Below are 72,089 nucleotides of genomic sequence, written 5' to 3'. Positions count from 1 at the left end.
TATATTACAGAGTTGGAAAATGGAGAAGGGGAGAAGGTAACAGATTTTGTAGAAATAATAGAAGTAGTAGAATCATTTTATAAGAAACTCTTCAAGAAGGAAAATGTAAAACAAGAATGTGTGGAAGGAGTTTTAAATACTGTAAGTGCTAGTTTAACTGATGCAGAAAGAAATGTGTGTGAAGGAGACATAAGTATCGAAGAAATAAGAGAAGCAATAAAACAAACAAAGCCGAATAAAAGTCCAGGATCAGATGGTTTAACGCATGAGTTTTATAATACATTCATAGAGAATTTAGCACCGATATTGACAAGGTTATTTAGGTGTATGGAAGAGAGAAGGGAGGTATCAGAATCAATGGGTTTGGGAGTAATTACTTTACTGTACAAGAATAAAGGCAGTCCACTTAGTTTGAAGAATGACAGACCTTCGAGTCTTTTAAACACTGATTATAAAATTCTGACAAAAGTTTTAGACAATAGAATAAAAGGAGTAGTGGGGAGTATAATATCGCCAAATCAAGCATACAGTATACCAGGAAGAGACATTACAGATACAACATGTACAATAAGGGATGTAGTGGATAGTATGGATAAAGATGGGGAAGGGGGGTTGGTTTTATGCATGGATCTAAATAAAGCCTTTGATAGGGTAGAGCACTGTTTTATGGAACAAGCAATGAGGAAGTTTGGATTTGGGGAGAGGATTCTGAGGTGGATAAAGCTGCTATATAATAATGCAAAAAGTTGTGTAAAGGTGAATGGTGTTTTAACAAATCATTTTCCACTAGAAAGATCAGTGAGGCAGGGATGTCCGCTGTCTGCGATGCTGTATTCAATATCAGTTGAGCCGCTGTCAACGCTGGTAAAGAGAGATGGGGAAATAAGAGGAATTCCAGTGCCACATGGGGGCATGAGTCTAATTCACCAGTATGCAGATGACACAACATTTACAGTAAGAGATATGGAAAGTATAAAAAGAATAATGAAACATGTGGAAACATAAAAGCATCAGGAGCAAAAATTCATATCGAAAAATCTGAAATAATGACTATAGGAGGGGTAGATATGAGCAGGTGTGATATTCCTTTTAAAGTCACAAAAGAATACATAATGATTTTGGGAGTGAATATAGGAGTCAAGGCAAAAGAAGCAAGAGATGCTACATGGACAGGGATTTTAAATAAAATAAAACAAGTTTTACGTTTTTGGAAATTAAGAGAATTAAGGTTAAGGGGTAAAGTAATAGCTGTTAATTCCTTGCTGCTTACTAAATGTAATTATGTTTTGGGCGCAGTTGACTTACCAGTGTGGGTGTTAAATGAGATGAAGGAGGTTCTGAATAATTTTTTATTCAGAAGCATGCGGAGAAGAAGGGGTATTCATGGCCTTAAAGAAGCCAATGTTTGAAAATATACCCTTGTTTTATCAGGAAGTATGTAGTGCATGGGCTGAGTTTTTAATGGATGTAGGATATGAGTTTGAAAATATAAATCAAATACACAAGCAGCCAATATTTTTGAATCCAAAGATACAGATGAAAGGTAAATGTTTTATAACAGACTACATGAAAGCAGGAGTAAAGCCCTATTCGGACGGGATTAGTTTTACATGGAGAGGTGGGGTAAAGTCATTATTACCAGAGCTTCTCAGTGATTTTAGTCCCGTCCGAATGTGCCATCTCAGTAATCATTACAGATGATGTCAGTAAAGATGTACCTGTAAAAAGGTCCGGAAGAATTACCTCAGGTAATACTAATCCCGTGCGAATAGACCAGCTGTAAATATGTACGTAAATATTCTGTATTTTTCTATTTAAAAGTAGTTTTCCGCGTTTTTTCCACGCTTGAAGAAACATTCAGTTGCGTTCTAGGCGGTGGGACAAGTCTGCGGCAAACCTCGAATGTTTTCTGCATATGACAATGCATACCATTCAGATCAAAAAGAAGGTCGAAACTAACGACTCAAAAGCACTTGTTAGAGGCATGAAACTTCTGTTAGCTTTAGGTAAGTGTCTATTGCAAACAGAATCCAATCATAATTTAATTAATTTAATTAATACATTTATGGATGTAGCACGCACATGACGACAGGGAGGTGACGGCGGTGCGTAAATCGAGTTACTCCTCCCACTTCTGGTAGTTTTACTGAGGTTTCTTATCCCGTGCGAATTGGCCATTAATATTACAGACGTCCTGTGGTAAATTAACATTACTCCATCTACCCTTGTAAAACTAATCCAGTCCGAAGAGGGTTCAAGACAAGTAAAGGATATGGCATATGAATATGTGAGAGGTTTTTTGCCAAATAGAGTTATTTACGACTATGTGGTGGATTGGGATGATGAAATTGAAAAATCAAAAGTGGATTCTGTATGTGAAAATATTAAAACAAGCTTTCCCGGGATTTGGGTAGAAATGATTGAGAGACTGTTAAACCGGGAAATTGGGGAATGCCAGAAATGTTTATTGTGGGAGAAAATGATGAAAATAAATTTCTGACTGATATAACGGTGAAAATAATATATAAAATATTTGTGAAAAAGGAAATTAAATTGCCTGTATCAGAAGCTGTGTAGCCAAAATTGTTCCCAGGATTTAATGTAAAGACAATATGGAAGAACTTAAGAGTGAAGTATAATGGACTGGAGTGTGAAAACTTAGATTTTAATTTAAGACATAATAGAATATATACAAAGGTGGTGATTCATCAAATTAATAAAAATGAGAATAGAGAATGTGATGTATGTAAGACTGATACAGAAAGTTTAATGCATGTCTTTTTTGAATGTAAAGAGCTGGATGTATTTCATGAAAAACTGATTGAGGATAACTGGGGAAATTAGGTAAAAGGAGATGAATGGATAAAATTGTTCTTATTTGGTGAATGTAACAATTGCAAAGATACAAAGGTTAATTTGTGTAATTATATTTTAAGTCATGCAAGATATACAATTTGGGCGAGAAGGAATTTGGCATATTTTGAAGGGGGAAAAGTGGACATTACTGTGATGTTTAAAAATGTGATGAGAAAGAATGTTTTTCAAATGTGGAAATATCTGACCAAAGATGTTTTTGTAAAAGTTTTCATTAATGGATGTGGAAGACAAAGGAGGATTAAGTTTAAATTTCTAAAAGGGAAGAAACATAAAAGTCATGACAAATAAGATGTAGGAATGGGACTGATAGATCTTGTATTCATGTAATGCTTTGATGTCTATGCTACACTATTCTGCGTGTGATTTGTATTGATTTGATTGTGTAACAACTATTTTGATACTTTGATCATAAAAATTTAAAAAAAAAAGGCTGCGCCCGATCTCTTAACCTAAACAGGGTTGTGCCTGGTTAGTACTTGGATGGGAGACCGCCTGGGAATACCAGGTGCTGTAAGCTTTTGTGTTTTCTTCACTAATTATTTTATACACTGGTCTTGAGGGTGGCTGATCTTTAAATAGCCCGCTCTTTGCAGCAGCCCTCGCTTACGGCCATACCACCCTGGGGGCGACATTGAGCTACACAAGAAGTGATATGGCAGTTTGTAGTAGGAAGTTGGTGAGACAGCCTCACACAATTTCTCTTGTATTTTGTTTATTTTGTAAGTAAATATATTTTGAGTTTTATTGTTTTTTTGTTTTTTTTTTTGTTAGAGTTTTGACACTTCCCAGCAGCAGTTTGCTGTCTGGGGAGTATTTTTCTTTTCTTATTTTTGAAATGGCAAAGACATGGATATGGCAGGAGAAAGACGAGTGGTAACGGACAAAGAAATGGATACAACACAACGACAGGGAAAAAGATGAATGGATTATAACAAGAGGAATAGCCTGTAGTCTGGTGTTCTGTAAATCTGGTGTTTGTAGGAAATCTGAAGGAACATCTTCCAGTATTCTACTACGATGTTGCCTTGATGATTGAGGTAATTCACCTCTTAGGTGATGCAGATGTGGTCAAAAGTTTACATACACCTTGCAGAATAAACTGCTTCATCAGAGCAGAAATTGCAATTTTTTAATGATTCTACCCCTCTACCCTCTTACTGCTTAAATGATTAACATTTTGCAGAGACTGCAAGGTGTATATAAACTTTGGACTGCAACTATTGCTTTCACTCAACTGAACCATTTATAATGACTGGATATGTTTTATAACAATTGTTCTTCTTTCTTTCCTCAAGGAATTTTTTTCTGACTTTCCTGCCACTTTGGAACATTTCCGTTCACAGAGACTGTGGAGAGATGGTGTGCAGCTTCATGACATTTGAAGTTTACTGCCGATGGAGAGCTTCTGGGACACTGACAAACAGCACTTTGCAGCAAGTTCATTTGGAGTTCTTTTTTTTTTTTTTATCAATTAATTAATTAATTTAGTCAACCTTGCATTCACTAATGCTGAAGTAAGATTTTAGAAGAAACCTTTCGGTCCTGTTTAATGTTGGTGCTAGTAAAGGTTCGAGAATTTATGGCCTGGTTTCACAAACAGGTCTTAGACTAAGCTAAGATTAGGCTATAGTTCAATTAGGACATTTAAGTAATTTTCATTAACATGCCTTAGAAAAAACATTACTGGTGTGCATCTTGAGGCAAAACAAAGGCAATGATATTTTTAAAGATCAGTCAGTGCAAGTTTCTTTCAGTTGAAACAGCTCAGAATTACATTCAATTCAATTCAAATGAGCTTTATTGGCATGACTTGCACAGTATTGCCAAAGCATAAATATAGAATTACATTTTAGTCTGGGGCTGGTCTTAAGCCTTGTCTGTGAAACCGTTTTACAATAAGGTCTCATTTGTTGTACATGGAATGATAATTTTCTTTCTTTTTTTAGTAATCCTATACGTTATGGAGACAGAATGACTCCACAAGGATAGTAATACCAGTAAATTTTGACCTTGTTGACATTTTTAGGTCCCCAATGAGGAAACAGGCTTATACATCATACAGAATGATGTTTTCTATGATGGCGAGATTAGGTACTTTTGTATGCAAGTATGTAAGTGATTTTGCATTGTTCTCCAGACTCTTTCTAAAAAAGTGAGTTAAAGTGTTGCAGCTGTGTATAGTGTTGGGTATTTCTTGTGCATCAGCAAAAAGCGTTTTTGTGTATTTGTTTTAGAGATTGTTTTGTCAATAAATGTAGAGGGTTTTCCATTTTGTGTTTGTGTTGATTGTAACTAGGTAATTAATATACTGAAATGACATTGAAGTATATTTTAGTTCAGATTAATTGCTTATTCAGAAGTAAATATTTACCATATTTCAAAGTACATATAAAATATACTAAAGTTCCACTTAGGTGGTTCAAAAATATCACTCAAAAGTTCAACTAATTGCATTTAATGTAATTTTAAACTGTAATATATTTGAAATCAATTACAAATAACATGCATTTAGGTGTTCGAAAACATTACATTTAATTCACACTTAAGTGTATTGTTAACTGACATTAAAGTAGATTTTAGTTAACATTAATTGCTTGTCAGTACATTAGTAGTACACTATAACCATATTTTAAAGACACTAGAAACAATTATGCAAATACATATAAAGATGTACTAAAAAACAATAATATACAAATATAGACAATTAATAAATACATTATTTTTAGGATTTTTTAAAACACACCGCCCGGGCAACGAAGGAGTGGCTTCGTAAGAAGCATTTCAAGGTCCTGGAGTGGCCTAGCCAGTCTCCAGATCTCAACCCCATCGAAAATCTTTGGAGGGAGTTGAAAGTCCGTGTTGCCCAGCGACAGCCCCAAAACATTACTGCTCTAGAGGAGATCTGCATGGAGGAATGGGCCAAAATACCAGCAACAGTGTGTGAAGACTTACAGAAAACGTTTGACCTCTGTCATTGCCAACAAAGTATTGAGATGAAATTTTGTTACTGACCAAATACTTATTTTCCACCATAATTTGCAAATAAATTCTTTAAAAATCCTACAATGTGATTTTCTGGATTTTTTTCCCCTCATTTTGTCTCTCATAGTTGAGGTATACCTATGATGAAAATTACAGGCCTCTCTCATCTTTTTAAGTGGGAGAACTTGCACAATTGGTGGCTGACTAAATACTTTTTTGCCCCACTGTATGTATGTATGTACATATATATATGTATATGTGTGTGTGTGTATGTATATGTATGTATGTATGCATGTATTAGTGAATGTGTGTGCATAGTTGTAGTAAAGTTTAACATTACCCATTTCACGAAGACTTTTAAACATTTCACTTTTCTCCAGATTGGACTGGTCTCTTTCTTTAGCCAGGTTGTTTTTCTTGGTTAGTAATCCATATTTTTCATTTGTCAGGTTTATGTTCTTGTTTAGTAGCTGCTCTCTCTCTTCTGCCAGGCTAGTAATCATGGTTAGTAGCTGGACTCTTTCTTCTGTGAGGTTGGTGATGTTGGTTAGTAGCTGGTTTGTCTCTTGTGTGTAGTTTGTGTTGTTTGTATGGATGTGGACACACAGCACTATGACTGCAGTCAGCAGAAGAACACACAGCAGAACAAACACACTACAGCTGCTCTGGAGCTTCTGATCTTCACTGAATCACTTCCTGATGAAGACAAATATAAAGATAAAAGTTTTCTTGGTCACACTTTATTAACTATGACTTCTTCCTCAATAAACTACTAATTTGTTGTGTATTAATAATTAGCAAGGTAGTTACTAATAGTAAGATAGTAAGCGCTTAGTTAAAATTGTGAATTGATCTCTAAAGTTTTACCGTTTTCTCAAAATCATAATGTTGCTTGTATTAGTACCTGTGTGTTGATTTTGTTTTCTCTTGTTGCATCTGTCCATTTTCCATCAGTGTTTATATTGCCATAAACAGGCTGAGATATTTTTCTTCCTACGATCTCCATCATGTAAATGGTGGATGCTCTCTGTGTGTTTTTGTAGTCCTCTGCTTTTCTAGACTCTAATTTCAGTAGTGAGGCCAGTGGATGGAAAAGTATCTCATTTTATTTGAGCATGTGATGTCCTTTCAACAATGAAAAAAAAATCGTCTTGCTAAAGGGCATTGTTGTAGTCACCTTGTGGTTTCAATATTGCTGCCAAATTCAAATTAGCAGTTTAATTATATATGAGAAAGTAATCCAATGAATTTAAACTCAATCAGAAAATATAACTTAATTTTGCTTGAATATCTGTGTTTTTATGTTGTACAATTGTTCATTGGCTTCTCTGATTATTGTAGGTTCTGTTTTAGGACAAGTTATTGAGAACAGCAGAACTGAACTGATTAGAGGACAGCGTGCGACTTCCTGATTATAAAAGACATGGTGCTAAATGAGTTTTCACCCAATTCTTCCTCATATTAAATCAGCATAGACAGAGGACATATCAGGTTAGTGATTCTCCAGAAAACATTTCTGCTTTTTGTCTTATCTTAAAGTCCTATAATAGCATGAGAAGAGCACAACAAACTGACTGTAGCTTCTCTGGAGCTTAACTTCCTCATTTACTCTGTGTATTTAATCATGTCAAACCTCTCTAAAGCAGGTCACAGTGTGTTTTAATCTTGGGTGCTACACTAAGAGTTCAAAGTTTTTTTAAAAGCACTTTAATTTTTCTGTTGAAACTTGTGGACTGTATTCGAAAGTTTTTATTTATTTTTTCAGTGGCAAATTCCTTCCTTCCTTCCAAATATTATTGCAAAATAAGCCCAGACAGGTTGATCAAGACACAATGCAAAATATTGATTTGAGTATATTATCTCAGAACGCAAAGCTTCTGTGAAATAAAAGAGTTCCTAGCAAGTGGCTACAAATGAACAATATAGTGAATGAATAATATATCATGCGTTTGTACAGTACAGGCCAAAGCACGCATTTGTTTTAGGGGTGTCCAGCCCTGCTCTTACACGGTCACCATCCTGAAGACTTTAGCTCCAACACACCTGCCTGGTATTGTCACGAATCCGGTTCATGGACTTCCGTCCAATTACCACCAGAGGTCACCCTTCCATCATATTGACTCTCACACCACAGACTCTTACACGTCACCCTGGACTGCATTTCCCATCATCCATTGCACTGATTACACACAGCTGTAACCAATCACATATACACTATATAACACCCACTCAGATCGTCAAGTATTGTTTAGCGTTTATCGCTCTCCTAGTGATAGCTACATTCCGACTTTTCTGAGTTCTGTAGCCTAGAACCTGAAAGTACAGATCAGCAAGCAGTTCAGTTCTGCTTTGTGTGATATGATGTGAGATTCATTTATTAAATAATAATCAGTTCAGGTCAGTGTGCTTCATCAGCACCAATCCAGAATTATCTCTTATCAGTAATTTCCACAACAAAATCCTAAACAGATTAAACAATTACATATTTATTTCATAAACTGACATTAGACACATTTCATCTGAGCATCTCTCACTCAGCAGCTAAACACCACAAACACACACAATATCTCTCCAGGAGTTAAAGCAAAAAAAATTTTTTTCTGGGGGCGGGCCAGGGGGTTGGCGGGCAACACATGCAAAGCATGCAATGACTGTGGCAACTTAAACATTTGAAAGGATACTATGGCATAGGTATTGCTTTCCTTATTCAAACTGATTTTTTTTTTTCGTGAATATATGGTTGACCTGAAGAATGAAAGCTATATCATACACTTGGAAAATTATGAGCTATATCAAGTCAAGTCAAGTCACCTTTATTTATATAGCGCTTTTACAATACAGATTGTGTCAAAGCACTTAACAGTATCAAATTGGAGGATAGAGTGTCAGTAATGTATAATGATAAGATTAACACTCAATTTTCAGTTAAAGGCATTTCATTATTGAATTCAGAGGTGCCATTGTCTAGCTCAGTTTAGTTTAAATAGTATCTGTGCAATCAAATCGGCGATAATCGCTAGAAATTAAGTGTCCCCAACTGAGCAAGCCAGAGGCGACAGCGGCAAGGAACCAAAACTCCCTCTGTAACAGAATGGAGAAAAAAAAACCTTGAGAGAAACCAGGCTCAGTCGGGGGGCCAGTTCTCCTCTGACCAGACGAAACCCGCAGTTCAAAAGTTTATATTTCTATTTTAATTTTGTTGCAATTTCTAACAATAGTAGTATTATGTAGTTAGGTATTTTATTGTATTTTAGTTATTTTTGGTTGATATATCTGGGGATATATCTCTGGGGGTCATCTGGGTGCCCTGGTCTCCGCTGACGATCAGGGCTGTAGACATCATCTCTTGGTGCTGATCCACCATCTGATCGGATACGGACTGAGAAACAGACTAGGAAAGAAACAGACAAATATTAGCGTAGATGCCATTCAACTTGTGATGTTTTATTAACAAATTTCGGGAGGAGCTCGCACAGATAATTAACACGGCCAATTCATCATCAGTAATCACACCGCCTATCCAATCAGCACGAGAGAGAACCCCTATAAATAATCAAGCAGTCTTACCTTCATTATCTCTCGTCTTCCAGCATCCCTCCACCACCCCGACTCCTCACCTTCAGCCCGTCTCTCCCCCAGCGCGGGCAGGAGCACTCGAGGGGGGGGGGGGGGACGCTCTGGGTCCGGGCTAAATGCCGAGCTCGGACCCCTCTCCCCAGACAGGGGGAGTACCCTGGGCTCGGGAGTAATTACCGAGCTCGGAGCCCTCCCCCTGGACAGCACGCCAAATACGCATAATCTTTACTCAGTTTATTATAGGTAAGAGTGAACTCGTGAAACGATGTAACGAGTACATCGTGTGTTATGGGGAGTGTTCCCGGTTCCGGTTGATCTAATTAATGCAGCCTAACAACCCTTTAACGGATTTGAATAATAGAAGCGTATTAATGTGTTATGTGTAAGCCAGGCTAAAGAGATGGGTCTTTAATCTAGATTTAAACTGACAGAGTGTGTCTGCCTCCCGAACAGTGTTAGGTAGACTGTTCCAGAGTTTGGGTGCTAAATAGCAATAGGATCTGCCGCCCGCAGTCGATTTTGATATTCTAGGTATTATCAAACGGCCGGAGTTTTGAGAACGCAGCGGACGTGGAGGACTATAATGCGATAAGAGCTCGCTCAAGTACTGAGGAGCTAAACCATTCAGGGCTTTATAAGTAATTAACAAGATTTTAAAATCTATCCGATGCTTGATAGGGAGCCAGTGCAGTGTTGACAGAACCGGGCTAATATGGTCATATTTCCTGGTTCTAGTAAGGACTCTAGCTGCTGCATTTTGGACTAACTGTAGTTTGTTGATCAAGCGTGCAGAACAACCACCCAATAAAGCATTACAATAGTCTAACCTTGAGGTCATAAACGCATGAATTAACATTTCTGCATTTGACGTTGAGAGCATTGGTCGCAATTTAGATATGCTTTTGAGATGAAAAATGCAGTTTTACAGATGCTAGAAACATGGCTTTCAAATGACAGATTGCTATCGAACAGCACACCTAGGTTCCTGACTGATGAAGAAGAATTGACAGAGCAGCCGTCAAGTGTTAGATAATGTTCTAGGTTATTACATGTGGGGTTTTAGGTCCGATAATTAACACCTCTGTTTTTCAGAATTTAGCAGTAAAAATTACTCGTCATCCAGTTTTTATATCGACTATGCATTCCGTTAGTTTCTCAATTTGGTGTGTTTCACCGGGCGAAGAAATATAGAGCTGAGTATCATCAGCATAACAGTGAAAGCTAACACCATGTCTCCTGATAATATCTCCCAAGGGTAACATATAAAGCGTGAAAAGTAACGGCCCTAGTACTGAGCCTTGAGGTACTCCATACTGCACTTGTGATCGATATGATACCTCTTCATTCACTGCTACGAACTGATGGTGGTCAGAGAAGTACAATTTGAACCATGCTAAGGCACTTCCACTAATGCCAACAGTTTTCTAGTCTATTCAAAAGAATGTTGTGGTCGATAGTGTCGAACGCAGCGCTAAGATCCAGTAGAACTAATAAAGAGATACAACCACGATCAGATGATAGAAGCAGGTCATTTGTAACTCTAATGAGAGCAGTCTCAGTACTATGATACGATCTAAATCCTGACTGGAATTCCTCACAGATATCATTTTTCTCTAGGAAGGAATATAATTGTGAGGATACTACCTTTTCTAGTATCTTTGACAGAAAAGGGAGATTTGAGATCGGTCTGTAATTAACTAGATCTTTGGGGTTAAGTTGTGGTTTTTTAATGAGAGGCTTAATAACAGCCAATTTGAAGGTTTTGGGGACATATCCTAATGACAATGATGAATTAATAATAGCCAAAAGAGGATCTATGACTTCGGGAAGCAGCTCTTTTAGTAGTTTAGATGAATCGGGTCTAACATACAAGTTGTTGGTTTAGATGATTTAACAAGTTTATACAATTCTTCCTCTCCCACAGTAGAGAATGAGTGGAATTGTTCCTCAGGGGGTCTATAGTGCGCTATCTGATGCGATACTGTAGCTGACGGCTGCAGGGATACAATTTTATCTCTGATAGTATCGATCTTGGAAGTGAAGTAATTCATAAAGTCATTACTGCTATGCTCTTGGGAAATGCCAACACCTGTTGATGCTTGATTTTTCGTTAATTTAGTTACTGTATTGAATAAATACCGAGGGTTATGTTTGTTTTCTTCTAGAAGAGACGAAAAGTAATCAGATCTAGCAGTTTTAATGCTTTTCTGTAGGATAGGGTAATTTCCGCCAAGCTAAACGAAATACCTCTAATTTAGTTTTCCTCCAGCTGCGCTCCATTTTCCGGGCTGCTCTCTTTAGGGCGCGAGTGTGCTCATTATACCACGGTGTTGGACTCTTATCCTTAATCTTCCTTAAGCGTAAAGGAGCAACCGCATCTAAAGTGCTAGAAAAGAGAGTCCATAGTTCCTGTTACATCATCAAGTTGTTCTGAGCTATTGGATATGCTGAGGAACTGAGATAAGTCAGGAAGATTATTTATAAAGCAGTCTTTTGTGGTAGAGGTAATGGTTCTACCATATTTGTAACAAGAAGTTGGCTTTACAGCTTTAGCTATATGGAATATACAGGAGACTAGATAATGATCTGAGATATCATCGCTCTGCTGCAAAATTTCAACGCCACTGACATCAATTCCATGTGACAGTATTAAATCTAGAGTATGATTTCGACAATGAGTAGGTCCTGACACGTGTTGTTTAACACCAATTGAGTTTAGAATGTCTATAAATGCTGATCCCAACGAATCTCTTTCATTATCAACATGGATATTAAAATCACCAACGATTAGGACTTTATCTGCAGTCAGCACTAACTCCGATAGAAGATCAGAAAATTCTTTAATAAAGTCTGTATGGTGCCCTGGTGGCCTGTATACAGTAGCCAGTACAAACATCACAGGGATTTATCATTAACACTTGTTTCTTTGGATAACGTTATATGAAGCACCATTACTTGAACGAATTATACTTGAAACCCAACCTCTGAGAGATACTGAAAATATTTCTATAAATTGTAGCAACACCTCCCCCTTTACCTTTTGGACGCGGTTCATGTTTGTAACAGTAATCTTGTGGTGTAGACTCGTTTAAAGTAATGTAATCATCTTGTTTTAGCCAGGTTTCTGTCAGACAAAGCACATCTAGTTTATGGTCAGTGAACATATCATTTACAAAAAGTGCTTTTGAAGAAAGGGATCTAATATTTAATAAGCCAAGCTTTATCATGTGTTTATCTGTATTATATCGTTTTTATTTGTTGAACATCAATTAAATTGTTACTATTACTTTGGTTTGGATGTTTTCTGTATTTTCTAGTTCGGGAACAGACACAGTCTCTATAGAGTGATATCTAGGTGAAAAAGTTTCTATGTGCTGAGAGTTAACTGACTTTGGTGACATGAGGCGGCTAGCAGGCGATCGGTTTAGCCAGTCTGTCTGCTTCCTGACCTGGGCTCCAGTTAGTCAAGTACAAACTCTAAGACTATGTGCCATATTTCTAGAGAGAAGAGCGGCACCACCCCAGGAGGGATGAACACCATCTCTTTTCAACAGGTCAGGTCTGCCCCAAAAATTCTTCCAATTGTCTATAAAGCCTATGTTATTTTGCGGGCACCACTTAGACATCCAGCCATTAAGTGACGACAGTCTGCTATGAATCTCATCACCCGGTAAGCAGGGAGCGGACCAGAGCATATTACAGTGTCTGACATCGTACTTGCAAGTTCACACACCTCTTTAACATTATTTTTGGTGATCTCCGACTGGCGAAGTCGAACATCATTAGCGCCGACGTGGATAACAATCTTACTGAATTTACGTTTAGCATTAGTCAACACTTTTAAATTTGCCAAGATGTCAGGCGCTCTGGCTCCTGGTAAACAATGGACTATGGTGGCTGGTGTCTCTATTTTCACGTTCCGTACAATAGAATCGCCAATAACTAGAGCACTTTCATCAGGTTTCTCAGTGGGTGCTTCACTGAGTGGGGAGAACCTGTTTGATGTTCTGATCGGAACGGAAGAGCGGTGTTTTGACCCGCGACTAGGCCGCCTCACTGTCACCCAGTTGCCCTGCTGCACGGGCTCAACCGAAACCGAACAATGTACAGGACTCCCTGAGCTAGTCGCATCCAAAGCAGTATCTACAGCCCTCACATTCTTACTGTCCTCAACTAAAGTTTGGATGCGTGTCTCTAGTTCTAAAACCTTCTCTGTCAGCCTAACTACTTCCCTGCATTTATCACATGTGAATCCCTCGCTGCTGACAGAGACAGATAAACTATACATGTGGCAAACAGTGCAAACAACAATAGCAGGAGAAGAAGCCATTACTCACCGTGATTGATGAATGATACCAACAACTTACCACTTACCACTGTTGTTTGATGAGCTCGTGAAAACGGAGCGAGGAAAAATAAAATAATAATAGGCACGAATAGAAATGCAAATGGAACCGCGGTGACAAGCTAACGGGCTAACAAGCTGCACTCGCGGTTTTTAAAGGCGAACGATCAAATTAGTTAGATTAGTTTGAAAGATAACACCAGAAATATGGTGGGAATTAAGTTATATATTATCACTTTAGACAAAAGGGATTGAAAGTAAGGTAGAGATTCAATAAAAAGCGAAGGTACAAGGAGCTACAAACACAAACCTCTCAGCAGCACAACAGACTGAAGCAATCGAACCTGAAGCAGCACAACAGACTGAAGCAATCGAATAAGCGGAGCAATATCACCGCTTATTGACACTAGGGGTGTGACAAAACACTTGAGACAAAATACAAATACTTGGTTCACTAGAATGAGAAATTTTCAATAACAAAATATTTGTCTTCTAATTACAAAAAGTCAAACAATGCAGTTGTAATTGGAAATATTTTAACTAATCTAGGGCTGTAACTAATGATTATTTTGGTAATCAAGTATTCTACTGATTATTTTGACAAATGAGTAATCCGATATTTTTAGTAACACAAACAGGCCTAAGTGAAAACCAGGCTTTAGTATGACTATTTACTATTTATATATAAACTAACGATGAGGCAATAATAAAATATCAAAACCAAGTAACTGCATGGTTTTCACACCCTGAAGAAGGCGGTTTGCGCCGCTACGCGTGGGTTGCTTCTTTCCATGTTTTTTAATTTTCTATCATGAAATAGTCAGTATTATAATAAAGACTTTTTAAATAATTTTGAAGAAGAGTGCCTTAGATTCCCTTTCTTTTGATACTGCATGGTTTTATTGAAAAACACTGTTAAAATACATAATGCAATATGCCTATACATTATGAACAACCAACTTAAGTAGCCTACATTATGTATTATATAACAAATACCTGCAGAGGGCGCCAACGGCCTGGTGACGTTTCACTTTAAAGCGTGATTAAAGGATATTTAAATCCATTACATTTTAATATTTGGCCACATGCAAACTAAGAAACATTTATTTTGAAATTGCGATGTACAATAAATGGCATATTTAGAAATAGGTTGATGTATTCTCCTGTGTTGGTTTATAAATGATTTAAGTTACAAATCAAGTGAGATAATGAACGCTGTTTTCCCAGATGAACGTTAACTCAAATTCACAGCATATGCAGAGGAAGAGTTTAGCCCCTTTCACAAACACAGTCTTTACTGGTAAATTACCGGCAAGTTACCATTAAGAGATCATGTGTGAACAGGACATTTTCAAAAATCCCGGTAAATATATTCTGGCAATCATATCGTTCTTATGGAGATGACATGATTACTCTGAGCTGTTTAAAAGCTCCGCTCCTTTCTAGTTTTTTCATGTTTTTTACAGTCTATGGTAAATGTGTGCTAGATGGACATCTTTGATCATTGCGCCTCGCAGCTTTTTCAACGTGTCGCGCTTCTCTATTCTTCAGGGCTGCGGCTCTGCTACTGGATACTATTATGCGTCTCGTGTTTATAAGAGCAAACAATTCTGATTGGCTAGCAATGTTTGTTTGGTTGAGAGTGAAAGCTGTGCTCATCTCATACCATTGGTAGGCGAACTCATGGACTCGAAAGTGATATCAACAAGTTTTTTTTTAAATGCAGGATTTTTTTTCGCAGCCAAACGCTGCATGCCAGAGAACTTTAAGCCCTGTATCTCTCACTCACTTGTTTCCCTCTGTTTTTTTTTTGATGATCAGATCTGCTCCTCTCTTCAGTCTTGTCTGCTATCGTCCCAGCTCTTCCTCTCAGTGGACATGTAGTAAAAACTGGACTGATAGTAAATCCATTCTTCTGTAAACAAGGTCAGCTATTAGCACTTTACTCTCACCCGCCTGAAAACTGTAGCAGATAATTTACTCTGTGGCTGAAATGATTAGTCGACATCATTGACAATGTCAACAATGAAAAAAAAAAATTGTTGACAAATATTTTTTGTTACAATCACCAGCTGGAGTGCTCATGAGCTCCTCCAGAGGGCACTTCACCCCAGACTGTGTCTGGCTCACAAACTACATATACCAGTATGTCCAGACTGATTAGACCTGATTGTTCCCACCTGTTACTTGTTACCTTTTTTTGTTTCTGCCAATACATTCCCTATTCCTGGGGCCTGTACCATGAAGCTGGTTTAGCTGGCTAGCTAGGTAAGTTTCAGTTTAGTTTGCGGCAACTCTGGGTTTTAGGTACCATGAAAGTGGTTTGGCTTTTAGCAGTGTTCATCTCATGGTTTAGAGATCTCAAACCAAAATTTGACCAATCAGCTTCAAGCAAAGTGACTCGTCTCTGACGCAATAAAGCCACTCCTCCAGTTTCTCTTACTCCAAATTAAAGGACGCTACATAGTAAAACATTTTTAAAGATAAAATCATCAGATTTGTACAGATGATTATTTTTTCATAATTATTTTATATTATTTATATAATTATTATACCCTTAATCCATTACACAAGCCAGCTTAGTTTAAAAGTAATTAAGCTTTTATTTAAAATAAATGTAAACATATAGATAATATGCAATATAAATAAGTTTTAGAATCAATAGCTTTAAACATGACTGCATATCAGCTTAGATTTTTAAGTGTTTTTATACCTATAAATATTATCAACTCTTTAAACTAACTTTACAACTTTTACTTGCACTTATATGGTAAGATGTTTTCATTGAGTTGTCCTCTTTCATGGATAGATCGTTTCATGATCGTGCTGTGTAAATGTGTTTAAATTCTTTATATTGTTCAATCTTTTACCCTGCAACAGAACAGGAACGCAGGTTCAACACTGCGCACATATGCACAAAAGCCACAGTGGAGCGCTGTATCGGGCTGCTTAAGGGGAGATGGCTCTGACTTGGATCAGTGGGGGGGACGCTACTGTACACACTGCAGAAAGTCTGCGACATCATCCTTGCTTGTGGGGTTTTGCACAACATCAACAACTCAAGAGTAACGGGGTGCCATTTGATGTTCAGATGCTGCAAGAGGAACGTATGTCCAGAGAGCCGTGGCCAGCACAACCTCCTATGAGGGCATTACAAAGATGTCAAGAACTCATTTATCGCATCTAAAATGCAATTGTTTGTTTGAAAAGTAGCCTATGCATTGTAATGAAAACACAACACACATGCTTTAATGTTTTTTTTTATTTTTATTTTTTTATTATTATTATTATTATTATTATTATTTGTGCGACATTTGTTTCAGGTTTTCATTTATCTGTTTTAATCCATTGTTTATTGCTAGAACGAAGCGATTGATTTCAGTGATCACCTGACATATTTCAGTTTGACATACCTCAGCTGTCAGAAGCCAGGGTCGTGGTCTTGGAACAGTTTGGAGGGTGGAAGACACGCGCACTGGTTCACAGCTCGAGGTTGCCTGGCTTTGTGTGGCAGGCTCTAGGCTGGTTTGTGGGGGCTGAGTACCGCTGGTACTTGCCTCTGACAGATTTGAAAGAGAATAAATAAGTGAAACAAAAATTAAACTGTGTGTGCTTGATTTAAGCCACCTGAAATGCAAGATTAGCAGCATTAGATTTTAAACCTCTCTCCTGGATAGAAACATGTTCATCTGTGTCTCCTCTGCCACTTATGCTGCCTTCACGTGCTATCGGAAATTTCCTATTTCCCACTTATGAAGTCGTGATTACGAGCCTGTCGTATTCAAGTGCTTTAATGTCAGAAAGAATAAAATGTAGCATCCTATTGGTTGACAATAAAATAAACATTCACCGCGCTATACATGCAGTTCGCTGACAATTCTGGAATTTCGGTCAATTACATGCTTATTTCACTGCTTATAAAACATACAATATGCTTTGCATGATCGTTCATATCTAGCCTATAAATACACTACTTTAACGACAAGCCAGAAGGATGTAGTTGTTGTGAGAACAGCATTGACAGCAGCAGAGGTTGTTCCCTCCACCATGTTTAAAGTGTATGACCCGCCCAACTCGGAAACTCGGGTATCGAAATTATTTCCGAATTTCCCAGTAGTAAATACGACTTGAGAGGCCGTTCACATCCAATTTCCGATTAGGAAACTCATATTTACGATAATTCTGATAGCACGTGAAGGCAGCATTATTCCTGTGATTGAGGCAGACCCGATAAGCGCGGCCACGCGCTCTTCAGTCGGAGTCAGAACAAGGCTAGGGTCTGGCTGGCCTCCTCCAGTCTGCGTGGTGGTGCGTTTTAGGGCCGCAATACGCTTTTTTGTCGCAAGCTTTAGGTCGGACCATTTTTTCTTCACCTAAACGAAGAAAATTGTATCAACAACAACATCATTTTACAATTGCACCACAAAAATGATCAGTAATTTATCTACATTCGTTTTTACATGAACACATTAATGTACTGTAACTCAACAGAAGTTCTTTAAGACTGAAGTCAGATTAATTTTGTTTAAAATTAAATGCATTATACAACCAAAGTGTATACAGTATTGTTCAAAATAATAGCAGTACAATGTGACTAACCAGAATAATCAAGGTTTTTACTATATTTTTTATTGCTACGTGGCAAACAAGTTACCAGTAGGTGCAGTAGATTCTCAGAAAACAAACAAGACCCAGCATTCATGATATGCACGCTCTTAAGGCTGTGCAATTGGGCAATTAGTTGAAAGGGGTGTGTTCAAAAAAATAGCAGTGTCTGCCTTCGACTGTACAAACTCAAAACTATTTTGTACAAACGTTTTTGTTTCTAGGATTTAGCAATCCTGGGAATCACTAAACTAATATTTAGTTGTATGACCACAGTTTTTTAAAACTGCTTCACATCTGTGTGGCATGGAGTCAACCAACTTGTGGCACGTCTCAGCTGTTATTCCACTCCATGATTCTTTAACAACATTCCACAATTCATTCACATTTCTTGGTTTTGCTTCAGAAACAGCATTTTTGATATCACCCCACAAGTTCTCGATTGGATTAAGGTCCGGAGATTGGGCTGGCCACTCCATAACATAAATTTTGTTGGTTTGGAACCAAGACTTTGCTCGTTTACTAGTGTGTTTGGGGTCATTGTCTTGTTGAAACAACCATTTCAAGGGCATGTCCTCTTCAGCATAGGGCAACATGACCTCTTCAAGTATTTTAACATATGCAAACTGATCCATGATCCCTGGTATGCGATAAATAGGCCCAACACCATAGTAGGAGAAACATGCCCATATCATGATGCTTGCACCACCATGCTTCACTGTCTTCACTGTGTACTGTGGCTTGAATTCAGAGTTTGGGGTCGTCTCACAAACTGCCTGTGGCCCTTGGACCCAAAAAGAACAATTTTACTCTCATCAGTCCACAAAATGTTCCTCCATTTCTCTTTAGGCCAGTTGATGTGTTCTTTGGCAAATTGTAACCTCTTCTGCACATGCCTTTTTTAACAGAGGGACTTTTGCGGAGATTCTTGAAAATAGATTAGCTTCACACAGACGTCTTCTAACTGTCACAGTATTTACAGGTAACTCAGACTGTCTTTGATCATCCTGAGGTGATCATTGGCTGAGCCTTTGCCATTCTGGTTATTCTTCGATCCATTTTGATGGTTGTCTTCCGTTTTCTTCCACGTTTCTCTGGTTTTGCACTCTATTTTAAGGCATTGGAGATCATTTTAGCTGAACACCCCACAAGTTCTCGATTGGATTAAGGTCCGGAGATTGGGCTGGCCACTCCATAACATAAATTTTGTTGGTTTGGAACCAAGACTTTGCTCGTTTACTAGTGTGTTTGGGGTCATTGTCTTGTTGAAACAACCATTTCAAGGGCATGTCCTCTTCAGCATAGGGCAACATGACCTCTTCAAGTATTTTAACATATGCAAACTGATCCATGATCCCTGGTATGCGATAAATAGGCCCAACACCATAGTAGGAGAAACATGCCCATATCATGATGCTTGCACCACCATGCTTCACTGTCTTCACTGTGTACTGTGGCTTGAATTCAGAGTTTGGGGGTCGTCTCACAAACTGCCTGTGGCCCTTGGACCCAAAAAGAACAATTTTACTCTCATCAGTCCACAAAATGTTCCTCCATTTCTCTTTAGGCCAGTTGATGTGTTCTTTGGCAAATTGTAACCTCTTCTGCACATGCCTTTTTTTTAACAGAGGGACTTTTGCGGGAGATTCTTGAAAATAGATTAGCTTCACACAGACGTCTTCTAACTGTCACAGTATTTACAGGTAACGCCAGACTGTCTTTGATCATCCTGGAGGTGATCATTGGCTGAGCCTTTGCCATTCTGGTTATTCTTCGATCCATTTTGATGGTTGTCTTCCGTTTTCTTCCACGTTTCTCTGGTTTTGCACTCTATTTTAAGGCATTGGAGATCATTTTAGCTGAACAGCCTATAAGTTTTTGCACCTCTTTATAGGTTTTCCGATCTCCAATCAACTTTTTAATCAAAGTACGCTGTTCTTCTGAACAATGTCTTGAATGACCCATTTTCCTCAGGCTTTCAAATGCATGTTTAGCAAGTGCTGGCTTCATCCTTAAATAGGGGCCACCTGATTCACACCTGTTTCTTCACAAAATTGATGACCTCAGTGATTGAATGCCACACTGCTATTTTTTTGAACACACCCCTTTCAACTAATTCAACTAATTGCCCAATTGCACAGCCTTAAGAGGGTCCATATCATGAATGCTGGGTCTTGTTTGTTTTCTGAGAATCTACTGCACCTACTGGTAACTTGTTTGCCACGTAGCAATAAAAAATATACTAAAAACCTTGATTATTCTGGTTAGTCACATTGTACTGCTATTATTTTGAACAATACTGTATTTTAAAGCAACAACAATACTTTCCGTGTATTAATAGTGATACAATAATATATATATTTTTTTAAATTCTTCCAGTGATATTCACAAAATATATAAATATGCAATAAATGTCCAATAAAAAAAATAAAAAAATCCAAACCTCAGCTGGTGTTCGGTTCACTACGCCAACGCTATTGACCGGAGCAGTTATTTCTCTCCACACTGCATTTATTCGGCTTCCTTTCACTCCGCTTTTCAAGCTGCCGAACAATACAAGTTGGTTCGACTGAACTTGCGAGGTTAAAGTTTCAATTTCTACATACAGAAATGTAATATATGTCAATATATGTAAATTACATATATAATGTTAGTGCCCATGTATGTCTGCTGCCTATATGAGAATATATGCAAAATTCATATATGTAAAACACATAGACATATATGAAATATATATTTCAAAATATAGCAAAAATGGCCGTTTTCATGTAAGTGCCATATATTTTCCCATATATGCACATACATGTGAAATATAAGATACATATATGCATATATATACTTATTTCCATAGTACATACTTTCACTTATATTAGGGATACAAATATGCTTCTAATATGATGACACCATGTACTTTCACTTATATTAGGGATACAAATATGCTTCTAATATGATGACACCATGTACTTTCACTTATATTAGTGGCACAACTATGTTTTTTATACAGCCTGCACATATATTTGTACTCATTCCACAGAACACACAATTCAGTCTTTTCAAATACAAACTTTAATGCATTTTTTTTTCAGCACAGACTTGACAACTACACACTTTTCAAGTAAAAACTTTAACTTCATTTAACTTCAACTTCAGACTTTATTTTATTTTTAAAGCCTTTTCAAAGCGCTCACTTTTTTCCCTCAGTATTTCATTTCAAAATATTCCCAAACTCACTCACTGGGGAAACACTCATTTTTGATTAACATTTTTCCTGGACACTGCCAGTCTTAGCTCTGCCATCTTCCCATTCAGGGCTGTTCCGATCTGGCCAGCCGAAACGGAGTGCTTTGACATAACTGCATCTGAGAAGGTAGATTTTAAAGAAAAAAGTTTTAGGTATAAAGCAGACAAAACACTGGTGAATAAATGTATCACCAAGATTAAAAAAAAATTCTTTATTGCAGTTTCTTCTAGTGCAAGTCAGTAAAACTGAGTGACAAAGTATGTGAGTATGCAAGTAAGACCACACTTACACTGCAATCATTTAATTTGCAGGCGAGATAGGGTCATAGTGCCAAACACCACCCACCACCACCTCTCATCGAAACTAACTTTTTGTGTTTTGGAACGCCGAATGTGAATTTGAACATATACAAATAAAATCTTGTCAGTCCAGTAGCTGATTTGACTGAGTCTAGGCTCACAACACTTTAAATACAGACCTGTGGCAGATGATGTCAAATAGCAAAATCATAACTTACCCATTATAGCTTTTAATTTCATTTCATTCAGGACGCTTCTTCTCTCCCCATCTCCCCCCTTTGTCACCTTGGATTCCCCTCCTGAGGGAAAATTTTGGTATTCAACATAGTATTTAAAAATACAACAAACGTTCCTTTTTTGTTTTTGTTTCCATGGTTACAAAACGAAAAAGGAATGGACAAAAGTACATGGACCCTTGCTTCATTTGATTGAATGTTGTTTATGAAATCGGATAGGCTAGTCGAAAAATGGGTAATTTTAAAGCTTGTTAATGATTTCAATGCGTTTAAACGAGAAACAAGCCAAAACAATTGTGCAAAATGACGTCTTTATGGGGTAACGTTAAAGAGTTAGTACATAAAACATAAAACAAAAACTCACTTTGGTTCCACTGACTGTGGCCACGGCAGTAGGGGGGGGGTCATCATCCTCATCCTCCCACAGACGTTTGGCAACACGGATTGTCTTTCCCACAATGGTGTCGTCTTCGGAATCTTTCTTCGAACGTTTGTCCAACTTTCGCTCCAAAGTATTCATGTCTATTGCAGAGAAATATCAGTCACCATTGCCACTAACACACTGATAGTTACCAACAAGGGTCTGAGAACTTTATCCTACAACCTCGAGGTAGCTTTAGTAACTTAAAGTGGGGGGTTAGTAATGTTAACTAACTTAACATTAGTTAACTACATTAGTTAACATGAACTGCACATATACAGCATTTATTAATCTTTGTTAATGTTAATTTCAACATTTACTAATACTTTATTAAAATCTTGTTAACATTAGTTCATGCACTGTGAACTAACATGAACTAACAATGAACAGCTGTATTATTAACGTTAACAAAGATTAACAAATACAGTAACAAATGTGTTGCTCATGGTTAGTTCATGTTAGTTAATACATTAATGAACCTTATTGTAAAGTAGAGAGAGTGTGTGTGTGTGTGTGAGAGAGAGAGAGAGAGAGTGTGTGTGAGAGAGTGTGTGTGTGTGTGTCTATGAGAGAGAGAGAGAGTGTGTGAGAGTGTGTGTGTGTGTGTGAGAGTGAGTGTGTGTGTGTGTGTGTGAGAGAGAGAGAGTGTGAGAGAGAGAGAGAGAGAGAGAGGCGCGATCAAACAGTGGAAACATAAAAACATAACGTTACCTTATCGTTTTGATTCATAGGTGTCTATGTGGGCATTGCCAGCACAAACGCAGTATTTCACCAACGTGAAAATTCGCCTGCGTATACCCACTACCTAACTTAAATAACTAACTAACTAACTAAATAAATGTCCTAATCACTAATTCTCTCGCTCTATCGCTATCAACACAACTCAGCGACCTGGGGAGACATATGACGTCAAGCGATTCGTTTGGGGGGAGGAGCAGTTTTAAGTGAGTACTGAAAATAACGAACTTTTTCATCTTATATTCTGCCCTTAGGTATCGAAAAACATACAAAACAATACATCAACTTGTCAAACGTGTATTTCCCATAGACCCTAACTATTTTGTGTTAATCATAATTACAAATTTAACCTGACATAACGTTAGCTGCTACACACTTTAAGTCAAAGGAAGCTTTTTGCCTCAGTAAAACTAAACACATATGATTCCTTGTTATAAATTATCTAGTTATGTTAATGTAGCATATATCCCTGTGTAACTAATACAAAGCAGTAAAAAAAAAAACGTTAGGGTTTAACTTACTTACCTCCAACTGATTGAACGGTAGCCATATAAATGGGGAATCCACCTTTTGGTCGTTTTCCCACACCCCACTCGACGGCAAATTCGTCTTCGTAGGTAATCACGCCGTTTACAAAACTTTCCAGATCAAAATTTCGTATGCATTTAATGTGAACAATACTAAATTTCCCCTCATCAACCCCTGCACACCATTTAACAAGCGCATACATGTCTGTCTTCTCTTTGCCGTCGTCAACTGCTCGTCTTCGTTTACGCGGGTGTTGCTATAGTGACAGAACTGGAAATACTGATTGCATTTAAAAAAAAAAAAAATTCTCAATAAGAAAAATGTTAATGTTTTTAAAAATCAAAACCAATATGTTATTATTATTATTATTATTATTATTATTATCTTACAATCATTATTTTTCTATTTTAGTTTTAACCATAGACTGCATCAGTATCATGTATATTTACATACATTTATTAAATATGTGGAAAACAAATATGTATGTCACATATTTATATTTAATGTTGTCCATATATGCGAGAAACAAATACTATTCTGTAATATATGCAGTTATATGGTATCATATATGGATGAAACCAAATATTTTCTTCACATGTTTGGAGACATAAATGTTCATATATGTTGCAGGCATATATTGTGTTCTCAGATAAGTCAAATATATGTATAGATATATGTCATGCTATTTAAAATATAAGTACATATATGGCCATATATTACATTTTTGTATGGGGTGCGCACTACAAAGCCTGTTAAACAGCGCCTGATTACTGAACTAAGTTATCTTTTGCGCTAATACTGTCAAAACACAAGGTTTACATATAGACTCAGTTGGTTATGTCTAAAATTAAAGTAAACAGTTGAGAGAAAAACGGATGCGTGCCTGTATATTAGATGCGTGCAAGTCTTAAAGGGACAGATCTAAACATGCTGCCGACTGTAATTAAAGAGATAGTTCACCCTAAAATTACATTTCTGTCATTATTTACTCACTCAAATGTTGTCCCAAACCTGTATTAATTTCTTTCTTGTGCTGAACACTAAAGAAGATATTTTGAAGAACGTGGGTAACCAAACAGTTGCTGGTCCACATTGAATTTGATAGAAGGAAAAAAATACTATGGAAGTCACTGTGGACCAGCAACTGTTTGGTTTTCCACGTTCTTCAAAATAGCATTTATTTTCAGCAGAAGAAACTCATTCAGGTTTAAAACTAATTTTGAGTGAGTAAATGATGGTATAAAAATAAAACACCATACCAGAATTGACAGACAGATGACAGATTTTGTATTATTTAATGTTAAAGCAACAAAACGCAAAGAGAAAAAAAAAAAATAATACAGTTTCTTTAATAGGAAGTGTTTTATTTTTATATTTGTTCATTCAATTTCTTGAATGCTCCTGCTAAATACGCCTATTGTACCTGAAAATAAAGCACTGTTTGTTTTATTTGTATAGTATGTGTATTTGTAATGTGTATCTTTGTTCTTATTTTAATAACAAAGATAAAATAATGACAAAGATTTTTATCTTCGCCCACTTTGGCCTAAATATCCACCATTCTTTTTTATATTATGTTACCTTGAAAGGCTTTGTCTTTATAATAGGGAAATTATTTAGGCTGCACTGCTCAGACAAAATAGTAAAACCAACATGACAAAGAATCGTAATAAAATCGTGAAATCATGATATTCCTAGAAAAAAGAATTGTGATATGATATTTTTGCCATATCGCCCACCCCTAAGTGCAATGAATACTTTCAAAAGGCAAATATCCCAGGATATTTCTTAAAGTTCAGGTCTGCCTTAAAATGATCCCGTCCAATCCAGTTTTAGTGACGCCATGCCATTTTCTGAGACAAGCTTTTGCTTATTTCCTTTAATAGATAATGTACAGTCATACAACTTCTTTAACAGCTTTTCACCCAATTAATAATTAGTTGAAATTGTTTTAAAATCTTATCTGTATATTGTCTTATAAATCCATTCCAGTTTACAAAACAATCATCCTGGCAACAAGATGAACACTACAACAATTTTACAGCGGCCATTTTCAACACAGTCAATAAGATGCAAGATGGCAATAAATATTTTTCTTCAAACAGGAGTGTTCAGTCCTGCTCCTGCAGAATCACCATCCTAAAGACTTCAGCTCCAACACGCCTGCCTGGAATCTAATAATAAATATTTCATAACATAAAACAAATAATCAAAGACACAATGTGACGATTCAGGAGCAAAAATGGACACCCCAGCTTTAAATGATAATCATTAGTTATGAATGTTTCGCACTGTTAAACCTGGGTCGTCCAAAAAAAAAAAAAACATTTAAAAAAATCCTAGGACTGTATGAGAGGTAAAATACTCTTCTCACAGATCCATTGATAAGCATCATTACATTTAACATCATGCCACCCTAAAACACCAGGGATCTTTTTTAAATAAGTCACAGCACAGTTCTCTAAACGTCCTCCTTTTGGCTCTTTTATTTCTCCAATGGATGCCCAGAACCTGCAACAACAGATCAGCATTAGATGTTCAGTGCTGCTTTCTGTGTGATATGATGCCGACTGTAAGAATCATTCATTACATAATAATCAGTTCAGTTCAGTGATTTCTCACCCAGAGGTCATTGTGCTGCCATCAACCCATCTCCATCTGCCCTCTTCATCAACATCAGTCACACCAATCCAGAATTCTCTTTTATCAGTAATTTTCATAACAAAATCCTAAACAGTTAAACCAATTACATGTTTATATCATAAATCGACAATACACATTTCATCTGAACATCTCTGACTTAGCAAATAAACACCACAAACACAGAGAGTATCTTTCACTCACTTGTTCCTCTCTGTTGTTTATGATGATCAGATCTGCTCTTCTCTCTGTACAGTATCTTCTGCTATCATTCCAGCTCTTTGTCTCATTGGACATGTAGTAAAAACTGAATTGATAGTAAATCCATTCATCTGTAAAAACAAGGTCAAGCATTTATTGCCATTTACTCTTACCCACCTGTATCGTCTAGTAGATAGTTTACTCAGTGACTGTACTGTATAGTGTACATCAGGCCTGGATTGGCTAATCGGGAGCACCGAGAGAATTCCCGGTGGGCCGGTCTGTTTTTTTGGCCGCGAGGGCCTGTGTTTTCATGCCACTGGGTTGAGCTATGCTGTTCCTAGGCTGCAGCCCCACTCTTTTTATTTATTATTTTCTCGCAGCCCATATTATTATTTTCACCAGACCATATCAGTAACAAATTCTCAATTGATAACTAATCATTCTTTTTGCACAAATCATTGTTTTATTTGTGAACGTAGGTATTTGATGAAAGCTTTAAGACCAAGCGGAATCCTCTGCCGGCTGCTCAAGCTTCACAGCGAGCAGGACTCACTCTAACTGCACCCTTAAAGGGATAGTTCACCCAAAAATGAAAATTCTGTCATCATTTACTCACCCTCAAGTAGTTCCAAACCTGTATGAATTTCTTTGTTCTGCCCACACACAAAGGAAGATATTTTGAAGAAAGTTTGTAACCAGGCTTTTTTGGGGCACCATTGACCTCCATAGTAGGAAAAAAAATACAATGGAAGTCAATGATGCCCCAGAACTGCTCTGTTTGTCACATTCTTCAGAATATCTTCCTTTGTGTTCGGCAGAACAAAGACATTCATACAGGTTTGGAACTACTTGAGGGTGAGTAAATGATGACAGAATTTTCATTTTTGGGTGAACTATCCCTTTAAGGTCATTGCACACTGAGTCTGATATTTTCGTGTGCATTTTTTCTGGGTTTTTGTATTCGTCATACTTTCCTATCAAAATGCATGCTACGGATGCGAAAATGCAGAAAATCGAACCTGATCCGAATTTTTAATGAAAGTTTCAGAGGCCGTGTGTAAACGTGATTTGACATAATGTGAGGTCGTATTTATTTTTTAACGTGCGAAAATTTCGGAATCAGTGTGCAATGGCCTTTAATCGTACGCTTTATTATTTTACAAAATCAGTTTGAGCGAATGCAAACAACTTATTGATCATGAGCCCAACACCCAGCACGGCAGGAAAACATTTAATCTACCTGAGGGAAGATGTATTTAATTGTAAGTTAATGCTGTTAAATAGAGAGGGAAAAAATGCATTACAAAAAATAAAAAATACTTCTAGCGTAGGCTATTCTCAAACTTGGACCTCATTATTGAAGTACAAGTTTTCTTTAATTGAAAAATATGCATTTTCATTCATTCAAAGTAGTTGCAATAGTATTTTAGTTCAAAACTTTCAGTGCCATTGTTTTTAAAATGCTTGATTGACTGACGTTTCATAGACCTTTCAGTTGTTACACTTTCAAACTTCATGCCATTTGTAATTTCACAGTATTTTCACCTCCTAAATTACACGTCTGAAGTCACAATTCTATAATGGTACAATTTACTCAGGCCAATTACATTTTTTGTATGACATTAAAATTATTTTTAGAATAATTGTACATAAATAGGTTAAGCAAAGCAATTGTGATTATTTCTGAGAACATTTTAACTGCAGGCAGACTTAGGCCTACATTATGGTACAGTACAAATATTTGAAACGTCCCTTATTTTCTTAAATAATAAACACTTATTGGCCCGTTTTCACAGACAGGGTTTAGCTTAAGCCAGGATTAAGTCATAGTTCAATTCGGATTTTAAAGTAATTTTTATAGACATGCCTTAGAAAAAACATTACTAGTGTGCATCTTAAGACAAAACAAGGGCACTGACATATTTCAAGATCAATCAGTGCAAGTTTCTTTCAGTTAAAACAGCTCAGACTTACATTTTAGTGTGGGACTAGGCTTAAACCTTATCTGTGAAACCGGGGGATTTCTACAAGAATAAACACTATTTTCTTAAAGAATAAGAAAAAGAATCACAATTTTCCCTTATTTTCCATTTCTGAAGTTAATTGGCAATGATGACGTAATTATCTTTTGACTCCCCTGACAACGAAACCTTGCTAAAAAAAAAGAATGAAGTCATTGTTGGAGATATGTGTGTAAAAATATTAGATAAAAAATGTATAATAGAAAGTGCAAAGGAGGCACTGAAAAGGCCAGTACAAAAAAACAAAAAGTGGGCAGGTCTAAGGCATGAACCTCCAGGGCTGAAAATGAGTCCCACTCCGGCCCTGGTGTACACTAAAAGTTACTGAGACCACAACCCAAGTATATAGAATGAATAAACTTACCGTCTTTACCAAGAATTGGAAGCTGATTTATTAGCTGGTCTCTCTTGTTCAACAGATTTGCATGTTTATCTCTTTCTTCTGTGAGGTTGGTGATGTTGGTTCGTAGATTGTCTCTTTCTTCTGTGAGGTTGGTGATGTTGGTTAGTAGCTGGTGTGTCTCTTGTGTGTAGTTTGTGTTGTTTGTATGGATGTAGACACACAGCACTATGACTGCAGTCAGCAGAAGAACACACAGCAGAACCAAACACACTACAGCTGATCTGTATCTTCTGATCCTCTCTGAATCACTTCCTGATGATGACAGACATGAAGAAAGTTTTTTAATTTCTACATACAATATTGAAAGTGTAGTTGTATTTGTACCTGTGTGTTGAGTTTGTTTTCTCTTGTCTGTCCTTATCCCGTGTTCCATCAGTGTCTGTATTGCCATACACAGGTTGAGATGTTTTTGTTCGCTCAGTTATGTAAATGGTGGAAGCTGTCTTTGTGTGTTTCTACTTTGGCTCTCTGCTTTCTGAGATCTCAGTAGGGAAGGCCAATGCGGGGCAAAGTATGTCGAAGTACAAGAGCATATGACATCCTATTGGTTTCATACCAAGTAACGTGTATGATTATGTTTATGTGTCGTGGCCATTATATGATTAAATATAGCAGCCAGGTTCAAATTAGCACTTGAGAGAAAAGTCACTTGACTTATTCCAATGAACTTAATAATTTAACTTAATAGGTGCTCAACATCTGTGTTCTTTATTTGAATGTTTGTTTATAATGGCTGCTTCTTTCAAATGCTATTTCCAGAGTCGCTGAGAATAGTAGAACGAAACTGTTCTGAGGTCAGTGCTGTCTGATCTGCATCTGTGGCTCAATGTGTCGATAAATAGCAAACAATGGACTGTAGGGTTTTAATCTTTGTATCTTCAGCAACTGAATCTGATCTCTGTGAATTTTCAGAAGCCAGAGCAATGCAACTTCTCACACTCTGTGGCATTAGTTCATTGACCAACTTCCTGATTATGACAGAGAGGGTAGTAAATGAGCTTTCATTCTGTTGTTCTTTCTCATACAGTTCTCACGCAGTTATGAGGAAAATATATATCGTGATATAGCACCTTATACCATGACTTCCATGATTTTAACACAACATTCAAAATTTTAATATTTGTTTTCAATAAACACTTTTCCTTATATACCATTACATTATTTTCATAGATGAAATGTATAACTATGCAAAATATAAACTGAAATAAGTTATATGTGTTCAGAATATGTGTTCAGCTTTATACAAACCCATGCATTAACTCTACAAAGAGAAATAAACTGATTTGGTGTTTTAATGAAGCTACTACATGTGAAAATGTAGTGCAGTTTTGTCTTGATTGCTATATAGTTTTTATATGTACAGGTATCACATGGTCCATGTATATATTGCAGTATATTGAAAAATATTAGCACTAGTTTCCAGTAATATGGAAATGTATTATTTAATACATCACGTTATATTTTCTAGTATATTCCCAAATATTTTAGTTTTGTAAGGGCGCTTCAGATGTGTTTAAGGTTGTCAGCAGGCCTATACAGTTCAGTTATAAATATGTAATTCATTCTAGATATCAGATTTATGGCCTTACTGAGTGTGTTCATTCATGAGGAACACTCAAGTTTGTGACATACACAAAAAATTAGTTATTGTCTGTAACTTTAACTTTAAAATCCTATAATAGTATCAGAAGAACACACAGCACCACCAAACACAATAAAAAATAGAAATATAAACTTTAGTTTAGTCTGGCCCCTCGACTGAGCCTGGTTTCTCCCAAGTTTTTTTCTCCATTCTGTCACAGAGGGGGTTTTGGTTCCTTGCCGCTGTCGCCTCTGGCTTGCTCAGTTGGGTACACTTAATTTCTAGCGATTATCGCTGATTTGATTGCACAGATACTATTTAAACTAAACTGAGCTAGACAATGACATCTCTGAATTCAATAATGAAATGCCTTTAACTGAAAATTGAGTGTTTAATCTTATCATTATACATTACTGACACTCTATCCTCCAATTTGATACTGTTAAGTGCTTTGACACAATCTGTATTGTTAAAAGCGCTATATAAATAAAAGTGTGTGAAGATCAGAAGCTCCAGAGTCAAGTCAATCACTTCCTGGACACCACAGACATGATGTTAAATGACTGAACATGTGGAAACTGGAACATTTACACAAAGAAATGAATGTGATTACCTGTACGCTGAAGTGGTTGATGTATCTTTGTCTCTGTCCTGAAGTCATGATCTCTCACATGATCTGCACTCTCATAGATAACCACTGTCATCTCCATTCTCTCTCTCTTCATTCCTTCAGTCTCTGTCCCGAAGGCATCGTCATAAATATCATCAGACATTTTTGCTCTTTAACCGTCTAACATTAAACTATTTAGTTCCTTGTTCCTGTATAGATGTGTTTAAGTAGTCAGTGCTTGTCTTCTTTTAACACCAGCAGGAAACAAAGTTGTGGTCAATGTGTGAAAATAAACTAAACTGTGTCATCAGACACTAAAGTTTCCCAGACAGCAACATAGTTTTGGCCCAGATCCAGGATCTGGGCCGACACTGCTTGCTGTCTGGGTTAGAACCATCCATAAAGTAAATCTATAAGCATGTATAAATATTGTTGGAAATTACCGTGGTTTTCCTTGGTGTGACTTCTCACATTTTGCAGAAAATGCAAAGGGAGAGTACAGTAACTTCAAAATAGGGGTAAAAATCAAGTGTGTGCTCACAATTTTTTAATGTAGATCATTTTCATTACTAAAACATCTAACTGCCAAATTTCCAGTGTCCTACCTATAATTAATTTGGCTGGACAAATAAAAAACTTTAAAGTCATTTTATCAGTTTCACACTCTAACGAGTTAAGTTATTTTGCCTTTGTAGGGCAGTATGATATTTGGGGTAAAAAGCGCCCCTGCTGTTGGGGCTAAAGGCGCACAGTAATTAACATGATAATTAATAGATGGCTGACTTTTCCATTTGTTGACATGACATGGTTAGATTCAGATGGTAAATATCATATTATGTTCGGTGTCCATATTAGAGATAAGCATCATGTTTAGAATGAAACCATCATGTTTAAAAACATGATATTAATCATATAATAAAATAACATTTGTTGTTACTGTAAATATATATTCAATTATTATTGGATCTCCTTCAATACTTTCAGAATCTTTACTTATTAAAATTAATTCTGTCAGGGCCACTATCCTCAAATTGATAGATACTTAGCATAAAGTTTGGTTTGGCGGTATGGTTCTGTTCTGTGCAAACAGAACAAAGCAGATATCATTAATGTACTTAATGATATTTAAGTGTAACATTATTCAAGAAAAGGAGTCTAATTCAGCAAGGAATATCAGAAAGCCAAGTCCTGACTGTGCAGAAGGAGGAGTTGGGGATGGAGGAGGGTGAATTGCTCCTGAGCAAGTGGAAAAAGCTGCTGATTAATATTGAATAGAGTACAGGAATGTCGCGATAGGTGTCGTATTCCTATCGGTAGATGTCAGACCTAACGCTTAATTTTGTTTCTGTATTTTAAAATATATATTTTTTATATTAACATTTTAATGACAGTATATTTATTGAACAAAAATTAATTCTTTTATTTTTCAAAGTAAACAGAAAATAGTACAAGCTTTGCTAAAGTGATTGTTTTGAACAAGTATTAAACTAATATGCTATTATGTAAAACTATTATGCAAAAATCACTTTTATAAAATGCTTGAACAGTTGTGTGGCTGCAGTGTGTGAAAACAACCAGCCTATAATGTTAAAAATCCACCAACTCATTTTTTTTTTTTTTAATAAAACCAATAAATCATGAACAGACTCTCCAAAAGCCATTTGAGATTCTCCCTCTGTTCACGTCACTGAGGGGAAAAAGTCCCGCCCACTTGTGACACTGTCCTATAAGCATAGACACAGCCCTGAGTGAGAAGCTGCGGTCCACCTCCGCCATTACTGATTACTTGCTGTAGCTGCTGGAGATATACAATATCAGCACCAAAGAGGCGTTTCAAGTGTTGTGTTTTGGGATGCACTAATGAACATAGGAGTCTCCATAATCTCCCCTCATCTTAGCCGAGTACACTGTGGTTAAATGTCATTTTCGAAGGAAATGTAAAACGTAAAAATAAAACGTGAACTCGCGATGCCTTGAAAGTGGACAAAACCGGCTTTTTTGACAAAACGTGTTTAGGGTTTAGATTGCGCTATATGTGGAGAATAATGTACGGCACTCAGCTCATTGTTTTTGAAAGTGGCGTTTATATACATCTGTACCTGACCCAAATCAACCCAAGTCACTTCTTACCCAAACCAACGTGTGTAATATATACAACAGTTCTTTCTGGTCCTTGAATATGATTGGCTGATAAGAGTGTTGATATTAGAGTCCAACAGGGCATGGGCGTAACCACCATATACTTTGGGGGAATACCAATCTGTCCCCCCCAATAATAGGCCTATTATATTGTAATATGTGACATATGATATGCCCTCCTTTTATGAACCCTGGTTGTAGTCTAGTGGATCTGTTGTTATTTCTGATTTACTTTAAATTTAGGAAAAACAAGGGAAACAAAACTGTGTGACCACCCCCCCTCGATTGTACACTTGGTTGAGCCCATAAACGCCGGCTTGCGGCATCGTTTGAAAAAACCGCTCAGTCCGACTGTCACTGGTGCTTAAATGAAATGAAGGTAGGAGCTAAAAGAAAGAAGCAGGACAAACAGGCGGACATTCGCCTTTTTTTTTCAGACGGTATAAGCAAGTAGACACCTAAAAAGTAGTGCCATGGTCAAAAATACTGCGGCAATTTTTGAATAAATGTGAAAAAATATCACGTTTAAATGGCTCAGTATTGTAGCTAGGTAGCTAGCATGATACCCTGAAAATAGGCTGAATAATGAACTGCTGGAGTCACAGACCAAGGAGTTCCCGCACTTCCCACTCGATTGATAAGCCTCTATTCATTCGTTGATGGCCTGGCCTGTTTGTTTGTTCACATTTGGACCCCCCCCAATATCTATACCATGGTTACGCCCTTGCAACAGGGGCCTGTACCATGAAGCTGGTTTAGCTGGCTAGCTAGGTAAGTTTCAGTTTAGTTTGCGCCAACTCTGGTTTTAAGTACCATGAAAGTGGTTTGGCTTTTAGCAGTGTTCATCGCCATAGTAACTTACGCTCCACAGCTAACCTGCAGGTTATGTTCTGGTTTAGAGATCTCAAACCGAAATTTGACCAATCAGCTTCAAGCAAAGTGACACATCTCTGACGCAATAAAGCCACTCCTCCAGTTTCTCTTACTCCAAATTAAAGGACGCTACATAGTAAAACACTTAAAAAAATAAAATCATCTGATTTTTAGAGATGATTATTTTGTATTATTTATATAATTAATATACCCTTAATCCATTACATAAGCCAGCTTAGTTTAATAGTAATTATTAAGGTTTTATTTTAAATCAATATAAACATATAGATAATATGCAATATAAATAAGTTTTAGAATCAATAGCTGTAAACATGACTACATATGAGTTTAGATTTTTAAGTGTTGTTATATCTATAAATATTATAAACTTTACAACTTTTACTTGCACTTATTTCACCGTTTGTAACACTCCACTTGCTGAAGTTGCCGTATTGGACATAACAAGCTTGCTTGGTGTAACGAAGCCGACGAGACGAGAGGCGAGCGGATCCAAGTGCAATGCTTTTATTAATAAACGTGGTCGAAATACAGGCAAGGGTCAAACAGTGGCAAACAGGTATATCATAGGCAAGGCAAAGAGTCATCCAAAATGGGCCTGGGTCAGTAGACAGCGAACAGTATCTAAAGGGGCTAGACAAGAGAGGTAAATCCAAAACGAAAGCAATAGTCCAGGCAGGGGAAAACACAAACCGAAACAGGCAAGACTAGGAAAACTAACAGGGGCTCTGTAGAGTAACTAAAGCTAGGGCAGCGATAAATGCATACAATACTCAGCAGAAGGCAAGAGGAAGTCCATGGTTTATGTAAGGGGTGAAATGGGAATCAGCTGTGTGATCAGACTCGGGTGTAAGCGTGTGATTGGCTGCAGCTGAGTGTAATGAATGCGATGGATTGTGGGAACTGAAGTTCAGTGTGAGTGTAACGATCTGTGCAGTGTAAGAGTCCATGTGGTGAGCGAGTGACCTCTGGTGGAGGGTTAATGGAAGTTCGTAAACCAGATTCGTGACACTTGGTAGCGATAGAGGCTATTTACACTAAGTGAAAATAGCAGTATTTTTTAGTGATATGCTATTTACACAGTGCAAATAGCTTTAGATTCTATTTATACTATGTTAAAATAGCAGAATATTCTGCTAATTACTTATTGCAAATATTGGCAATTATCTGCACCTCAGCATTGTAATACATTATAAAACAGTATGCAATGATAACTTATACAATTTTTTATTTTAATTCAAATTATTAAATGGATGCCACCTTATTGGGACAAAAGCCCTCCCTACACCTACCCTAACCCTACCCGATACTTTATTTTCAATGTTTTGATTATTGCCTTCATTTTTATTAAAAATAAATGTTTTTCTGATGTGATTTGAAATTTGAAAAGGGAGAAAAAAGTTCACCAAAAGGCAAATTCGAACCCTGGTCGATTGTGTCAAAAGGAATAGGACACATGTTTTTCCATCTGCGCCACTGATCCTGACGACTGATGACCGTCTTTTGTAATGTTGACTAGCCCAATCACACGTTTGTGGGTGGAGTTAGTGTAAATAGAGCTTGGCAACTGACGTCACTGCGCAGTGCATTCTGGGACGTAAACAAGAGGGTGCCGCCATATTGTGTGGCCACATCGGGCGAGACTTAAAACAACCAGTTACTACTCGAAAAACAATGTTGAAAAGTCGATTAAAAGAACGAAATGTACTATACAGAGACAAACTTCTACCGACACAAGAAAACGGTAACGTAGACTAACCATGTTCCGTACACAACGATGTTCCGTACAGATTACCTTGTACCGCCAATCACTGAATAAATACTTCCGGGTCATACATAAAATATATATCTGTGTCATCTTTATTTCTCCCTCTTTCACCCCTGATCACGACAGAGACCCTCCCACCATTTGTTTCAATGAGATTTCAGTAAGTTTGCTAGGTGCGCCCACTGCGCTTGAAAATGGACGGTGGGCAAGCTAAACGCGAGACTGCCGCTTGGGTGGGGAGACAGCTAGAGCAGCGAAAATGTTCATTTCGATTTAAATTATGCTTCTCACAGTACTACAGGCTTTATGAAAGGAATATTATGTTATCACAAATTGTTAAATAAATTACCTTTTGTTGAATAAATGATTTGAAATGGGAATATTTAAACGTCAATTGTGGGCGATGACCACTTGGCGCCACTCTCCGCCTGAGACGTGCAGCAGGCGCTGTTTGCTCATCATCCTGCGCGCAGTGATGATGTTTATATTCATAAAGGATCAATTAAGTTAGCATTAACTTACATTCACTTAATTAAACATTTTTAATTGTCAGCTAAAACTCAATTGATAGTGTTATTTCATTGCCAAGTTATTTAACTTAACATTAACAAAGTTAAACACAATGATAGGATATTCAGACATTTAAGTTATTTAATAAGATTTCATACGTTACATCAAGTTAACTAATATAATTACAAGAATATAAACAATATAAACAATTAAAAGGTTAAATTAACATTAAGTTACATGATTAACATAACATCATATTTCAAAGGAAAGGCAGTAAAGAAAGATGTCAGGAAAGAAAAAACAGTACTCAAAGGAGAAGTTACAGGAGGCAGTTGAGGAAGTAAAGGCAGGAGCAAGTTTAAGGGCAACAGCAAAAAAATTTGGCATTCCCCACACCACTCTACAGGACTATAAAAAAAATAAATATGTCCACAACCCTCATCCTAATTCGGCCCTGACACCTGGAGAGGAAGAGGCTCTCCTTTCCTTTATATTCTGGATGGCGGACCATGGCTTCCCAGTGACAAGATCCCTTGTCAAGGTGCTGGCTACTGGGATCATAAAGGAGAGTGGCAGAACAGAGTCCACCACTGTAAACCTGGAGAAGGGGCCAAGTGATGTGTGGTGGTCCAGGTTTAAGGCCCGCCATCCAGAATTGGCCTCAAGGACGGCAGATTCACTGGACAGAGCCAGAGTCCATGGTGCTACACCAGAAGCCATTGAAGGGTTCTTCAAGTTGTATGAGGCCCTTTATGTGAAGCATAGTTTGGAGGACAAGCCGCATCTCATCTACAATTGCGATGAGACCGGCTTTGGAGACAAGCCTCGGTCCAGGGAAAAGGTCCTGTGCCAGACTGGGAGGAAACATGTCTACCAGCAGCAGCAGACGACCAGGGAGCACATCACGGTCCACTGCTGTGTGAATGCAGCCGGGAACAGCATTCCACCCTTCATCATTTACCCCGGCTGCCTCCCAAGTAACGCCTATAGGCTGGATGGGCCCCCCAACGCCCTCTATGGCATCCAGGAGAAGGGTTACATGGACTCGGAGCTCTTCCTGAAATGGCTCCACCATTTTATTAGATATGCTCCTAAGGAGAGACCACTAATATTAATCATGGACCAACACGAGACACATGTCTCAAGAGACGTAATCATGTTCTGCAGAGAAAATAAAGTTGAAATTCTCTGCCTACCTGCCCACACCACACACATTCTACAGCCCCTGGATATCGCGGTTTTCAACCCACTGAAAACTGCTTTCTCCACCATGGCCTCCAGGATGGGTCTGGTGCGAGGGGACATTGTTGTGGGGAAGAAGCAGTTTTCAGTTCTCCTCAAACATGTCTATCCAACTGCTGTCACAGCCCAAAATGTCAAGGCTGGGTTCCGCAAGGCTGGCATCGTTCCTCTGTCCAGGGCTGCTGTGGACACAACCCAGGTAATTTTAACATTAATACAATAATTCATCCTCTAAGCTACTTGCATTTCTTTTCAAGTGTGTTAATGAGTTTTACATACGTTTTATTTTCTTAGGTGGTGAGAGTGTTCCCATCTGCAGATGGAAGTGACACCACACCATCCATCGCTCCCGCCACTCCATCAGACACACCATCTATCGCTCCCGCCACTCAATCCAGCACTCAACCTACTGACACATCATCCATCACTCAAACACCTTGCCCCACCTGCAACATTAATAAAGTGGCCCACAAAAATTATCTGGTAACAGCAGGTGTAATTCCAGAGAGTCTGGCTAACATCCTCATAAGTCCAGCCCTGGAGAGGAAGGAGAAGGTGAGGCGTCGCATTCTGTTGCCAGCCCGTGTCATCACCAGCGACGAGTACTTCGACCTGCTGGTAGAAAAAGAAACTGAGGAGAAAGAGAAGGAAGAAACGAAGAGAAAGCGCAAGGAAGAGATGGCAAAGAAGAAGGAGGAAAAAAGACAAGCCCAGGAGGCCAAAAGGCAAAAGAAGCAGGCACCTCCTCCGACTGAAGATGGAGAACACTGCGCTCTCTGCCGTAGAGTGGTCCCACCTGGCTCAGCAGATGAGGCCATTGATGAATGGGTCCAGTGTGACCTGTGCCATTTGTGGTTCCACCTGGAATGCGCAGAGGTGTAGGAAGTGCCAAACACTGACTGGCTTTGCCATAAATGTTGTCTGTCCACATAAACACACACACACACAATGTAAATAGTGCACACAGAAAATGAATGTTAACTTCTAGTTATGGTATTTTTTTTAATCAGTTTAGTGTTGAATGTAAATAGTTGTAAACACACACACACACACACGCGCATCCTGATCATTTATGTTTTTAAATCACATTGGTTAATCATTAAATATTTAGAATCAGTTCAAATTGTTTGCTCTTCTTTGTCTTCAGTTTCACATGGTTCATCCTTAACCATAATCAATATCACGACACAATAAGGCCTAGCTCACATGGTCCTCTAGCTTATTAAAGTAATTTAAAGTAAATTTTAAACAAATAAAAAGGTACTCACCCTTCTTATTCGTTGAAATGTTGTTTTCTTCAGTTAAAATAAATAAATAGCTCTCAGTTGACCCGTTAAATGTCCATTTTCGTCGTTGAAATCAAAGTATGCGCTCTGTACGGAACATCATTAACGCTTATCATCTTTTTCCCACTTTTCTCAAAAACTATTGGTCCAAAAGACATCAATCAAAGTGTGGACTGTGCAATGGGTATTCCCCCAGAGAAAGATCACACAAACATGCTTGTCTGGCTTACAACAGCGGAGGAGTGGTCGCTGGCGTGCGGTGAAGGGCGAAAAGTGTACGGAACATGGTTAGTCTACGTTACCTGGAAAAGATGGCATTGATCGGAAATCTGGATCCATATGAGGTGCCTGCAAGAGAATGTACTCGAGACCCCGACGATTTACCTCCTCTGACATTTCCAGATATTTTTGTATATTTAGTCTGTGCCCAGACAGCACACGTACGTCTGGCCGACGTCGGCCCGATGTACAAAATTTCGTCGGCACGATGTCGCTCAGGGATCGTTTGCTAATCGGCAATACGTCGCCGCGACGTCGGCCTCTGATCGGATATGCCCTCCGGCCGATGTTGGGACGACGCAGCTGTAAATCCCGGCCGCTCTGCGTGGACGCGGTTCACCGGCGTTTTGCTCATCGTTACGGACCACCTGCAGCTGCCGCCGCTGGTTTATAATAAAACAATACACACCACTCTCAAGAACAGCTGCAACTTTATTAATATTTTCATTTAACACATTACACATACAAATAAATTTACATTTACCAGATGTTTTGATCAAAAGCGGATAATTCACGATTATTTGTAGTCTTTTGAAAATTAACCATGATTTTACCACAGCATTTGCAGTAAAACCATAGTAAACTCAAAATCTACCATAGTTTTACTACAGTAACCATGGTTTAACTATGACTGTTGCAGTAAAACCATAGTTACAACATTTACCATAATTTCAAAAACTATGGTCATAGTCATAGTTACCAGTTTTACTGAAGTATTACTACAATGTTACTATAGAATATGACATCGAAGCATGGTTTCAATAAAAATAAAAAAAAAACACATGGTTAATATAATCATGCTTGCTAGTTTTACTATAGTAAAACCATGGTTAAATATTGTATAAGTATAGCACTTTTCACAATACTTATCATTTCAAAGTAGGTTTACAGAATATGCATATTTCAAGGTTACAATTTAAAAACATCCTTTAATCAGCCAGAGGTGACTGAGACTCACTGGGGAAGACCATCTTCTGGCAACAAAATAATGTCCATATGACAGTAGTTCATAAAACAAGTCATGTGTTCTGTGCTGTCAGCATCGAAGGCTATCTTCATGGCAAAAACTGAGTTACAATAATACAACAGTTGCATAAACACAAATTAAAAACCAGGCAAACAATAAATAAGCAGTTAAAAATTTTAAATAGCATGATAAAAATTCTAAAATATTTTTATTTAAAGTCTCTATTTTGTGTTCAGTTAAACATTATCCTTCAACATTATTAAAGGGTAAGTTCAACAATTTTCAGTCCATTTTGTATTGTTACAATGTTGGTAACATATGTAAAAGAACAATGTTTATTCTTTCTCCAAGATACCCAGTGTATTTGTCAGCAAAACTGATGCAAAACAGCATTTTTTCATTTAGATGCTGCAGAAGTGTTTGTGTCATTTTGTCAAAACTCATTTCATTTTGCGTCATCTTGCGAAGTGCTGCTTACAAATAAAAGGGGACAAATAGGGTCCATATAACTCAGAGAAAGAGTAAATATTGTTCATTTACAGATATTACAGACGTTGCAATAATACAATAGCGGGTTGAAAATTGTCAAACTTACCCTTATAGGCAATATAAGGATAATATTTGTTTTGTGTGTCCAGTGTTTTGTGTGTCCATGTACAGTAGCCGTCATCTGTAGTCTTTGTGAGCGTTGGCATCTTCACAAGTGAGTTTGGATCCAAACTGGAGCTGGCTTCATCTCTAGTAACATCGGGATGGGCATCCTAAGATAGAAACAGGAAATCAAAAGAAGAAAGTTTAGCATAGCTGCTGTTCATATTATTCAGACATATAACTGGAGTGCAAGGTTATCAGATGTGTTGTGTGAATACTTGGCTAAAACTACACATGCCACAGTATATTTAAGTGGGTGGAACATCATATTTGTAATTTACACTACTGTTAAATGTTTGGGGTCAGTAAGATTTTTTTACGTCTTTGAGAGAAGTCTCTTCTGCTCACAAAGGCTGCATTTATTTGATCAAAATGAAGTAAAAACTATTTAACAACAGTTTTCTGCATATTATGCAATGTAATTTATTTCTGTGATCAAAGCAGAACATTCATTACTCCAGTCTTCAGTGTCACATGATCCTTCAGAAATCATTCTGATACGCTGATTTGCTGCTCAAGAAACATTTCTTATTATTAGCAATGTCAAATGCTGTACTGTTTTAAAACTTTATTCACCAAAGAATCCTGGAAAAATGAAGCAGCACAGCTGTTTTCAACGCTGATAAGAATCAGAAAATTAAAATGATTTCTGAAGGATCATGTGACACAAAATTCAGCTTTATCATCACAGGAATAAATTACCTCTCCAAATATATTCAAATAGAAAACAGTTATTTTAAATTGTAGTAAATTGTAATAATTTCATACATTAAACTGTGGTTGGCATAAGAGACTTTCAAAAACATAAAAAAACAAAATAATCATACCAACCCAAACTTATGAAACAGTGTGTATGTTCGAGACTTTACTTACTAATCCTGCGGTTTATAGCATCTTGTTGATGTTGTCTTACAGGAGTTCACACTGACTCTGCTGGGTGCAGCAGGCCATCAGCACTGAAGAATCTAGGATCAAAACAAGCAATCTGACACAGAGCAAACAATATTTAGTTTGCAACTCCAGATTTATTAGAAGGAAGCGAGCTAGAGCAGCATTAAAATGCAGATAAAAGAAAGAATAATATATATAGCAATATAATAACATATACATATATAACTAATACTACTAATAATATAATCTTAAGATAACAGAATCTATGTTTTTAGTTTTAGGTCGAGTGTCACTTCTGTTCAGATAAAATCTTACTAAACAAGTCTCTAGTTTTGTGTTCAGTTAAACATTATCCTTCAACATTATTAAAGGGTAAGTATTGTTACAATGTTGGTAACATGTAAAAGAACAATGCTTATTCTTTCTCCGAGATACCCAGTTACAAGCATTAGTGACAGAATCATCAGCCAATCAAATTTTGAAGTTCAATGACAGCCCGCCCTCTGGGTCTAGTGACGTGCCCAGTGCTACCCCCAGCATTATACCGCCCTTTTAGTCAGGGATTTCCAAGGTACGAAAGTGAAATTCAATGAAAAGAAAATGACAGCTGCAGTCATCGGCGCCTACACCAGATCTTGTTGCCTAGCTACTAAAAACACCTTTTCAAGGCGCTCTTTTGAAGACAAACGAGAATGACTGAGAAAGGAAGACCTACACCCAAACTGAATTAGCTAACAAAGGCCAGCAAAGTTTTTATGCGCCATTTCAAAGATTGCAACTATGAGTGCTATGAGTGGCTAACAGCTAGCACTGAGCACAAGTTATTTTGTTGACGTGTTTACTTTTTAATCCAAGTAAAGAGGCATGGAATGATAGACCCAGGGACTTTATTTACACGTGACAGGTGAGTGCTTTATTATTTGATGAGTATTGTATCATGCACATTATTATGGAGGTGTACATGGTGCATTGATAATACTGTGGTGTGGTGTGTGGATGTCCAGCATTTGTACAGTTTTGCTGCTTTGGGCACGTTGTCATTTTAGAGTGACGTGAATGTGCATAGTGACTTGTGTATTGGCGGATTACTTTTACTGACCATGATGTAGGGAAATTTACTCTGCATTTAACCCACCCTAATCTAGCCTACTGTTGAAATTGTTGATCAGCAGTCACTGTTGTTGAGAGCCTGTGTGCGGCATAATATGTGCATTACGCATATGGCTACTTTAGCTGTAACAGAGATGTGTAAAATGTGTACATGTAGTTTACAGTTGCTTACTGAAGGCCCTGACTGAAACCCCACGGTACGCCACTGTCTGACAGTAGGTTCACTCCAACTCTGCTGGGTGCAGCAGGCCATCACCACTGAAGAATCTAGGAAAGAAACAAGCAATCTGTCACAGAGCCAACAATATTTAGTTTGCAACTCCAGGTTTATTAGAAGGAAACGAGCTAGAGCAGCAGTAAAATGCAAATAAAAGAAAGAATAATATATAACAATTATTAACAAATATATATACACACAACAAATTCTACTACTACTACTACTAATAACAACATAATCTTAATATAACAGAATCTATGTTTTTAGTTTTAGGTTGAGTGTCGCTTACGTTTTGATGTCAAGACCTTCTTAAAATTGGCTAAATATATTTTTAAAAATGCACATTGATATATTTCATGATCTATATTTCAGCTTCTTCAGTTCACCTGTATTTTTCTAAGTCAGTAGCTCCCTTCAGAAATCTTGGAGCTTCCCTTCTGTTATGTAGAGTTTCTTTCTGTCCTCCTGAAATCACAGAACAATTTTTATTAATATTTGTTTACCATGAAATATCAAAACTTGTTTTCAGTCGATTACACTCTCCATGTAAGTGATGTCATCGATTCAGTAAAGTCTTTTCCAACAACCCTTTGACAAATCGCCAGGAAAACCTTTACAGAGCTAACAAAATCTCTCATATGGGTAGCTGACATATCAATGTGTCCTATGGTGTGACAGCAAAAAAAAAAAAAAAAAAATTAAATTAAAAAAAACTAACATTGAAGATAAACCTCTCTCATGCTATTTGTAACTCTAAGAATGAAGATACATTTTTCTCAAGTTATTTGTAGACATTTTTGCTGTCACACCATAGGACACAGTCCAATTTTTATTTTATTCGAATATTTGATTAAAAGCCCAGGGTTTCATAAACACGAGCTCAATCTAGAGTTAGCCTACCTGAAAACTGCTAAGATGCTAACAGACTTTTTCGAAGACACTAAACCATTTCTATAAAATAAATATTTAATTGAAACATGTCAATAACAAGTAAAAACGTGTCAGGGACGTTTGTATGTAATATTTGTGTGATTAAATTTAGGGATTATACAGTATTTACCTGAAATCAGTGGAAACCGCAGCGAGAGACGGAGATTACTGTTCGCCAGTAGTTGTGTCAACGCCCCGTTTCCATGGCAACTCTGCTCCCCGCTCGCGCAGAGCTCAACGCGCACACAGCATTTACACAAATAAACATATAGGATTAAAATATTACATTAATAAATTACAGTCTCGTTCAATTAATATTCAATAATGAACTTAAAACTCAATTTGTAGTTCAAAAAGCAACAGCAACAATATCTCGCCGTATAGAGACGGATTCTTTCTGGCAGCCTGTAAAAGAGTGAAAAACACGGCGAAAAAGCAGTTAGGACTTCTCTTTAATAATCCGCTTTAACATTTCCCCTCAGAGAAATGTCTGGAAACGCATTAAGGCATAAATATTAATTTTAAAAATCGCTAGCGTGACCGTTAGCTAAACAAGTTAGTTGGAAATTAGCCACAGTCTCTTCACCTGTGCTGTAGCACACCAACTGTGCCTAACTAGTACCTTTTAAGTGTCACAGAGTTAACAAAGTAGTATTTGTTTGTAATTTAGCTGAAGTGAAATCTTACCTGAAAGCACAGATGTAGCCGGGATGAGTGTCTTCTCTCTGTGGGTTGCTAAGAGACGAATAACTGGGCTCGCCGCAAACAGAAAAGCGCGGCATCGGCCTGTGGTCGTGAACCGACTCAGAGCCGACGACTGATGAGCTGGAAAACAGAGCACTGACCGAATTATATCGACCTACGCCTGGCCGATGTTTATTAGATGTTTCAGGTAGTGAGGCCGACGTTTCGATATTGGGCCGACGTCGGCCAGACGTACGTGTGCTGTCTGGGTGGTGTGAGTGCTTATACCGAAGCTCAGTTTCGTAAATTTAAATCTATGGAACCCCACGTTCAGTGAAGTCTACAAACCGCCGAGTTGTGAAAACACCGTCGTTCGTACAGAGGTGTGTATCATCTTGCTTACCTACCTGTGATTAGTGAAACACATCTTTACACAATATTTAATCAGGAAAAAATATATATATATATGTATGTATGTGTATTAGTGATGCGCGGATGAGCTAAAACGTCACCCAAATCCGCAGCTTCAAATAATTATCCACCCGCCAACCGCCCGCACCTACATTTTTGTCTGATTTAGGGTGTATTCACACCAGGAAAGTCCGATAGTTCACTTGCTTTGGTCCGGACCAAATAGAAGTTTTTTTTTTTTTTTTTTTGGTGCGGTTCGCTTTCACACTGCCCTTTTTGCAAGTGAACTAGAAATTGTAAACAAAACCCCACGTGTGCTAAGGTCATCCTTTCATTGGACAGAAATTCTCAAGCAGGGAAAAACAGGAAGTGCAAAAACGGGCTTATCATGGAGATCGTAGTGCAATTTTTATTTTTACTGATTTGCTGTCATGAGATAACGCAATATGAAGAAACTTATGAGCATCATATATGTGACAATGTCATACAATGTTGTAATTACGACTTGCCAAAAATAAAATCTATAGATATGAAATACTCAAAGCATATCAAAATGTTAGTTTAAACATTTAACCTAGATAAATGTGCGCTAGGCGCATATCCAATCGTTTGTGCGGAGAGTGGAAGCTGAAGCGCGCTTCAGAACATCATACAAATAGGCCTACGCCGTAATTGTTGCTCATAAAGGTAATAATAATACATCGTTCGGAACTGTAAAGGGTATATTTTTATTTGTGTGCACTCACAATATCAAGAAAACATGCTTTTCTAAAATAAAGAAAACTATGCGCTTCCCATCAAAAATGAACCATAACTCAGTGAATGTTTTCCTTACAGACATGATGAATATAGGCTATCTTTAGAAAGCTTTGAATTTCTACAAAACGAAATAAATCATATTAAAAAAAAAACTCTTCTCATTATAATCCGTAAAGATGCATTTCTTTCTTAAGGCGCGTCCAATGAGGAGATGGCGAGTCAGGATTTTTAACTTCATCATTTTGACACTAACTCAGAAAACTCTAGTTTATTAATAAATAATTCAAATATCTCCTTACTATTTTCCCCAGACACATTCATTGTAACTTTTGCCGGGGGTTTGTGGCAAGCTTTAGCCTATTTAGTGCGCTCATGTCACGTTGCTGTGGGCGCTATTGTCACGAAAACTCATAATTTGAGGGGGCAGAGGAGAGGGGAAAGACGAGAGGAGATTGCATATTACGTTGGTCCGAATAACAAAGGATATTCTACCCGATAATCCTGTATAAAGTGAATCCGTCATCAGTGACTGATATTTTGCCAACAAGTATTAATGATATTTAGCACCGATTACCCTCTGCACGTTCACCCCATGTGCTCGTGTGTTAACTAGCACGATCGACATTCAACCCAGAGAAGGTGAATCGGATAGCACTCCGGGTGACCGGAAAAGCCCAGAGTTCCTCTATTGCTGGGGGAAAAAGACCCGGTAGCCACTCGCGTGAGCCAAAGCCACGACGTTCCATCATACCGCGAGACCCGTTGCGTTCGGGAAAACATCAGGCCTGCAACGTAGAGTGGGTGTGTGAGTGAGAGCGTGAATGTGGGCCCCTTTAAGTGAGTTTTGATACTGACGGATTTAGTATTTCATTTAATCCAAAAATGTAAGATTTTGCTATGGAATTGTAAATTTGTACATTTTCCACTTGAATTCGCTACCGTGTGATTAACACGTGTGGAAATAGACGTTTGGTTTGTTTCATATTGTCACTTTTTTTTTAAAAGACATTTTAAAAGTCTGTTCACACACGTTTATTATTTTTTTCATTGCTTCACTAAATTTTCTATATAAATATACAAAAAAGAACCATACGAACAGTCTTGGATTCTATTGTCGTTATTGCTGCTGAAAGGAAGATAAATATTTTATTTGAATTGTAAAGTTAATCGTAAACAGGAAATAAATACTTACCCAGGCCCCAGCTTTAAAATAGCAAGTATCGTTACTGGGGTTACACCTGGAAAAGTCATGGAATTTTAAAACAGCAATTTCCAGGCCTGCAAAATTTTGGAAAAATAAATAAACCCAGAAAGTTTTGGAAAAGTCATGTTTCACAATTCTATGTACAGTAGAATTATGCCTTCGACTTTAAAATGAGGGAAATTCCTGCAAAACATTTATTCAATATAGCGTGTAAGTTAGATGAGTAAATAAATTCACACAACCAGTCATTTGAACACAGCGTGAGTGATTCAGCTGTACTGCATCCTCTCTCTTTGACATCTCTTCACATCAGAGCTGAATGCTGCGATACAAGACTTTAGCTCGCGTTTCGGTACAGTTGACAGAATTGTCAATTGCCTAATCGTTGTTGCATCGTCACAGAAATGTATTATTTGCACGTCTTTTTAAGTCTTTCTGTACTTGTGTGCTCCAGAGGTGCTTTTCTGTGCGCTGCAGTCACATCTAAAGCGCGCGTTGCGAACAAACAAACAAAGCTTGTTGCGCTTAAGTGGCCAAATACACACAAAATAACGTCAAAATGGTCGTCCTGGCAAGTATCCTCATAAGCATTGTCGGTTTTGTCTTAAGTTGCGAACGCATATGTATAAGTATTGGATCCGTGAAACAGGTCTTGTGACAGCAGCCTAATAAAGCTGTGCCGTCTGTCATAATGTTAATCAAACAACAAAAGACGGAGGAAATCCCTCACTGCTCTTGACTAAATAATGTTTTGTTGAATAACTTTAATATGTTGATTTACAGTTTATTCAATTTCTGTATCCTATTTAAAACACGTTCATATTACAACTTCCTCGGCACGTCGCAACAAGTGGCCTCACAAAATGGTGATTTTTCCCATCAGCCACCGCGGCGCTAGAGCAGTGACGTCACGCCCCCATCCCCTATAGCCTCTGTCAACAACCAAAAAAACTGTACTTTTATTACGCTACGGTGGGCGACGCTCCTCTCGTTACTTTTTCTTAATGCAATAATACAAGTTAAAAATGCTTCAATTTATTCCAAACGCGCCGTCTACTTTTCTCTGGGCAATGAGCGATGCCCATTCGTGAATGATTCATTCTTTTGAGTCAACTCTGTTCGAAGGCTTGATCAAACCAGTGAATTGGTTCGCGAATCAGTTTGAATGATTCGTTCAGTTCCCTGCCGCATGCGCTGAGTCGTCTGAAGCGGTTGTAACATCGAGAGCGTTGAAGACGTGGCTTTGTATCTACAGTCAATTGAAAGCAAATCTTCAAAGGCTATTGTTTGCTAGATATGAAGATCTTTAATAGATGAACACCGAGTGTGCTGTCGGTTCCACAGGTATAGATTCGATTACAGTACACGATACCACTATGACATTACCAGTTTGTTGTACATGTACCTTATACATTAAATACAATGTATAATTTATAGATTAAATAAGCTGTCAGAGTATGAAATGAACAAACCCACGTTAGCTCTACACATGCAGTGGCGCGCGACTTGTTCCAAGAGGAATGCCTTTGCCTAGACACAATTAATATTGATATTTTCATAATATTTACGCTTGCAGAAATATATAGGCTACATTTGTTTACATTTTGCAGAACAGACGGAAGAAGATCTGTCAATGTTCACTTGTTTCATTATGTTCAGATGTTTGGTTGCGGTCATGTGAGGAGTTTTCACTCTTCTCCAGTGTTGGGCAGTAACTAGTTACTAGTAATTAGTTACTGTAATATTACTTTTTGCAGTAACTAGTAGTGTAACTAATTACTAATAAGATTTCAGTAATAATATTACAGTTACTTTCCATAAAACAGTTTAGTTACTTAGTTACTTTTGATGCCTCAACCCCGCTGATTTAAAATATAACAATCAAATAATTCCTAGATTTATTTTCATAATTTTCATGACTCGCACATGCAAGTGATGTCCCCTGTGCAGCAGTCAAGCTTGGAATATGGAAAAGCAGATAGAAATATTGCATTAGCCGCATGTGGTACATTATATTAATATAATATAGTTTAAAATATTTTTGGAAAATTAAACAGTTTCTTACAAACTCATGTGATTTGATAAAATACATAACGAAATTTAATCGCATATGGGTAACAGAAAAATTACTTCAAGCTACACATGACAATTAATGAGATTAATACAACACTTGTACTTGAATGTCACTATCAATCACTATTGAGTGTTTGTAATAACTTCTGACTGTGATCCAATGTGGATTTTTGTCAAATGATGAGGCAGAAATATGTTGTTAGTAACATTCTATAAGAACTTTATCTGGAAGATACACATATATAACTTCTGTGGGGCGTGAAGAAGAAGTAATGTAACTAGTAGTGTAACTAATTACTGATGCCAGAAAGTAATAAGTAAAGTAACAATATTACCTTTGAAAGGAGTAACTAGTAATGACCATTCTTTGAGTAACTAACCCAACACTGGTCTTGTATGAATGATGAATACTTTTATAAGAAGTTAGTAGAAATATTCCTCACATGATGGATGAAGCATTAAGATAATATATGCACGGAAAGAGGCCATGCGGGGCGGGGCTCCGCCCTACAGAGACAATGTGATTGGATCAAACAGTGAATGGGATGGACTCAAATCAGTCCGATAAAAGCAGACACCCAACTTTGCATAGTGCTGGAAAAACTTTGGCTTGCTGCTTGAAAACTTCGGCTTTGCTTCCACTGATCGTGCTGCGAAGCACTCGCAGACTTAACATCAAGCTGATCATCTGAAAGAACTAAACCACTTTGTCAATTTCTCACTGAAGAAACTGTTAGAACCTGAAGCTACGCAAACAAACTCTGAGCAGAACTTCTAGTGAGCGCGTCACTTTCAACGTCACCAAGACATCACCGAAGGGGTTCCCCAGTGACACCACACAAGGACCGCACCAGCAGCCAATCAACAGTCCTGGGATTCCCTCAAGCAACCATCCAGGGAATGAGTCAGCCTTCAACTTAACTTAAAGCAAGTAAACAAACAGACAAACAATCTCCATGTCTTGCTGAGCTGATTTGAATGAATCTTTAAAAGACAGAAATAGCAAAGTTCTCTATTTGTGACGTCCTCAGGTCCTCTTTATTCTTGGAAAAGAGAATTAGAACCTTAAACTTTCTTCAAATTGCTTTCACCTTGCTGGAATGTGTGTATGTATGTGTATGTGTATGTGTGTTTTGTTAGTATTGCATCAGAATAGCAAATAAACTTGTTTCATTTATAAAGCTGGTGCTGTGTTTTTCAAGTTTGAAACTGTATCGTGGCCACGAAATAAACAGAATTGCTAAGATATACTGGTTTAATGCTTGCTGGACGAGTCCTTAAGAAAGTATAAATTATACGTTTTGATTAATATCAATTGATCAGATCAATAGCGAATCTCTACGATTCTATTTCCTAAAGCTAAAATTCAAAATAAAAGCTTAAATAAAGAGGTAAATAATACAAAATGTATAATATTTCATTATAGGAATTTATTACAAAAGTTACTAGTGGAAACATTGTGTGGATTGGTCTGACTGACAGTGATAATGAGGGGGTCTGGAAGTGGGTTGATGGCAGCACACTGAACACTGGGTGAGCAGCTTGGCCTCGATTCTCAATCACACTGTTGTGTACGAAAAAAGTATAGATAATTTAAACCATAACCTCTTTGCAAGCAATATCAATGCATTCATGCATTAACTTCTAAACCTATTTAGTCACTTGAGCCACATATATTATATGACCAATAATCTTGAGTTGGTTTAATGATGATCTGTTTTTATAGGATCTGGTGACCCAACGAGCCCTATAGCAGAGTTGGAGATGAGGACTGTGTTGTATCTCACGAGGACTGTGTTGTATCTCACTATGACTGGGCTGATTATCCATGTAATTATACATTTGTATGGATTTGTGAGAGGAATTAAAGGGGTCATCGGATGCCCATTTTCCACAAGTTGATATGATTCTTTAGGGTCTTAATGAAAAGTCTATAGCATACTTTGGTTAAAATTTCTCAATGTGTAAAAAACACCTTTAAACTGTCAAAATCAGCTCTGTTTTCATCAAGCCGTTTTTTAGTCCATGTCAGACTCTGCTGACCCCGCCCCTCTCTTCCGTGGGGTGATGAGCAGTACTGTTTACTTTAGCCGTGAAACTGGCTAACTAGCACATTATTAGGAAAGGCGATTTGCAGAGATTCATAAAAAAACATTATACTAATTTCTTCTGTAGATGAATCTGGATCACGAATGATTCGTGCGAACATAACGCATTTAGGTAGATCGGGGATCGGCGCATTCACTTCAAAGCGAAAGTAATGTTAATCCTCTGCGTCTTCAGCGGCTCAGATGTTGGGAGTAAATGCCGACTGCTATATTCATTATTACATGCAACAACAAAAAAAACCCGCCTCAATCGCTTGAATCTGAGACATCTTGTCTTTCCCTGCACTGGAGGCGGACAGCTCTCAGCTCACTGAGGTCGTGTCAGGGGTGGGGGGCCTGTACAGAACTACGTCATTCTGACAGGAATCTCAGAACAGCCTGATTTGTGAAATAGCGATTTAAAAAAAAACAAAAAAAAACATTGGATGGATTTTTATCATTATAAGATGGATGTGTACACACACTTCCAACACACATTAATGTTCAAACAACTTGAAAAGTGAATTTTGCATCCGAAGACCCCTTTAAGAGGTTTAACAAAGCTGTTACATTAAATCTGTCCATCCAAAGTAAAGCAGTAACCAAATTAATTTTCTGTAATGTGCAAAACAGAAAGAAGAGTTAGGGTTATTATTTTTAATTAATGTTTGATGCTCATTTTAATAATATTCATAGAAAAATGAGAAGATATTAAAACAATTATGCAACCTCTTGTGTGTAATATTTCTCAATTTGTTCTTATTTAATAAACAGAGAACAAGTGATTCACCATAACAACTCACTCATATACACTCACCAAGGCACTTTATTAGGTACCTTGTCAGTACCGGCCCGGGTTGCACCCCCTTCTGCCTTCAGAACTGCCTTAATTCATCCTGACACAGATTCAATAAGGTGCTATAAACATTCCCCAGAGATTTTGGTTCATATTGACATGACAGCTTCATGCAGATTTGTCAGCTGCATATCCATGATACAAATCTCCTGTTCCAGCACATCCCAAAGGTGCTCTGTTGGATTGAGATCTGGTGTTTGTGAAGGCCATTTGAGTAGTTAACTCATTGTATATAACAATACTTAGGTAGACTGTGGCATTTAAACAATGCTCAAAGGGGCCCAAAATGTGCCAAGAAAATATCCCCCACCCCATTACACCACCACCAGCAGCAGCCTGAACCTTTGATACAAAGAAGGAAGGATTTATTGTTTTCTATGCCAAATTCTGACGCTATCATCAGAATGTCTCAGAAGGAATCGAGACTCATCAGACCAGGCAACCTGTGTGAACTTTAGCATCAGTTTCCTGTACTTAGCTGACACCTGCTGTGGTCTTTTGCTGCTGTCCAATTAAAGGACTCCACAAATTAGTATGTTTCTGTTTTTACTATCTTTGTGGGGACATTAGGACAAAGATGTGTGTGTGTGTGTGTGTGTGTGTGTGTGTGTCACAGAATACAGATGAGCTACTAACCCAGATTAACAACCTCAGAGAGGACAGAGACCAGCTACTTAACTAACATGACCAAAAAGATGACCTAATAATAAAGAACAGAAATCTGTTGAACGAGAGAGACCAGACAATAAATCAACTTTCAATTCTTTGTAAAAAAGGATGTAGTTTGGTTGTGGTCTCAGTAACTTGTCGTATACACTATTCTTTGAGTAAACTATCTGCTAGAAGTTACAGGTGGTTGAGAGTCTTCATGGGTCCACTTAGGTCCGAGAAACAAGTGTGTTTGCAGACCAGAGGACATATTACAGAAAGATTTCTGTAACTTAAACATTATATCTTATCTGTTTGGTAACCATGGTAATTTCAGTTAGGACCAAATTTAGGACAAAAGCTATTACAGAACAGTATTTCCTAAGTGCGTTATTCTATCTTAACTACAGATAGGAAGGTAGTATTACAGAAACCTCCTAACTTAACAAAACATCCTAAAAACTGTCTTAACTTTAGGACTAATTGCTAATAAACGGATGTCTTCTTTGTCACACATGCACTGTATGTTCACACGTCTCCTTCCGTTTCGTTGTAACTAGTGTTAAAACCAGAATAAAAAAAGCAGAGCCGTCAGTCTAGACAGACCAAAACAGGAACAATACTCAGCATTAGCAGAAAGTTCAGTTTGTCAGTTACTAAAACAAACAAACAAACTAATGCCAAACTAATTAACTAATTCAAATTAAGAAAAGAAAAAGAAAAAAAACCATGACAGCATATATTCATGCACTTTCTCAAACAAAACAATTTGTGGAAATCCCAATCTGGTCTCATGATGAAAACAAACCTCTAGGAACTCTAGCAAGACGCGATATACGTGCTGCCATGTACATTTTATGCCAAGTTTGATGTGAAGTGTCCACATACAATGTGACATTGGTTTTGTAGGCATAAGTTCATTCGTTGAGTGCACTGATCTATATATAGTGGCACTGTAAGTATAATGCTCCTAACGTTTTAAAATAATGTACCATCTGTACTACACCCAGAGGTGGGTAGAGTACCCAAAAACTGTACTCGAGTAAAAGTAAAAGTAACAGTCTGAATAGTTACTTAAGTAAGAGTAAAAAAGTATTGGATAAAAAAACTAGTCAAGTAGTTACTAGTTACTTTGGAACATATACTGTATAGTCTATTTTTGTTTAGATATATAGATAAAATTTATGTATATATATATTTATATATAAAACACACATACACACAAAGATTTTTAATGTTTTATTTTTTTTAAATGTAATTTATTTCAGTGATACAAAACAGAATTTTCATCAGCCTTTACGCCAGTCTTCAGTGTCACATAATCCTTCAGAAATCATTCCAATATGTTGATTTATTATCAATGCTGTTCTTTTTAGCTTTCTGTTCATCAAAGAATCCTGAACAAAATGTCACAGGTACCAAAAAATATTAAGCAGCAAAACTGTTTCCAACAATGGTAATAAATCAATATATTAGAATGATTTCTGAAGGATCATATGACTCTGAAAACTGGAGTAACAGCTGATGAAAATTCAGATCCGCATCACTGAATTAAATTATATTTTAAAGTGAATTAATTATGTAATTTATATATATACTGTGACGAGCGTCCAGATATCTCATCAGCGTCGCCCTGGAAACAGAGGCAGAACACCTGCACTTCCTCATTACCGGCTGATCGGTCCCAGCTGCAGCTCGTCAGCTGGCGGCATTATAAGCCGTTCGTTTAGTTTAACCTCCAGAAATACTGCAGCTAACCCCTCTCTTCCTCCTGGACAGCAGTGTGTGACTGAGCAGACTGCACAAGGGCCGAGGAAGAGACAGAGACAGACTGCACAAGGGCCGAGGAAGAGACAGACTGCACAAGGGCCGAGGAAGAGACAGACTGCACAAGGGCCGAGGAAGAGACAGACTGCACAAGCGCACCTTTACACCCGTTTGTTATCTTTTTCAGTCAATAAATCCATCCTCCGGGGCATTTATTGGAGCGGTCCTTGTCATGTGATTCTTCACCCCTTGACAAGTTTGTGGAGAAAGCGGGAATATCAGTGAAAAATCACTGACAAGCAACATCGCATTCTTTGACTGTTATCACCCCTGGATTTTTTCCCCCTCTCCTCTGTCACAGGTGTGCGCTCGATATGGATGAACTCCTAAAGCATCTCACAGGAGGTCAGCAACAGATAGTGGAACACCTGGCCACCCGGCAAGGACAGAACAAGCAGGAGCTCACAGCTCTCCGTACCGCCACCCCACGCGTTCCGCTACCAGATGCCCGGGCACAAGCAACAAAGGTGCTCCCAAAAATGACCCCTCATGACGACGTGGAAGCGTTCTTGCAGGTGTTTATACTACATAATCTTTGAAATCCTTGGGTGCTTTTCTTTTTCTTAAATTAAGTCGAGCTTTCAGCGACGATCTTTCAGCATATTTTTTCTTTGCTCTAGCTGGTGGTTGGGAAGGGCCAGCTTTGTCTTCTCCTTGGACAGGGGTGTCTTCCTAATGACAAAAACGGACAACAGAAAAGCAGCGACCAAGGAAGGGTGGCCTCAGGGTGACTGGGCACGGGCGCTGGCACCCCTGCTGACCCGTGAAGCTCAGCGAGCGTACTTCGCTCTCTCCGCCACTACCGCGGACCAGTACGCCGAAGTAAAACGAGAAATTCTAGCCCGGCTGGGCTTATCCTCTATCTGTGCGGCTCCGCAATTCCACGAGTGGGAGTACAAGCCTCGATGCCGCAGGTGCTCACGCAGCTGGCGTGCTCAAGCAGCGTGTTACAATGGTGAGGGAAAAGCTCTGTGTATTGCATGTAATGTAATCGCATCCGTAAATCTATGATCACAATAATAACGTTTGTCAGGCATCAACATTGTCATCTGAGGAGATTACAAAGATTAAACGAGGTTTTTTTTGTTGTTGTTTAAACTCTAAAACATGACATGTGGAGTTATCTGCTTTTGCAATGAACTTTAATTTTGTAAATTGCCTGTATTTGTTTAGTTATTACTTAAAACAACCCAACTGCAGTTTGATTGATATTACTTGGAATGCGCAATAAATAAAACTTTATTTCTGAAAAATGGTGTTATTGGTTTTTGCATATGTAGGATACAATGGGGCTAATTGCAGAAAAATGTTGTATTGAATATTAATGGAGCAACAGATTGTGTAAATAATTAAAGTTGTTTATTTTATTTAAAAATCTTATAAATGTGGCAAGGGGGGGCCTTTTACCCCACACATGGGGTAAAAGGCACACAGTATTGATACAAATACTTCAGCTAAAATGTTTTTTTTTTTTTTTTTATGTCTAAGTTAAAGGGGGACCTATTATGCCCTTTTCTACAAGATGTAAAATAAGACTGATGTCCCCAGAGCGTATATGAAATTTCAGCTCAGAATACCCCAGACAAATTTTTATAGCTTGTTAAAACTGCCACTTCTAGGGTATGAGCCCAAATGCGCTGATTTTGAGTGTGTTGCTTTAAATGCAAATGAGCTGTTGTTCCCGGAGAAGAGGGCGGAGCTTCAAGAGCTCAAGCTTTGACATTAGCAGTGCTAGTCTTTGCAAATAAACATTCCACTATTAGTACAAGCCTTTTATCGTTACAGAAAACATACTCTGTTTCAAAGTCAGTCATCTGATTATACATAATGTGCATAATTTGTGTTTATGAATTACACAGATGGGGAGCACGGCGGGATAAAAACACAGCTGGTCTCATGCTATCATAAACTTTATGGCCTGGTTTCACAGACAGGGCTTAGACTAAACCAGGACTAGGCCATAGTTCAATTAGGACATTTAAGTAACTTTTATAAACATCCTTAGAAAAAAAACATTACTGGTGTGACAAAACAAAGGCACTGATATATTTTAAGATCAGTCAGTGGAAGTTTCTTTCAGCTGAAACAGTTCAGACTTATATTTTAGTCTAGGATTAGGCTTAAGCCTTGTCTGTGAAAGCGGGGGTATAAGTCCCACTTCTGATTATGAGCTCGACAACTTCAAGAGATCGACTCACATTGCTTTCATATGCAACTTTTAACTACCACATTCCTATTCACGATCATTTTGATATCACTTGAAGGCAGCATCAGTGAAAACAGGCAGAGACAATGATAGCTTTAGCAATTAGCCTTACAGAGAGCCAAGAAGCTCTTTCAGAAAGGCAATTTGGAAAACAAGCGCGATACTTACTTTGTCTGGAGCTGACGTTCGTGCATGAAGTGTTGGTATTGATTCCTAAACATTTAGGGGACTTTACCGATTTTTCCCGGGATATTTCCTTCGAAAATGAAATTTAACCACACATACTCGGCTCAGATGAGGGGAGATTATGGAGACTCCTATGTTCATTAGTGCATCCCAAAGCACAACACTTGAAATGCCTCTTTGGTGCTGACATTGCATATCTCCAGCAGTTACAGCAAGTAATCAGTAATGGCGGAGGCGGACCGCAGCTTCTCACTCAGGGCTGTGTCTATGCTTTATAGGGCAGCGTCACAAATGGGTGGGACTTTTCCCCTCAGTGACGTGAACAGAGGGAGAATCTCAAACAGCTCTTTTGGAGAGACATTATTGCTGCAGGCTGCATGGATGGGCAGGGAGTTTTTGCACAGAACAGAACCATACCGCCAAACCAAACTTTATGCTAAGTATCTATCAATTTGAGGATAGTGGCCCTGACAGAAATAATTTTAAATATTTTTATATATATCCAATAATAATTGAATATATATTTACAGTAGTAACAACAAATGTTATTTTATTATATGATATGATTAATATCATGTTTTTAAATATGATGGTTTCAATCTAAACATGATGATTATCTCTAATATGGACACCGAACATAATATGATATTTACCATCTGAATCTAACCAGGGGCCTGTTCCATAAAACTAGTTTACCAAATAAGCCAGGCTTATTTCAGTAATTCTGACTTATTTTCACTTGATTTGGTTTCTGAAAGCAAAATTACCATAGCTCAAGCTCAGTCACTGTGGCAACTTATGCTGGCAAACTAACCTGGTCAGGAGCAGGCTAACTGTCAGGCTAAACTGAGCTTCTCTAACTCTGACCAATAGGAACGCATCGATATTACCACTGACTTTATTATTAGTCCAAAAATAAAAGTATACAGAAAATACACCTTAAATAATCAAATAAATAAAAAATAGGCTACAACCAACTGTATTTAATGTATTGTGCCCAAAATGTAGGCTAATGACATTTTAACATAGTTGCTACTTGCTCGTTTAGTTGATCAGCGGTTTCTACCCATGCAGCCTTTCTCTCTGAATTTATGACAGTTGCACCTTTTATGGTTATTAGAACATTAAAACATTGCAATCTAACATGGCTCTTTAAAGCATTAAAAACACTAAATCAAAAGTTAAAATCACTGAATTAAAAAACAAAATAAATAATAGAAATCAGACAACATTTTAACTGATAAGAGGAACACACATTTAACTCATTTGAGCTAGTATGGCTGTATTAGCCAGCTTACATTTGATTTACAGTTACTGCTATCATAAAAATACACTTATATGTAGGATTAAAATTATATGTGTCACATTTAATGTCCAACAACAAATATTTGAGCAGAATCTATATTGTATTATGAATTCTTGCGCTATTATTAAATTCTGCTCCGTCTGTGCTGCACGCATGCGCTCAACAGCGCTCGTTCGCTCGCTAAGCCTCGCCCACTCCTGACAGCAAAATGGATATATTTGCATGACTTTCTAACATTTACAGATGAAAAATATACCTGTGACAGTGTCAGTTATGCACTGAGGAAAACATAACGTCTCAAATGCATTAAACAACACAAATATTCGCTGTTTGCCATGGTGGATCGATTTGATCCATGATCGACATTAAGGGCTGCTTAAGAATAAGCGTGCACATCAAATTATCCTGACTCACTGAACCTGGCTCGAATTAGTGAGATTGCGTGAACTTAAATTGTCGTTTATGAAACCGCTTTAGTCCCGATTGATTTGTTAGGCTATTTCAAGTCAGGTTTTGGACTTTAATCCCCGCTTTTCTTAGCGTCTTTTATGGAACAGGCCCCAGGTCATGTTAACAAATGGAAAAGTCAGCCATCTATTAATTATCATGTTAATTACTGTGCGCCTTTAGCCCCAACAGCAGAGGAGCTTTTTACCCTTAATACTATACTGCCATACAAAGGCAAAAGACCTTAACTCGCTAGAGTGTGAAACTGAGAAAAATGACTTTTAAGTTTAATTAATTATAGGTTAGGACACTGGAAATTTGGCAGTTAGATGTTTTTGTAATGAAAATTATATACATAAAAAAATTGTGAGCACAAACTTGATTTTTACCCCTATTTTGAAGTTACTGAACTCTGCCTTTGCATTTTCTGCAAAACGTGAGAAGTCACACCAAGGAAAACCATGATAATTTCCAACAATATTTAAACATGTTTATAGATTTACTTTATGGATGGTTCTAACCCAGACAGCAAGCAGTGTTGGCCCAGATCCGGCCCGCATGGATTTCACACGGGCCAGATATGGGCTGGATCTGGGCCAAAACTATGTTGCTGTCTGGGAAACTTAAGTGTCTGATGACATCTTTTAGTTTTTTCACACACTGACCACAACTTTGTTTCCCGCTGGTGTTAAAAGAACACAAGCACTGACTACTTAAACACATCTATCCAGGAACAAGGAACTAAATAGTTTAATGTTAGACGGTTAAAGAGCAAAAATGTCTGATGATATTTATGACGATGCCTTCTGGACAGAGACTGAGGGAATGGAGATGACAGTGATTATCTATGAGAGTGTAGATCATGTGAGAGATCATGACTTCAGGACAGAGACAAAGATACACCAACCACTTCAGCGTACAGGTAATCACATTCATTTATTTGATTAAATGTTCCAGTTTGCACATGTTCAGTCATTTAACATCATGTCTGTGGTGTCCAGGAAGTGATTGTGTGAAGATCAGAAGCTCCAGAGCAGCTCCTGTGTTTGTGTTGTGTGTGTTCTTCCGATGTTATTATAGGACTTTAAAGTTAAAGTTACAGACAATAACTAATTGTTTGCGTATGTCACAAACTTCAGTGTTCCTCATGAATGAACACACTCAGTAAGACCATAAATCTGATATCTAGAATGAATTACATATTTATAACTGAACTGTATAGGCCTGCTGAGAACCTTAAACACATCTGAAGCGCCCCTTACAAAACTAAAATATATGGGAATATACCGGAAAATATAATGTGATGTATCAAATCATACATTTCCATATTACTGGAAACTAGTGCTAATATTTTTCAATATACTGCAATATATACATGGACCATGTGACACCTGTACATATAAAAACTATATAGCAATCAAGACAAAACTGCACTACATTTTCACATGTAGTAGCTTTATTAATATACCAAATCAGTTTATTTCTCTTTGTAGAGTTAATGCATGGGTTTGTATAAAGCTGTACACATATTCATAAACTTTTATTTCACTTTATTTTTTGCATAATTAAGGTCATTGCACACTGAGTCTGAAATTCTCGAACTTAGTTCACTTCATATTTTGCATAGTTAGACATTTCATCTATGAAAATAGTGTGGTGGTATAAAAGGAAAAGTGTTTACTGAAAACAAATATAACAATTTTGAATGTTGTGTTAAAATCATGGAAGTCATGGTATAAGGTGCTATATCACGATATATATTTTCCTCATAACTGCGTGAGAACTGTATGAGAAAGAACAACAGAATGAAAGCTCATTTACTACCCTCTCTGTCATAATCAGGAAGTTGGTCAATGAACTAATGCAACAGAGTGTGAGAAGTTGCATTGCTCTGGCTTCTGAAAATTCACAGAGATCAGATTCAGTTGCTGAAGATACAAAGATTAAAACCCTACAGTCCATTGTTTGCTATTTATCGACAAATTGAGTCACAGATGCAGACCAGACAGCACTGACCTCAGAACAGTTTCGTTCTACTATTCTCAGCGACTCTGGAAATAGCATTTGAAAGAAGCAGCCATTATAAACAAACATTCAAATAAAGAACACAGATGTTGAGCACCTATTAAGTTACATTATTAAGTTCATTGGAATAAGTCAGGTGCTAATTTGAACCTGGCTGCTACATTTAATCATATAATGGCCACGACACATAAACATAATTATACACGTTACTTGGTATGAAACCAATAGGATGTCATATGCTCTTGTACTTTGACATACTTTGGCCCACATTGGCCTTCCCTACTGAGATCTCAGAAAGCAGAGAGCCAAAGTAGAAACACACAAAGACAGCTTCCACCATTTACATAACTGAGCGAACAAAAACATCTCAACCTGTGTATGGCAATACAGACACTGATGGAACGAGAAAACAAACTCAACACACAGGTACAAATACAACTACACTTTCAATATTGTATGTAGAAATTAAAAAAATTTTCTTCATGTCTGTCTTCATCAGGAAGTGATTCAGAGAGGATCAGAAGCTCCAGATCAGCTGCAGTGTGTTTGGTTCTGCTGTGTGTTCTTCTGCTGACTGCAGTCATAGTGCTGTGTGTCACACTCACTCAAGAGAGACAACAGCTAATATCCAAGATTGAAAACCTGACCAATGAGAGAGAGCAGCTAATGCTCAAGAACACAAACCTGACCAATGAGAGAGACCAGCTGAGAAATGAACTTCAGGTTTACGGTAAAGTTTCTATTGTCTATGTAGTTATTTGCTATACAGCGGACATTTGAAAAACCATGGAGTTGGGTTGTGGTCTCTGTAACTTTCTGTGCACACAATATATGATTATTTTATCTGTTAAAAGATACGGACAGATGAGTGTAAATGGGAATAAAAAGCTAACAGCTGAACTGGTTCTGTTAACAGTTGGGTGGACTTGCTATCAATCCAGTTTTTACTACAAGTCCAATGAGCAGAAGAACTGGACTGAGAGCAGGAGATACTGTACAGAGAGAGGAGCAGATCTGATCATCATAAACAACAGACAGGAACAAGTGAGTGAAAAGCAGTTTTATGTGTGTTTATAGTGTTTAGCAGCTGAATGAGAGATGATCAGATGAAGTGTATCTATTCATGAAATAAATGCGCAACTGTTTCTTTTGCTCAGGATTTTGTTAAGAACATGTCTGGTGCTGCTATATTTTATATTGGTGTGACTGACAGTGATGTGGAGGGCACATGGAAATGGGTTGATGGCAGCACACTGGGCTCTAGGTGAGAAATCACTGAACTGATTATTATGTAATAAATGATTCTCACAGTCAGCATCATATCACACAGAAAGCAACACTGAACATCTAATGCTGATCTGTAGTTTCAGCTCCTGGGTGTCCTATGGACAAATAACAGAGCCAAATGGAGGAAGAGCAGAGAACTGTGCTGTGACTGTGGCTAAACCTCCACCAGAGTGGACTAATTTAGTAGGGTGGATTGATGCTCCATGTAATAATGCTTATCAATGGATCTGTGAGAAGAGGATTTCACAAATCAAACTGCCATAGAAACATCACACACCTTTCTGACACAAGTTCAACAGTACAAAACTTGTAATAACTTCTCATCTAAAGCAGTATTTCTCAACCTTGTACCCAGCAAATGCCTACAACTGCACATTTTGAATATTTCCTTTGTCAGACACCAATTTCATGTGCTGGAGTTTCTTCTAATGAGCGGATTCAGGTTGAGTCAGGTGTGTTTCATTAGGGAGACAAACAAAATGGGACTCCAGAAGTGTGTTTAATTCAACCAGAAATGTCTTGCAAGTGAACATCACAGAGTATTCTGCCATATAAGAGAGATTCCAGTCTTCAGTTATTATTTGCACATTATTCAGTTATACATCATTACACTGTAATCAGCACAAACTGGGCTACGATAATATGTGAGCTGCATGAAAGTACATGTTTGTGTTTTTGAGAAAACAACGTTTATGTGTGGTTAGTGAAAACTAAAAATTTTAAATCACTGAAATAAGGCCATAAAACACATACAGAACATTTGTTCACAAGACTTTTGAGAACTGGATCTTGGTAGACTACAGTTTTTGCTACAAAATGATATAGAACATATTTATAGAACATTAAAAAAAAACATCCTGGCGTTGTGAGACATTTAAATTCAATGAAATGACACATATTTTAAAATGTTTCACTTGATTTCATACATCCCAACAAACACAGAACATTCCCCTAACGTTCCCGTTCTGGGAACGTTCCCTGTAGGTTATTTTTAGATTTTATTTTTATAAACATAAACCAATTAAAACGTTGCAAATGTTTTGTGCTTACAGCGGATAGTGATAATTAAAATGCTTAATTACATGACCATTATCAGGCAGTAGAGGGCGCTCATTGATTGGTAAGGTTTTTTTTTTTTTTTGTTTTAGTTAATTAAATATTTAAGTGCAGCCTCTTTTCTATTTTTTTTATGTACTTTTGAAAACAAGAACTCTAAATAATTTAATAAATATAGATAGCTTATGGCAAAGATCCCTTTCAAAACCTAGTAGCCAAGTAGCTTGGTTTACAACCCATATTTCCTTGGAAATGTTCATTTTGTTATATCTCTTCCACAAACACCTTCTGCTCAGTGATGTAGATTGCACTTCTTTGTCAGGTATCCTTTTTATCTGTTGTGCACACACTTGTGAACAAGCCTTTGTTGGAATGTCACTGATTATGTACATACCCCAATCAACTGTGCCACCCATTCACCTTCCACTCATCTGTGTCTTTCCTGAAACTTGGTCTTTCCAAATCAGCTAAATGTGGAAACCTTTAACAGATCACCACCTGCAAAAATAATAATAGGAGATTAATTAATAATAATAATAATAATATACAGGTAAACAAAAGGGTTTCAATAGTACTCGAATCCTCGTAAATATACATAACAAGGGCATAAAAGAATGAAAAATTAAAAATAAATAAATAAATAAAAAAAACATTCCTTGACACATCTGTGTGCTTCACTATCTCTACTTCTACTGCTTACCTGAACAGGAACAAAAATGCTTGAAGTGTCACAAACCTCCCTATTTCAGCAGTGGTTAGTTCTCACCGCAGTTGTAAAAAGTACGGAAAAGGGGGGAGTGGAGGGGAAAAGAGGGAGGAAGCATGTATATTTCAAATATCATCATACTGGTGCATAGCTGAAACAATTGCAAATGTTCTCTTTCTCTCTTTTTCTCTTACCGTTTCTCACTTCTACTCACACAGAATACAAATGATGACTGGTAGACAAAGCTCTAAATTTGCATGGTTTTCTCTGAATAACCAAATCCTATATGACATTATTTGCACAAAATAAAAGTAAATGGTTGTTAAGATCATAATATTGATTGTTTGGTGCCGATAGCCTCATGAGAAGCACAAGAAGAAAAAAAAAAAACAGCATAAAAAGCCCCACACTCACTAAGTTTACATGGACATCAATACTCTGATTTTAATACGATTAAGACAATACTCTTGTAGCGCCCCCTCCCTTTCTAAATTAGAAATCTGAGAGGAGCAGCACCAGGTTCAGAAACTAAATGCCTTATGTTGTTGGATTAAGGCCCCCCTCTCTGAATACATACTCTTTCCCTTACTATACGTGTGGTTTGAATAAAGGTCTCTTTAACTTACATTTGTGTCTGGGCTCTACTTCAATGAGATGTACCCAACAAACACAGAACGTTCCCCTAATGTTCCCCTATGGTTCCCTTTTGGTTATTTTTTTGGGAACCAAATAAGAACGTTCCCAGAACGTTCCCTGTAGGTTATTTTTTTAGGTTTTATTTTTATAATATGTAAACCAATTAAAACGTTGCAAATGTTTTGTGTGCTTTAACAGCAGTGATCAAACGCTTAATTACATGACCATTATCAGGCAGTAGAGGGCGCTCATTGATTGGCAAAGTTTTTTTTTAAGTTAATATTTGTGCAGCTTGTTTTCTATTTTTTATTTACTTTTGAGAACTATAAATGAATATAGATTATTAAAAAGATCCCTTTCAAAACCTGTTGTATTACATTTGACAGACAAAAAATTTAGTTTTTAGTGTTTATTTTTAAATAGTGTATCATCATAGAGGATGGTCATGCACAATGTTTTTAGTGTTGCCTTACCGTTTTCCTTGAAGGCCCCCATCATTGCGATCAGGTCTTAGCGAATTACTAGTCATCTTAAGAGTTGAATCAGGTCTGTTACCACTTTTATTTTCAAACAGCATTTACAAGCATATATTAAAAACATATCACCTCACAAAGGTTTATCCTCATGCATAGAATCATGATGTGCTTAATCACTATTTATTTGCAGATACTTCTTGACAAGTTTACAGTGCTAAATCATGAATCTCATTGTCTGATAACTGTAACATATGTGGAATCAATTGTAAGACTGTACATAAAATTATACACTGAACAAAATTATAAACGCAACACTTTTGTTTTTGCCCCCATTTTTCATGAGCTGATCTCAAAGATCTAAGACTTTTTCTATGAACACAAAAGCCCTATGTCTCTCAAATAGTGTACACAAATCTGTCTCACTTGTGAGTTCAGTATATTATATAAATGTCCTTCTAGAATGAAATTATATGGGATACTTTTATGCAACATTTCTCTAAGATTTTTTTCTTTTCAGAAGGTGCCAATGAGCCTGCTATGCTGGAGACTTACAGTTGAAGGAAGTTATAAAATGTGTTCTCCAACACAACAGTGATACTACTTGGACAGTTCTAGGTTGTAATGGAGTGGGGTAGAAATATTAAATTAGACTGGACGACGCCAGATGTTTTAAATAAAAAAAATAAAAAAAAGTCAGCACTTTACCGTTAGACAGACAAGCAATACACAAAACAATTATTAAAATGGATGAAAAAATCCTGCAGGTAAGACAAGGTAAGTAATAAAAAGTAAATAGTAAAGGTAGGCGTAAAAGGCATGTAGTAAATATAAATGTAATTAGAATTAGTCTGGTTTAGTGGATCAACTTGGGTTAAATAATCTGTTTAGGTAAATTAGTTAGTTGTTAAAAGCTGATTAATAGGTTATACCTATTTAGGTTTCGCTAGTTTCCAGAGATAATACTTTTTTCTTTTACATGGAAGATAATTTCAAACTCAAAACAATGTGAAACACAATCATACCTCATGATGCTGTATATGAAATGAAAATAAAAATTATAATGTGTGTTACTTAAATTCCATTTAATTTCTGTTCTTGTCGTGGAATACAATTCAGTTCAGTTCAGTTAGATGTTGAAGAAAAAAGATTTCCAGTTCAGAAAAATAATAATAATGTAGAAGAATGGAAGAAATCGATGCTTTATTCAGTTAAAAACAGATCCGGATACTCCAACTGTTTGGTAGTGAGTTTACAGAGAATCCCTTTGCAGGAACAGTTGAAACAAAGATCAAAGTCACAGTCTGGGTTGGCTCGCCATCATTACTTGCAGTTTGTACATCCTCTCCTCGTACACCACAGAAGAGTTTTTGTTCAGTATCACTGAACCGGAGTTTAAAACCTTACCTACACAACAGATCATAAAGGAATTGCATTAATCTATCAGTAAATCATAACAATAAAGACTGACAAACACTGGGAACCATAGCATCATGCTGCATCATTCAATTGACTCAAAAAGCCACCACTCCATCTTTCATATAAATATTCATATCTTGTTAACAATTACTGTTAAATGGTGCATATCTATGGCTTTAGCCGTACGCCCATTAGTCTTTTGCTGGTATTAAACATAAACAGCTAAATCAAGTTCAATAAAATGAGACAAAACTCACCAAAACCACAGTTTTTCCCCCGCTCTGTTTAGATACTCAATCAGGTAAGTATTATTTCTGTCTCTTTAAGGGTTTCAAAATGAACTTATTATAATGGAATATAGCACTTGTTAATCACTTTAATCTTCCCACTTATTCTCTCTGTTTCTGCTGCTATTCTATGCCATTGTACAAGAGTGATTCTCTTAAAGGGGAAACGTCAATACAATCTCCTATAGGCATCTTTGATTTTTATTTGAATTTCCCTATAAACTCTCATTGAAATTTATACATTTTAAACCTATTTATGAAATGTTCATTATCTTAATTATTTCATTTATGTTTTAATTTTTAAACAATTTTTTGTTTTGAACCATATTTTAATGTGGGTTACAAAGGGCTCAAGAAACTTTATGGTACAGAAACCATTTGGAATTATCACAACCTAATTGGTCTTAATTTGATTGGTCTTGATTAACTAGTAGCCAAGTAGCTTGGTTTACAACCCATATTTCCATTTTGTTATATCTCTTCTCTTCTGCAAACTCCACCTGCTCAGTGATGTAAATTGCACTTCTTTGTCAGTTATCCTTTTTATCTGTTGTGCACACACTTGTGAACAAGCCTTTGTTAGACTGTTATGCAGAGATGTCACTGATTATGTACATACCCCAATCAACTGCACCACCCATTCACCTTCCACTCATCTGTGTCTTTCCTGACACCTTTCCTTGGTCTTTCCAAACCTGCTAAATGTGGAAACCTTTAACAGATCAGCACCTGCAAAAATAATAATAAGATATGAAATTATTAATAATAATATATATAGGTAAACAAAAGGGCTTCAATAGTACTCAGATCTATACATAAAAGGCATAAAATAATGAAAAATTCTATATTAAAAAAAACAAAACATTCCATCATTCATCTTCTGTGTGCTTCACTATTCACTACTGCTTATCTGAACAGGGAGAAAAATGCTTAAAGTGTCACAAACCCCCTATTTCAGCAGTGGTTAGTTCTCACTGCATGTATTTTTCAAATATCATCATACTGGTGCGTAGCTAAAACAATTGCAAATATTTTCTCTCTCTCTTACCGTTTCTCACTTCTACTCACACAGAATACAAATGATGAAAACTCATGCTGGTAGACAAAGCTATAAATTTGCAATGTTTTCTCTGAATAATCAAATCCCATATGACATTATCTGCACAAAATAAAAGTAAATGGTTGTTAAGATCATAATATTGATTGTTCGGTGCCTTGTGAGAAGCAGTGACTCAAATGAACCAGTTTTTTAACTGAATCAAATGTGAAAGTGAAAGTGAAGTCGTATGGGTCACCATACGGCCAAGTATGGTGACCCATACTCGGAATTTGTGCTCTGCATTTAACCCATCCAACGTGTTGTGAGTGAACTCACACACACCGTGAACACACAGTTCACCCGGAGCAGTGGGCAGCCATTTATGCTGTGGTGCCCGGGGAGCAGTTGGGGGTTCGGCACCTCAGTCGTGGTATTGAGGTGGAGAGAGTGCTAGACATTCACTCCCCCCACGTTCAATCCCTGCCGGCCTGAGACTCGAACTCACAACCTTTGGATTGTGAGTCCAACTCTCTAACCATTAGGCCACGACTTCCCTAATGTAAATGTAGATGTAGATCCAAATGTAAATGTAGGTTAATTAGTATTATCACTTCTTTTATTCAGTTACTCCCCATCACAGAATCCATTTATATAACTAACTCAAACAAGTACTATAGTTTTGATAAAAGCACACAGAAGGACACATGGACTCTGGACTTACCTAGGGGTTGATAACCTCGCTTAATGCATCACTGAGGCTTCCAGCGTATAAAGCAACTGACTACATGCATCAGACCTGCCTAGTTGTTTTCAAAACAACAACAAAATTAGTTTCACTAAGGTTGCAGGTAACACTTTATTCCACTTTAGACATTCTACTAACAGTAAGTAACTTTGCAACTAGCAGTCATTACAGTATCTACTAACACTACTAACACTTTATTTTGATGGGTCCACAACATACAACATACTAACTATCACAAACTTTGCAAGTATGTGTCAACTTATTCTACTAACCCTACACCTACCCTACTGAGAGTTAGTAGACATGTAGTTGCAAATGAATGAGAAGTAGTTGACATGTAGTGACACGTTACTTATAGTTAGTAGAAAGTCTAAAGTGGACTATCAAAATCAGGTTACACTTTTCTAAAAGCATTTATTAGGGGACACTGACAGGAGAAAGGCTACTGACCTTTACTACTTCACTCTTTGTTCAGTGGCAGGCTGAAATGAATCCTGATTAACCAGTTGTTGGTTGAGAAGAAGGGTGTGAATGTCTAACGTCTTCTGGGCAAACACAACAAAAGAACTTGGCAGCCACTTCATGGTGTGCAACATCCATCTAGTAGTATAGTACATGTACCAGCTGAGGCAATTAATTTTGGCAGTCTTGATGGAGATTAAGATTTTAAATTCTCCACAGACTCAATCTGTGGTGGCCGCAAAATTCAAAACACAAGAATGAACATGCCTTCATTGTGGGGGGAGAGAATTTTGTGAAGCCACTGAAGAGAATGATGACTTGGATGAGTCTGGTTACCCAATGCACAACTCACTAGAAAAAGATGGGAAAACAGGTATGATGTTTACAGATTTATACATTAAAATAATAAACTATTTTTTCATGAACTAATCTTCAGGTAAAATGAAGGCAGGCTACTTTAATTACACAACAGGGCGAACATGAGTCTTTGGGTGCCTTTGCACTTCTAAATTCTTAATTTTACCTTTTAACATCATTGACGACGTTAACGCTATTGATGACTTTGTGTGAATTCTGTCACTTAATGTCAACAATAACTTCACCCAATTGACTGTTTATTTTAAATAAATGCACAACCAAAATTTACTGACGGCTTCATTTATTCCAAACAAATCTTTAATAAGGCTGTCTATTGCGAGGGTTTTCAAACGTGTCTTGGAGCACTGGACATTTTGCATGTTATCCTAATTTAACACACCTGGGGTGTTTCTCAAATGGAAAGCTGCATCCCAGTGAGGATGTGTAATAAATAAATAAATAAAATAAAGTAACACATAAATGTCTCGACTTTGTATTATTGCAGTATGTGTAATTATGACAACTGTATATGGTCTCACAGTGGTTTACATTGTGCACAGTTTAACATTATATGATTTATTAACAACAAAACAACTGAAAAAAAAAACAATGCCATCATCTCATTAAATTAGATAAGCTCAGTGTTAATTCACTGTCAGCTCATTATTTTTTTGTATTTCAATGTGTGCAAAGAATTCTTCGATGACAAGATATACCGCCTTACTAGGACAAAGCCAGAAGTACCTCATCAGCTCATTAGCAGACGCATACAAAATATGGGGTGCTCCAGGACAGGTCCAAAAACGCATTGTCTACTAATGCAGTACAATTAGTTTAATCCCTATAAATCAAAGCAATTTAATAACTACATGATATTATCACACTTAAGTAGTGACATATTGAAGACAATATCCCTTTATAGCAAAAGCCAATTATTGTAAAACATAAAATTGCATCTGCATATTCCCCAAACAAACACTTGTGCTAAGAAAGGGACATGATATCATAATGTCACATAGTTAAATTATATTATATTATATATATATATATATATATATATATATATATATATATTATTATTTTTTTTTTTTTTTTAAATCAGGCACCTATGTTTAGGTTAAGTAAATGTATTCTATTGAAATGTATAGGTCCTTTTCCATGCAATTAAAGTAAAATAACTAAACATAAAAATAGGAGCCTGCTAAAAATGCTCATTTTAGAAGAAAATTTCAGATGGCACTTAAAGGCTTTTGCATCTGAACTCTTCATATATATATATATATATATATATATATATATATATATATATATATATATATATATATATATACACTTTACATTTTAATTGTGCTATGCATTTATGCATATCTGAGTTGGGAGATTGCTAGTTTAACATAGGCAAAACATTGGTTGCAAAACGGGCACTACGGTCCGGTACAAGTCAATTAGTTCATCAAAATTAGTTCACTTTTAAAAATGTTTCAACAATCCCACCAATGAAAATATACTATAATAAAACCATACATTTCCACATCACGCTTACCTCTCAACCGTCAACAGTGATCACATTCAGCGCGAGCTGGCTCTTCTTCATCCATTGGCTTAATGCCGACTCGCGTGCTCAAGGGTTGCTCAATTATATTTAACAAAGTGGGACTCTCAAACCGGCAGGGGAAAAAAAAAAAAAAAAATTATATGACTTATATTTTTGGTAACATCATTGCTTTGAATAAAGTATAGTAAAACACAAACACGAAAACCCCACTATTGTTTGACGTTTAATGCCAACGCGATGTGTCATTATAAATATACATACATTTTTGAAAAAATAAAAATAAATAAAATTTTATCTCAATAATTAAACCGGGCAGCGGGGCATATATAAGCCGGGTCTGTGCCCACTGACTCCCCTTCGAGTGACATCCCAGCAGTGCGCTTTCCTGAGGTGAATTACTTTTTACTTAACCGATTAAGTTAAATTACTTTTTAAAAGTATGGGCCAACAACAAAAGTAAATGACATTTAAAACTATGAAGAAAGAAAGTAATGAAATTTAATTATAATATGTAATTATAATAACAAACTGTCTGCGGGAACAGTTCATTTTTCTCCACTAAAATAACAGCCGTTTTCACTCATGAAACTTATGAAATTATTATAAAAATTTGACAATTTTGAAAATTTTTCCAGTAAATGTACCACATCTCACATAAACAACGATTTTCCGTCTTTTATATAAAGTCATATATATATATATATATATATATATATATATATATATATATATATAAGACAAGTTTTATATCAGCGCCGTTAAATCAGCGTGACGTCATTGCTAATGGAGCCAATCCGCTCCGTTTGAGAGACGCTCTTTCGTTTCAGAGTTATCTGTCATGTTAACGTTCCTTAAAAAGAGATAAATTATACAATTATGCTTCATAATATCTTTAATTTGTATGGAAAGTAGTGCGTTGTAACATGTTTGACTGCGAGCGCGTGAGCTCCCTCTCTCTCTCTCTCTCTCTCTCTCTCTCACACGCTGGCGAGAGAGACAAGAGGCTCATAAGCCTTCTATAATGAAATCGATCATCCCTCCTTTTGTACAACCACAACAACAACAACAACAACAACAACTACTACTACTACTATAACAATAATAAAATAATAATAATTATAATAAATATAGCTGCAAGCAGCAATCACTGGGGTTCAAG

The 72,089-nt window shown here is 37.2% G+C and overlaps 4 protein-coding genes and 2 long non-coding RNA genes across 6 annotated transcripts; 2 read left to right on the top strand and 4 right to left on the bottom strand.

Annotated features, from left to right (window-relative positions):
* Positions 1–11,730: 11,730 nt before the first annotated feature.
* Positions 11,731–12,641, bottom strand: LOC131537252 (uncharacterized; the record flags this gene model as incomplete). The annotated part of the gene is given in 2 exon segments (XM_058770574.1): positions 11,731–12,359; positions 12,391–12,641. Coding segments are annotated over 2 exon segments (789 nt in total), but the record flags the coding sequence as incomplete, so codon positions are not given.
* An 11,615-nt stretch (positions 12,642–24,256) lies between these two features.
* On the bottom strand, positions 24,257–31,530 carry LOC131537222 (CD209 antigen-like protein C). Its single transcript, XM_058770532.1, has 5 exons — positions 31,312–31,530; positions 29,078–29,368; positions 26,693–26,820; positions 26,471–26,577; positions 24,257–26,359 (listed from the first exon to the last, which is right to left on the bottom strand). The coding sequence occupies exons 1-5, from the start codon at positions 31,469–31,471 to the stop codon at positions 26,188–26,190; spliced, it is 858 nt and encodes a 285-aa protein (XP_058626515.1). The 5' UTR covers positions 31,472–31,530; the 3' UTR covers positions 24,257–26,187.
* A 5,197-nt stretch (positions 31,531–36,727) lies between these two features.
* LOC131537178 (tigger transposable element-derived protein 6-like) lies at positions 36,728–38,752 on the top strand. Its single transcript, XM_058770469.1, has 2 exons — positions 36,728–38,057; positions 38,153–38,752. The coding sequence occupies exons 1-2, from the start codon at positions 36,900–36,902 to the stop codon at positions 38,738–38,740; spliced, it is 1,746 nt and encodes a 581-aa protein (XP_058626452.1). The 5' UTR covers positions 36,728–36,899; the 3' UTR covers positions 38,741–38,752.
* A 2,258-nt stretch (positions 38,753–41,010) lies between these two features.
* LOC131537258 (uncharacterized) lies at positions 41,011–45,218 on the bottom strand. Its single transcript, XR_009270217.1, has 5 exons — positions 44,320–45,218; positions 43,646–43,724; positions 43,215–43,309; positions 41,915–42,006; positions 41,011–41,151 (listed from the first exon to the last, which is right to left on the bottom strand). It is a non-coding gene; the product is annotated as an uncharacterized LOC131537258 (long non-coding RNA).
* A 14,270-nt stretch (positions 45,219–59,488) lies between these two features.
* LOC131537255 (CD209 antigen-like protein C) lies at positions 59,489–64,961 on the top strand. Its single transcript, XM_058770576.1, has 5 exons — positions 59,489–59,805; positions 61,408–61,638; positions 61,825–61,952; positions 62,066–62,172; positions 62,273–64,961. Exons 1-5 carry the CDS (start codon positions 59,661–59,663, stop codon positions 62,457–62,459), a joined length of 798 nt encoding a protein of 265 aa, XP_058626559.1. The 5' UTR covers positions 59,489–59,660; the 3' UTR covers positions 62,460–64,961.
* A 1,175-nt stretch (positions 64,962–66,136) lies between these two features.
* On the bottom strand, positions 66,137–70,337 carry LOC131537272 (uncharacterized). Its single transcript, XR_009270233.1, has 4 exons — positions 69,007–70,337; positions 68,533–68,611; positions 67,392–67,501; positions 66,137–66,473 (listed from the first exon to the last, which is right to left on the bottom strand). It is a non-coding gene; the product is annotated as an uncharacterized LOC131537272 (long non-coding RNA).
* Positions 70,338–72,089: the final 1,752 nt, after the last annotated feature.

This window comes from Onychostoma macrolepis, chromosome 03, assembly GCF_012432095.1.
Source record: "Onychostoma macrolepis isolate SWU-2019 chromosome 03, ASM1243209v1, whole genome shotgun sequence".
Classification (NCBI taxonomy): domain Eukaryota; kingdom Metazoa; phylum Chordata; class Actinopteri; order Cypriniformes; family Cyprinidae; genus Onychostoma; species Onychostoma macrolepis.
The sequence above is the reverse complement of the archived record's forward strand: the minus strand, read 5'-3'. Positions and strand labels throughout refer to the sequence as shown.

Coding starts and splice junctions, on each gene's coding strand:
- LOC131537222 (XM_058770532.1), bottom strand. CDS start 31,471: ATGTCTGATGATATTTATGACGATGCCTTCGGGACAGAGACTGAAGGA. Junction 29,369..31,311: donor TCAACCACTTCAGCGTACAG/GTAATCACATTC, acceptor TGTCATCATCAG/GAAGTGATTCAGAGAGGATC. Junction 26,578..26,692: donor TAAACAACAGAGAGGAACAA/GTGAGTGAAAGA, acceptor TTAACTGTTTAG/GATTTTGTTATGAAAATTAC.
- LOC131537178 (XM_058770469.1), top strand. CDS start 36,900: ATGTCAGGAAAGAAAAAACAGTACTCAAAGGAGAAGTTACAGGAGGCA. Junction 38,058..38,152: donor CTGCTGTGGACACAACCCAG/GTAATTTTAACA, acceptor TTATTTTCTTAG/GTGGTGAGAGTGTTCCCATC.
- LOC131537255 (XM_058770576.1), top strand. CDS start 59,661: ATGTCTGATGATATTTATGACGATGCCTTCTGGACAGAGACTGAGGGA. Junction 61,639..61,824: donor AAATGAACTTCAGGTTTACG/GTAAAGTTTCTA, acceptor TTCTGTTAACAG/TTGGGTGGACTTGCTATCAA. Junction 61,953..62,065: donor TAAACAACAGACAGGAACAA/GTGAGTGAAAAG, acceptor TCTTTTGCTCAG/GATTTTGTTAAGAACATGTC.